This window comes from Pinus tabuliformis, chromosome 2_1 (genome assembly GCF_031772625.1).
Source record: "Pinus tabuliformis cultivar Carrire ecotype Pingquan chromosome 2_1, CPIR1, whole genome shotgun sequence".
Classification (NCBI taxonomy): Eukaryota; Viridiplantae; Streptophyta; class Pinopsida; order Pinales; family Pinaceae; genus Pinus; species Pinus tabuliformis.
In genome coordinates, this window is record NC_142299.1 from 532,876,741 (window position 1) to 532,948,829 (window position 72,089).

The 72,089-nt window shown below is 38.5% G+C and overlaps 1 protein-coding gene and 1 pseudogene across 1 annotated transcript; both read right to left on the reverse strand.

The window, feature by feature from the left end:
• Positions 1–21,174: 21,174 nt before the first annotated feature.
• LOC149201357 (putative serine/threonine-protein kinase WNK11 pseudogene) lies at positions 21,175–22,047 on the reverse strand (annotated as a pseudogene).
• Positions 22,048–22,171: 124 nt separating this feature from the next.
• Positions 22,172–32,412, reverse strand: LOC149201358 (uncharacterized). Its single transcript, XM_089401256.1, has 4 exons — positions 31,861–32,412; positions 31,473–31,774; positions 22,542–22,573; positions 22,172–22,264 (listed from the first exon to the last, which is right to left on the reverse strand). Exons 1-4 carry the CDS (start codon positions 32,289–32,291, stop codon positions 22,172–22,174), a joined length of 858 nt encoding a protein of 285 aa, XP_089257382.1. The 5' UTR covers positions 32,292–32,412.
• Between the last annotated feature and the right edge of the window lie 39,677 nt (positions 32,413–72,089).

Here is a 72,089-nt window from a genome sequence, read left to right on the forward strand (position 1 = left end):
CACTTGGCATCAATGCAATCTACAGGAAATGAATACCAGACATAACATAAATGACTGATAACTCATATGAGACTTAACAAGAAGAATCACCACCCTATTCCTTTTTTTTTTTTACATCAATTAGGTATTACATCCATTAACTTTTCATTTACAAGTAAATACATGAAATAACTATGACAATAACCAGTCATATAACCAACATTAAACCATGTAAATAACAATGAGATAAAAACTATTAAGGCCACATAATAACAAGTACAAAAGGGTGAGGAACAGAAAGAAAATTGAGCTAGAAACGATGAGGCATCCGCAATGAAGGTGACCTAATTTGTGTTCGCACTCTTCGCGGCCTCCCCTGGTGTGGCTGGTCAAGGTCACGTTGTCCCCTAGCCGCCATGGTGGAACTGCTTCAGAACCTTGGCACCCATTCCTTCAAGGACATGGTCACTGGTAGGCCTCCAAAACAGGGCTCGTTTTCACAAATTTTACCTCCAGCTCGGCCTTCTACTCGACAAGAGGAAACTCGGATAATGAAGGAACAATATGCTCTCATCAAAATGAACAGCCTCAGAGGAATAAAGGAATAGAGAAAGAGAAAAGAAAATATATTCGAACAAGAAACGGAAAGGCCTCTGAGATGTGTTCCCTAATAGACAAAAATCCAAAAAAATCTCAGGAACAGATGCAAGAACAGAGGGAAAAAAAAGAACAACTGCAACCCCATAGCAAAGAAAATACGGAACTAGAAATCCAGGACTCAGGAGTAGCAATATACAGAGAATACATGCAAGAACATGCAGTAATATGCAAGTTTATGGGCATCTCGCCAACTAAAAGAGCCTTGAATTGGTGGATTCAAAGCAAATGGGCACCCAAGGGAGAAATAAGACTTCAGTTGGGATCCAAAGTATTCTTCACAATCATCTTTGACCTCCTACAAGAGTTTTAGTCTAGGTTCACCTTTACTCCTTACCAACTGATTACTGGGATCCTTCGGTCTTACAAACTATAGGATACAAGCTGGACGAGTATATAAAATTGTCTGAAGGTACTAGAACATGACACTATGTTTCCTATGCCCATATCTACGTATACATTAATGTCTCTAGAGCCCTTCCAGAAGAAATTAAATTAATATTCAGGGATGAATTCTGGCTTCAAAGTATAGTCTATGAACACATCCCCTTCAGATGCAGTAAGTGCCACGAGCATGTGTATCTCTTCCAAGACTATCCTCTTAACAAAACCCCTCAATCTCTAGAGCAGACAAGAAAAAAAGACAATGAAGGCTTCACTAAAGTCATCTTCGGGAATAAGAATAACAGGAAAAAGGTGATCCCCAAGAAGAATCAATATGAGTCAAGTCAAAACTGGTTCGAGGCACTAAACATCCTTCAAGAACAAAAGGATCCCAGCTACCGAATAGTATATTAATTAGGAGAAGAGGGACTAAACCAATCCGACAGAGAATACGAAGATAGGGACACAGTCTATACGAATAATGGAGAGGTGCATGCACAAAATGATACAGAAATAGAGCAAATGGAAACAAAAGTAACACCAGAGGAAAGTGCCATAGAAGAAGCTATGGAAGGGGTAGATTTAGCAACAATTATAGAGGCATGGAAATTAAATGGAATTAAAGCCATACCAGAACACTAGCTACAAAAAATTAAAGGTTCTTATCTCCTCCAAGAGGATTTAAAACTCAGAGCACTCCACCCCATTTAAGAAAGTACAACATCAAAAGGAATCTTAGCAAATATTCCAGTAGGAGGACTCAACCTCAAAGGACCAAGCTCGAAAAGAGGCAGAAGACCACCAGTCAGCTCCTCCAAGAACTGGGAGACAAGCTAATCAATGAAGGAAAGGTAAAAGCTATGGCCCTTAATCCCTCTCCATGTCAATGAATTGCATTTCTTGGAATATTAGAGGACTGAATCGTCTTGGGAAAAACGAATCTTGAAAAACATAATTATGTCTGATAATCCGGATATCCTTCTAATTCAAGAAACCAAACTCGAGTCGGTATACCCCCTATCCTTCTAAACTCTCGTTTCAAGCCTTACAACATATTATCCAACTCGAAAACAGGTTCGTCGAGAGGAATAATGACCCTATGGAAAGACTCCAAGTCTGAACTCATATCCTCCTTGGCCACTCATCATTCCATAATTGTGGTCTTGAGTATCATAGGCACCAATGAGAGTATCAGCATAACAAATGTCTATGCCCCGCACAAGGTTATATATCGAAATAAAATGCTCCAATGCATCTCCATCCTCTTTGATCCTATAAACTTTCCTTTCAAAATCATAGCACGTGACTTTAATATGATAACTAATCTAGCTAAGAAGAGAGATGGTATCCGAAAGCTCAATAAGGACTCTGAGGATTTCTTTACTACCATAGAAAACCTCAATCTTGTAGACATACCTACCAAAAATGGCATTTTTACCTGGAATAACAGAAGAGGAGGAGACCATCAAATAGCCTCACGGTTAGACCACTTCCTTTTATCAGAGGCAACTTATCTCACCTCTTGGGAAACAGAGGCAAGAATTCTCCCACAAGCAGGCTCAGATCATTGGACTATCTCTCTCAAGAATCAAATTTCCAATGGCCAAAAAAATAAACCTTTCAGATTCGAAGCCTTCTGGTTGGATCACCCAGACTTCATGGAAAAAATGAAACAATGGTGGTCAAATCCTCCCACCAGATTAGGCAACAAAATGTACAAATTCCAACAAAACCTAAAATATATCAAAGAGGAAATTAAAAAATGGAATAGAGAATCATTCGGCAACATCATCACGAATATATATATATATATATATATATATATATATATATATATATATATATAGATATATATTAAAAAAAATGGAGCACAAATTGGAACTTCTCCAACAAAATATAATTGAAGAAGGGCTCACGGAGAGCAAAAAGAAAGAGGAACAAAGATTACAACAAAGCTGGGAGGAAAGAGCCATCCAGGAAGAGAAGTTGTGGCAACAAAAATTTAGAATCAATTAGCTGAAATGTGGGGAAAGAATATTGTTTTTTTTTTTCATAAATCAATGATACAGCACAGGAGGAACAACATAATTTTGGCTCTGAAGAACCGAGAGGGTCATCTCATTCACTCCCATGTGGAGTTGGAAGTTGAACTCACTCATTACTTTGGCTCTATTCTCAAAGAGCCAAGGAATGACCAAGTTAAGAAAATTAAAAAGATCACCAACCATATCCCCAAAATCCTCACTGAAGAGCATAATAGAATGCTCCTAAGAAAAGTGTCCCTCCTGGAAGTTGAATATGTGATAATGGGAATGCCTAATGGTAAAGCCCATGGTCCGGACGGTTTCACCATTGACTTCTACAAATCTTGTTGGCCCATACTTAAACTAGAAGTCCATGCCCTTGTGGAAGAGTCTCGGATTCAGAAGTATGTCCTAAAAGCCGTGAACTCCACTTTCCTTACCTTGATTCCCAAAGGCAAAACCGTTGACTCCCGGAACAAATTCAGGCCTATAGCCTTTTGCAATGTCATTTACAAAATCATCTCCAAAGTCCTCATCAATTGGATAAAATCCATCTTGCCTCTCCTACCTCCCTCCATCACCAATCCGGTTGTGTGGAAGATAGGCAAATCCTGGATAGTATCATCTTTTCTCATGAGTTCATCCACTCTCTCAAAACTCAAAAAAACCTAGTATGATGATTCAATTGGACATGTCCAAATCCTTCGAAAAAATCAACTAGGAGTATATGAGACAAGTTCTGGAAACATTTGGGTTCCACAAAGATAGCATCAAGTGGATCATGGCAATGGTGTCGAGAGCATTTGTCTCCATCCTCGTGAATGGTTCCCCTTCGTAACCCATCAATCCTACCAGGGGCATCAGACAAGGAGATCCTATCTCTCCCTTCCTCTTTGTCATCATGGTGGAAGGTCTTACCCATTCTATTTCTACTGCTTTGCACTCTAACAAGCTCTCAGGGCTCCAGCCTTATGCCTATGCTCCCCCTCCATGCACCAACAATTCGTGGATGACACCCTTCTTATGGGACTCTCTATAATCAGAGAAGCATCCTCCTTAAGTCCATTTGTTCTGACTTCTTTGCGGCCTCCGGTACCACTATCAACCCTGAAATCCAAGTTGCTCTTCTTTAACACCTTGCTGCCGATTTGTAGAAACATCACCAGACTTCTGGACTTCCCCATCAGCACCCTCCCCTCCAACTACCTAGGGGTTCCCCTGACAGACATGCCACTCTCCAAGGCTATTTGGGAAGACCTGATCAATAAGTTGGAGAAACGAATCGCCAATTGGACCTTCAAATCCCTCAATCTGGCAAATCATCTTGTCCTTGTTAAATATGTTCTTCAGGCCATCCCGCTCTACTTGTATTCATCTTTGGCTGCCCCCAAAGTGATTTCAAACAAAATCAGAAACATGTAGAGGAATTGTTATGGAGAGGAAGAGAGGTTAAGTAGAAATGGGATCTGGTTGCATGGTAAAATATTTGCAAGCCTAAAAATTATGGAGGCCTTGGTTTAAGAGACACAGACCTTTTGGGGAAGCCCTGGGTGCCAAAACCTTATGGAGATGGATTAGATTCAAACTCCCCTTTGGGAATCCTATGTAAAGATAAGTACACCCATTCCCTTTCGCAAGAGAAAATCATCAAGCTAAATGGAAATATCAAAGGATCAATTATTTGGAATCAAGCCTGGGAGAACAAGGATAACATTCAAAAACATAGTTTCTGGGAGATTTGCAATGGAAACAAGGCTCTCTTCTAGGAAGACGCTTGGAAACGAAAGTCATAACTGGATCAAGATCAATACCATCAATTCAAGACCGACATGCAAAATATAAGGAAGACTAAAGTAAGCCACTATTGGAATCCGAGTAAGAAAGAGGACAAATGGAGAATCTGGTTGGATCAAAAGAATTTGGCTCCCCATAATAATCCTCAATCCTGTCTGATATTTCTTCAGAACTTCAAAAATGACAAATCCTCCTTGACTCCGCTGAGGACAAAATTAGGTGGGGAAAAAATTCAGCAGGTGTTTTCAATTTAAAAGAAGCTTATAGATACATTGCCAAGATGGATCAACTGCAACTAGACTCGAAATGGAATTCTATCTAGGACAGGAAGAATTAGCTTAAAATATCTATCTTTTGAAAGTACTTGAACAAGCCCTTAACTAGACCCCTCCTAGCTATGAAAGGCATTTTGTCAAACATATCACAAATATGTAATATATAGGTGTTATAAATTGATTTAAGCATAGGGGTCTCATACTTATCTAAGAATCGCTATGAAGCATTTTCTCCTTATGTCATTTGTTGCATTATCATCTATTAGGTCATAGATACATTTTTCATTCATTTACAAGTAAAAACATGATGAAATCCATACATAGCTATTGTCATAAAACATATGCATAAGCAGCATAATAGCAACAGAAATACCAAGGAAAACACAACCATATGATCCACATATAAACTAGTATAATGCTCATAGAAATACAAGGAGAAATAACCTTATAATGATGATAAAAAATCCAAACCCGAGATGGGACTACCATGGTCCACCTGACTATGGAATGGTTGAGCCAAATCTCTCTTTAGCAATTCACCTTCATGCCATATTCCAAGCATGAATGTAGGACTCAAACCAAAAAAACCAACTAGGTCATTCTAAGGCTAAACCACCTCACCCTCATCAATAGAAGCTAGGCTTTACCGTAATCCATCCCGGATCACTAGGTCAACATAATAAACATGAAATAATAAGCTTTACAGTCATCTCCACCTGATCACTAGGTCAAACAAGCATGGATGCCACCGAATCTCTCTACCTACATCATGAGGAATTTTCTTGCCTCCTATTCTCTCAGGCTTTACCGCAATCCACACTAGATTACTAGGCCCTAAACTGAGACCTACTCTCCAAGCTTTACCGCAAATCCAAAACCCAGGATTACTAATCCCAACGAAGAGAAATCCACCTTTTGGATTTATCGTATATCCTACCATTCACTGGAAAGGATTCTTAGGCCCACCGAGGCAACACAATCCTGTATTTACAGCAACCCATAGTCAGGCTCAGGGGTTACTAGGCCAGTGGATTTACCGTGATCCATAATCTGGTTTAGGGACTACTAGGCCATGTGTTCTATCATTCGAAGATCCACCTCACTCAGTGCCGAATCCATATGGAAATCCATCTCAACCAAATCATGATAACCCCATAACACCATGGCTATCTGAAAATGGCAAGGCTAAGCTGAAAACATTGTCACACCTAGAAAAAACCCATTCCATAACAGCAAAAAAACCACATGCAATACCATGCACGCCAAATCTAGCAAGGAAAATACACATGCAAATTGATACCTATAAAGAATAATGTTGTAGTTGCTTGATCTCTACTTCCTCTTTCCTTTTGACTATCTTGATCCAATGCCAATGTACTCCAAGAAAACTCTAACTGTCCAAGAGTGAGAGAGAGAGAGAATAATGAGAGAGCTCCAAAACTGAACTGACAAAAGGTTACAAACTGATCTTCATAAGCCTTTTTATCAATTAGGCCTCTATTTTCTTCATTTTCCATTATTTTCATTCAATTTACTCCTCACATGCAACCTATGACCTTTCACCTTTCTTTTCTCCTAATTTCCATTATTTTCAAAAATAAATGTGCTAAAAATGCCATTTTTCCTTTCTAAAGCCTTATCCATTGTCTTTTTCAATTTCCTTAAAAATAATAAACTAATGAACACCCACACTAGGATGTTTTGCCCAACATTTAGCTTGGAATAAGTGTCCCATCAACCATGGTTATTATTTTTGCCTTTATTAACTTTTATTACATGGAATTTTCACCAAGGTTGCTACAACTACGTCTTTGGGCCCTGGGTAAATAGTGGGAAGGTCGCTTCATTAGTCTCAACAAGATCATGAGTACATGGAAGATCTTCCTCAACACAAGGATAGATCCCTCATATTGAGTGGTAATGTATCTCCTACAAAGAGACATTCTCCTACAAAGAACTCTCACTCACAGAGTCTTCTCCTTTAATAAGACAAAGAAACGACTTCTCACAAAAGTCACATAAATGGACACTCACATAATTGGCAACAGGTCATCTTGAATCCACTAGTCAGATTCAAGTCACACTTATCATCATCAAAATCGTCTTGCAATTCTGAGACCAATGGCTATAAACATGACTATTTTCTGATAAAGCGTCAACATGACCCTCTTTCAACACTGCGCCACCTCAATTTTCATGTGAAGGCTAAAGCGATGAATTTCTTGCAAAGATTTAGATCTCGCTGCCCTGTTGCAACATACAATAATCACCAGAACTTGTAAATCTACAAACATTCTTTTTTCTGAAAGAAAAACAAGTAAATGGTCACAATGCATCTTTATGCCTCCCAATCTAATGATGGCCTTGAAATCAACTACTCAAATGCCAAAATGGATTGCGCCATCATGATCCTTGTGACAAATCAGTTCAGATGAGTATAAAATTGACCCCATTCTGACACTTGGAAATATGGGCCTCTCGGAAATTTGACAGATTCCTCAAAGATTTCTTTTCTCGGGTTTTGCCCTGGAACTGGGCACGTCATGGTTCCACCATCTCTGAGCTCCAATATTCACAGTTCCACTACTACCTATTATGCTCTATGCTCTGGTTTTGCTCGCAACTTCCTCTTATGGCGTCAAATTGAGGTGTCATCTTTGCCATTCGAATTAGGATGACAAGATTTTCAATCTAGTCCTAGTTTCGATGATATCCAAAGACTTCAATCTTTGAGGTTCTCCAGAGCCACCTGGATCATTCCTCCCACTGAGGATATTTTGGTCCTCCAAACGCATAAACATGACTGTAATCTGATCTGCATAACAAATGTCTCTGAAAGGCCACACTTTCTTCTCCTTCACCTTTGTACTTTAGAGCTCGAAGTGTTGAAACCAACACTTGTATCCATATGCAAACTTGTAGCTACTAATACATATTCAATTACAAGACCAAAGCAAGACCCAAACAAAACCCCATACTTGCCAAGGGTTTATAACACACTCATGGTCAAGTTTACATTGATTTACAACAGAAACCTTATCCCATGCTAGCTGAGTAAAAGGCCAAAGTATCACTATGTTGCATATACAAGTGATGTTATGCATTCATCACTTTTACAAACAAATTTTCAACATGTGATTTACAATGGTGGCCAGGACAAGCTACTTAAAAAGGCTTCCAATTCTGGATGTAGCTTCTTGGGACACAACTCTGGATGGAGCTCCCAACATGTAGCTATATGATGTCCATGCTTGTTACAATGGTTGCAATGGATCTTCTTCCTCCATAATTTGCTGACCTTATTTTTCTCTTGATGTGGAGAAGGGTCTTCATGTCTTGGCTCCTTCCTGGTTTCCATTCTTTTCCAACACTTGGAAGCAATATGATTATTCAAACCACAAAATGTGTATGGTTTTCTATGCCATAAATTTTTCCTAACATTTCTAGTTTGTTCATAATTGAAAGGAACTCTACAATACATATGTGGATCATACCATTTAGGAATTTCCTTGCTGTGGTTCCAAGAAGAAGGTTTATACCTTGTCCTTTTCTTAGATCTCTTGTTGGAGGTACCATTCTCGAAAAGTAATGTGCCGCCCCTTCTCTAAGATGGTATTGACAATGGATTGGATTCTTTGTTTGAGGAATCTCTTGCTTCTTCTACCTCTAAACACTCTCCTTCAATAGACCTCAATCTTGCAAATTGAGGCCTTCTTACAACCTTCAATGCTTGTGTAATTCCTTGGCCATTAATAACGTCTTCCTCCTTTATACCCCGTCTTGGTGAGAAGTTTCACGTTGATCCCTGAAATAGGTATCTCAATGCTTCGAATAGAAATAAAATCCTGATAAGGAGTTTCTTTTACCTTTGATCCTGTCAATGATGCTTGGTCATCTTCTTTTTAAGGCTTTCCTTTTGTAGTGGAACATTCTCCCAATTGTTCCTCCACAGTTTGCTCGAACATGAGCCTCAATTTCCAGTTTTCTTCCTCTGTATCTTGTAGAATACTGCTAAGCTTTGCATTTTTTGCATGAATGCAATGGTTAATCTATTCCAACTCTTGAAGTACTTCTCACTCCAACCCTTTGCCCATGATGACATTCCCAATCCCTGGAAAAATGGTAAGACCATTGTGATACCACTTGATCCAAAAAAAATGTGAATACTTCATTGTGGGACATTTTACAAACACTTATATTTGCATGTGAAACATGAACAACAATACTTCACCAATCCATCAAAATAAATAGGAATCAAATAACCAAGATGAAATCATAATACAAGACGTGATAACAAAGTTCGTCCAGTGTGGAATACGTCTTCAGGCCCTAGTTAAATCGTGGGGAGGCCACTTCATTAGTCTCAACAAGATAATGAGTACATGGAAGATCTTCCTCGACACAAGGATAAATCCCTCATCTACAGTGGTGATGTCTCTCTTACAAAGAGACGCTCTCCTATAAAGAACTCTCACTCACAAAGTTTTCTCCTTTAACAAGACAAAGAAATGACTTCTCACAAAAGTGGCATAAATGGATATTCTCACATAAGTGGCAACATATCCTCTTATTCATCATCAAATCATACTCATCATACTCGTCATCATCAAAATCGTCTCGCAATTCTGAGACCAATGGCATTAAACATGACTATTTTATGATAAAGTGTCAACCCTCTTTCAGCACTCCACCACCTTGGTTTTCATGCAAATGCTAAATCGATGAATTTCCTATAAAAATTGAGATCTAGTTGCCATGCTACAACATATAACAATCACCAGAACCTACAAATATACATCCATTCTTTTTCTAAAAGAAAAACAAGTAAATGGCAATAATGCATCTTTATAACTCCCAATCTGAAATCGGCTACTCAAATTCCAAAACGGGCTGCACCACCCAATTCTTTCAAAAAATCAATTCAGATGAGTATAATCTTGATCCCATTATAACACTTATAAATATGGGCCTCCAAGGAATATAAAAGATTCGTCTACTCAGGGTTCTGCTCTGGAACTCGGTGCATCATGTTTTCGTCGTCTCTGACTTCTACCTATATGTGGTTCCATTGCTTGTTGTTTCACACTATCCTTTGTTTCCACTCGTGGCCTCCTCTTTTGGCTCTAGGCAAGTAAACAAGTTTAAATCTTGAGGGGTGGGTGAACTTACCAAATTCCTGCCCACGGTCCAATGGTAAGCGCCCTAGCTATCTCACGGCCCAATTGGGGTCGAGTCCTGTTGTTTGTTGTTTTATAACCATTTTTTAAGTAAAACCCTATTAGGCTTAATATAAAAATTGTCTACTAGCAATATGTTGATTGATTTTCAACGTTTGGAACCATGTTGATTGTTTGTCTGTCGTTTGGAGTGAATCGTCAAAATGGATACACATAATTTTGTCATTGGTTTGTATTTATTTGCGGCCACCAACTGGAACGGGTTCAACTCCCACTCGTCCCTTGTCAAGTATGACCATTGGGTATTGGGCATCATTAATTGTTGGTGGTGTATTTTGGGGCTATCATTGGTGGGTCGGCCAGCCGACTGACGCAAGTTCAATCCCCACCGGCCCCCTATTTTGAAATCTAGCAAGGTCAGTGTTGGTAGGTCTATTGAATTTTTCATGTAGTTTGTTGTTGCCAAATTTAGTGGAATCTCATCAAATTTAGTTGGACTACCAAAGTTAGCTATGCTCCAAATTTAGTTGGCACTCTACTAAACCCTGTCATTAGGTCTAGTTTGACCAGATATTTGACTGGCCATAACTTGCACATATGAAGTCGGATTGAGGCGTCATCTCCACCATTGGAATCAGGACAATGACCTTTTCGATTTGGTTTGTTTTTTATGAGATCAAAAGACTTCAATTTTTGAGATTCTCTAGAACCACCTATATCAGTTTTAATGGAGGATGAAGCAACATCATCTCATGGAAATTACACAAGAGCAAAAGATGAGACAACATCAAAAGTGGAGAATTACTTCATGAAGACATGCTCGAGGATATTTCAATACTAATTGAAAATCTCATGTCAATGGAAGAACACATAGATGAAGACGAGGCAAAAATTTTGGAGGAGTGGCTGGCAAAAATCCAAGTGATAGATATTGCATGGAGGACATAGGTACAATTCAAAGTGATTTTTTTGAATTGTATGAGTAGTTGAATTTCCTAGAGGGGAGGATAAAAAGCCAAAGACTGCATATTCAACTTGTATCAACAAGGTTAGAGGTAATAGCATTAAAAAAAATGAGGAGAGGGCTACAAAATGTGATGAGTGGATTGACAAGAATTGTATAACCTCTTATGATAGAGGAGGATGTGCAACATCTTGAAGACAATGAAAATAGTGAATTTCATCCAAAGACAAAGTTTGATAAAGTGATTGATGAATTGTGGATGTTGTTGAGGAAGACATCCACGAGAGGACACTGTAGACAGAGGAAGACAGACAACAAGAAATGCAATTTATTGAAGAACTTTGCATCAACAAAGCAATGGGGAAGCAACATAAAGTGTGGAAGGCTATAGAACTAAAGACAACATACCATCAAAAAAGCAACAGAGTAGTTAAGCATCTACAAGCTAAAGTTTGGAACCTAGGATGACTTCATCAGCATATGAAAGCACATGGTCAGGAGACCACGAAATTTTTTTCACCTTAGGAGTAATGATGCATGAGCATCTCACCTCCAAGTCAAAAAGAATTTTGATTAGACTTAAGGATATGCCATTTAACAAGGGAGTTGGTTCCCTTATTGAATTCATTGTTTAATTATTTTTATCTTTTATGTCTTAAGGAAATCTAAAGAAATTGTGAATATTGTAATCAGATCTACTTTTACGAAGAGATCTCTAGAATGTTGAGTGAGTTAGAGATACTTTTGACTTAGCTAGATCTCTTTGAGTACTGGTGGATATAGAGGATCCTAGAATAGAGGTGTGTTGAGCATTTTGTGGCTCTGAACTAATTGTAGTTCAGAATCCTCTTTCTTATAATTATGTAAAATGAGAAGAAAGGGATGATGTAGAAGAAGTGAGTGAGAGAGGATTGTCGAGAGAGCCAGTAAAGTAATGCCAAATATGACCATAAGGCCAAGAGGGCCAATTATATTGTAAATCAAGCCAACGAGAGGTCTCAATAGAAAAAACCATTATGTTTGAGTGTTTTGAATTGAATGTGTTGAAAGCTTTTGTTCATTGTGTATAAAAGAGCCTTATAGTTTATCCTTGAGTGTATATGTGTCACAGGTGTTACACTTGAGCTTGGGATGGATTGCACTTAGAGTGTGTGCACAATAGTACGCAGAGGTTGCAGAGCCATTATTTAAAGCTCGGGAGGGAGAGAAACCAAGAACACAATTTAAATACAGTACATAGGGGTGAAAATCCTTTGGATCATAACCAACAAATCAATTTAATCAGAGTGACATTGTTTAGGAAATTAGAATGCACTGTAGAATTGTGGCAATCATGTTGGACTGTAGCAGAATCTAAGTTGGTCCATTATGCTTAAGATCATGTAAGCAGAAGGGTTTAAAGAAGAACATAAGCAAGACTTAGTTTTAATTAATGCCTACGAGAGTTTGTTACATAATGGAGATCATAGTAGCAAGAAGGGAGTCTGACAGTTGACGGGAATTATCATTATCTCAATTACGTCATATGACGTAGATTTAGGCTCACGTGGGAAGGCATAAAGAGAATGGCCAATGAAAATACACAGAGAGTGGGCCATATACATATGACGTAATTCTTGAACCTTCTCGAAAGGTTTGAATGTGTGCTCGTAAAGAAAAGTGCCAAGGTCTGAGTTTCAGGTTATATGCCATGGTCATAAGGTGGCTATTGAAAGTTGCTACGAGAAAGGTTGTTAGGGTCCCACCCTAACCCCCTTATTTATGTCTTGGGGATCACGTCATAGTCAAGAGTCAATAATGCCCATATTAATATTTGTAAGTGGTTAACCTACAATTAATGACGGGACCACAGTTAGTTGCAAATGGGCCATAGTATTAGATAGATGGTATTAATAAAACCCACGGTATTGGCCCGTGGTATTGCATGTATGAGTCATATATAAAGGATAGAGACTCCCTGCGAGGAGCATCATGTCTTATTTTGTAATGGAGATCTGCTCTATTGGAGGTTGCCCCCTCGAAGAGGCATGTGAACATTGCTCTTTGAATAATAAAATCATTGCTATTCTGTGTTCTGGATATCTTTTCTTCGCATATTCTGCGTTCTGGGTATCTTTCTTTGCATATTCTGTATCTGGGTATTATTTTGCAGGTTAAGAGCATAACAAGTGATATCAGAGCACTTTCCAGGGCTCGGTGGGATCTCCAATTTTTAGCAAAAAAAATTTGGCTAGAGATGTGTTCCGGCGTCTTTAAACCACGGGATTTGTCGTTGAGCGCATAAACCTGCGGATTTGGGGAGGCATGCACACAGGAAATACAAGAGGTGGTCATGTTTGTTGGACTCCCTTGTAACCCCTGTGGGTACCCCTTCGAGTAGTAGCGCATTAGACAGAACCGCGCACGGACTGTCTTCCACGTACCCTCTGGGTATATAGGAAGCCCCCTAGGCTCCCTTGAAACCTCGCCATAGATAAACCTTCGGCCGTCTTGTGGCTACAGTACACCGAGAACAGCACTCAGAGAGATTACTTGCCAGTACGATAGGGTAGTCGGGTTGTACGGCTAAGGGTACGGTCGATCCTCCTTAGTTAGAGCCCTGAAACATTGGGCCGAGTACTACTGTCAGACCCTTATGTATATTGCGATCTGTAGCACCTGACACTCCTCTAGACCATAGTTCCTTTTTCTATCGGGGATCACACATCAGATCCGCATGTGCAAAGACGTGCTGCAACAGCAGACATCAGTCCCGCAGCTCCATCAGATCCGCAGCAGCAGTTGTTCCACCATTCAGATCTCTCAGATCCACCAGATCAGAGTTGTTGTGAAGGGTTCCTGTACTGGGGTATACTTTTCACAGGACGTTTGGCAGCATTGACATTTTGAGGATTTGGTGACTGCAGTATTGATCAAGAAGGAGTAACGGAGTTTTCCAAAAAAAAAAATCTAAGATCTTCCGAGGCGTTTATTGGTGATCTAGCCCATCAGCATCAGGACGACGTGCTGAGAAAGGTGGTACCATTCAATTTATTAGAAAAAAAAATGGCGGTCCCAATTGTTCATCAAGTTGGTGTATGGTAGAAACTAGAGCTCAAGCGATGGCCAATGAAAGGCTAGACAAAATTGAAGAAGATCTGAACAACCTCAACCGTCTGATTGGCGGACTAAGTATCTAGGTACAGAAAGTACTCGAGAAGGGCAAGGATCCAGCCCAAGTGGAGGAGTCTAATGGCCATGAATACCATGATGGTGAGTCTAGCCATTCTCCTCATGTCTGGCACACCCATCCACCACCCAGTCAGCGACCTCCCAAGTTGGATATGCATAAAATTGACGGTTCTCACATGTCCACATGGCTAGCACAAATGGAGCAGTATTTCAAATTGAATCGTATCCTAGATGAGGGGACTAAGCTTATGGTGGGAACCATGTATTTGGACAATGAACGATGGCAATGGGGGAATGGCATCAACGTTGCAATGGACCTTTTCAGAATTGGGCCCAATTACCAAAGCTCTTCGAGATCACTTTGAACAAGAAGACTCTTTTTTGGGGCGTCTCACTAAGCTCCAACAGACGGGTACAGTGGATGAATATATTATCGCTTTTGAAGCCTTAGCCTTCCGCATTAAGGGTCTCACAGATGAGTTCTACACGGAATGTTTTATCAGCGGTCTTAAAGAAGCCATCAAAGCTCAAGTTCTACTCCACCACCCTCCCACGTGGACGGAGGCTTGCCAAGTAGCTCGTAAGGTGGAACGTGCAATAGCAGCCCAATACAGCCGCCCCAATTTCCCCGCTAAAGGTCGTTCCCCACAAGCTCACAACACGACTCAGACACTTAAGATCCAAAAGGTGTCACCTGCGGAAATGGCTGAAAGAAGGAAGCAAGGACTATGTTACTACTGTGATGAAAAATATTCCCCGGGTCATAAATGCAAGGAGCCCAAGTTTTTTCAAATAGATGCCACTGACTACAGCTCTACCGAGGAAGATCCACCACTTGAGGAACCGAGGCGATCGAAGAAGACAACCAAAAGGAGATTGTATCTGACGAACCAGTTATTTCGCTAAATGCGTTGGCAGGAATTTCTTCCCCTCAAACTCTCAAAATCAGGGGTTTTCTTAAACATCGCCCAGTAGTAGTCTTGATTGATAGTGGAAGTACCCATAATTTCATCCATCAAAAAATCGCCGAAGCAGCGCATTGTTTTGTACGGACAGTTTCTAACTTCCAAGTCCAAATTGCAGATGGGGGCACAATGAAATGTGAAGGCCGCTGTGAAAATGTCAAACTTCAAATGGAGGATTATCAGTTGAAAACCCACATGTTTGCCATACACATGGGGGTTGCATTGTCCTAGGCACTGAATGGCTCCGCACTCTTGGGCCAATCACAATGGATTTCCAGGAGTTATATATGAGTTTTAAGCAAAAAACTCCACACATACCCTCCGTGGACTCCAGGCGGGAGCCCCCTCTATCATCAGCTCGCATAGGATGGAAAAATTGTTAAAAAAGGGCCATCATGGAGTGGTAGCTCAATTTAATGCCATCCAGGTAGTCGAAACCATGTCTCTGCCAATTCATCCTGAGATGCAGCAGATTTTAAATAACCATCGGACGGTCTTTGACAAGCCTCATGAGCTTCCACCCTCGCGAGGGGAACATGATCATAGCATCACCTTGGTTCCAGGGGCCCAACCCCCAAATGTGCGGCCATACAGATATCCATTCACCCAAAAGAATGAAATAGAAAAAATCATCAAGGAATTGTTGGAAGCAGGTGTCATTCGTCCCAACATTAGTCCTTATTCATCCCCAGTGGTCATGGTCCTCAAGAAAGATGGGGAGTGGCAGATGTGTCCCGACTTCAGGGCCCTCAACAAGTTGACAGTCAAAGATAAATTTCCCATCCCGGTGGTTGACGATTTGCTGGACGAACTCAATGGGGCTCAATTCTTCACTAAGTTGGATCTTCGCTCCGGCTACCACCAAATTCGCATGAAGGAAGTCGACATTCCCAAGATGGCTTTCAGAACTCATGAAGGCCATTATGAGTTCCTGGTCATGCCATTTGGTCTCTGTAATGCCCCTTCTACTTTTCAGAGTCTTATGAATCACATCCTCAAACCATATCTCAGAAAATTTGTCCTTGTCTTCTTCGATGACATTCTCATCTATAGTGGCACTTGGGCGGCACACATCTTCAGCATGTAGATCTACTCTTGCAACTGCTCTGCAAACATAAATTATTTGTCAAGATGTCTAAGTGTTCATTTGGCATGGAAGAAGTTGAGTATTTGGGCCACATTGTGGGGCGTGAAGGTGTCAAGGTGGACCCCAAAAGGATCCAAGCAATGCAAGAATGGCCTCAACCTAAGACCTTGAAGAGCTTGAGAGGATTTTTGGGTCTCACAGGCTATTATCGTAAATTTGTCTGCAACTATGGCCGCATAGCGAATCCCCTCACTCAACTCCTAAAGAAAAATTCCTTCTTCTGGAACGAGGAAGCACAACAGGCATTTACTGCTCTCAAAAACGCCATGCGTTCCACTCCAGTCTTAGCACTACCTGACTTCACCAAATCCTTTTTCATTGAATGTGATGCTTCGGGTACAGGTATTGGGGCGGTCTTAATGCAAGAAGGGCGACCATTGGCCTTCACAAGCCAACAACTCAGTGGGAGGAATCTGGGCCAATCTACCTATGAGAAAGAAATGATGGCCATCTTACATGCAGTCGAGACCTGGCGACCTTACTTATAGGGCGACGTTTCCAAATCCGCACAGATCATCACAGTCTTAAATATTTTTTGGAGCAACGCCTATCCTCCCCACAACAAAATAAATGGTTAGCCAGAATGCTGGGATATGATTATGAGATCATTTACAAGAAAGGGAAAGACAACAGTGTAGAAGATGCATTATCGCGCCAATTTGAGGAGGAAAGTACTTTTCTCACAATTTCCCTTCCTATTCCAGACTGGATTGAAGAGGCTCGCAGGGAATGGTTTTCACACCCAGGGCTCTCCCAACTCATTTCTCAATTGCAGGTAGATCCTAATTCCAGCAAGGGCTACTCGTGGCAGAATGATATTCTTCGCTACAAGGACAGAATCGTAATATCACCAACATCCACCCTCAAAAGTCGCATTTTGGCAGAATTGCGCTCATCTCCCATTGCAGGACATTCGGGCTTTCAGAAGACGTATGCTCGCACCAGAAGATCATTCTTTTGGACAGGCATGAAAAAGGACATCCTTACTTTCGTAGCAGAATGTGATGTCTGTCAACGCCACAAAGGGGAAACTGTCAACACACCAGGCACATTACAACCATTGCCCATTCCGACATCAATTTGGACGGAGGTTTCTATGGATTTCATAACAAGTCTTCCAAAGTCAAGGAACAAGTCAGTCATCATGGTGGTTGTGGACCGACTGTCGAAGTATGCTCATTTCTGTGCCCTACCCCACCCGTTTACACCAACTTTGGTTGCTCAATCTTTCATGGATCAGATCTTCAAATTACATGGCATGCCCACTTCTATAATGTCTGACCGCGACCCGATCTTCACCAGCAATTTTTGGCAGGAACTCTTCAGAATACAAGGCACTCAACTCAAACTCAGTACTTCATATCATCCGCAAACAGATGGTCAAACCGAAGCCGTCAACAAATGTCTAGAAACTTACCTTAGGTGTTTCACTTCAGAAAAGCAACACCTTTGGGCACAGTGGTTACCTCTGGCTGAATGGTGATATAACACCAACTATCATGCCACCACCAAAATGACTCCCTATGAAGTAGTCTATGGTCAACTTCCGCCTTCCCCTACTTCTTATCTCAAGGGTGCTCCAAAGTACAAGCCGTGGATCAACTCCTACAACACCGCGCAACCATGCTCGCCCATCTTCGCGAGAATCTTCATCAAGCTCAGAACTGCATGAAGCAACAGGCCGACCAACATCGCTCAGAGCGCCAATTTCAAGAAGGGGATCAGGTCTTTTTGAGGCTGCAACCATATAAGCAAACCTCACTCAAAGACAAGGGTTGTCAAAAGCTCTCTCCAAAATTCTACGGACCATACCAAGTACTTCAGCGCATTGGAGAAGTGGCTTACAAGTTGGCTTTGCCACCTACGGCAAAAATCCATCCAGTTTTCCATGTATCATGCCTCAAGAAAGTGATTGGGAACAATTGCCGAGTTCAAACCAGTCTACCTAAATTGGATGAAGAAGGGTCAATCTGGCTTCAACCCGAACAGGTTCTAGACACACGAGACAAGCACCCGCGTGGCCGCATGATTAAGGAAGTCCTCGTCAAATGGAAAGACACCTCTTCGGAAGATGCAACTTGGGAACCAGCCACTATTCTTCAGCAGTTTCCGCAGCTTCAGCCTTGAGGACAAGGCTAGTCTTAAGGGGAAGGGCATGTTAGGGTCCCACCCTAACCCCCTTATTTATGTCTTGGGGATCACGTCATAGTCAAGAGTCAATAAAGCCCATATTAATATTTGTAAGTGGTTAACCCCTAATGACAGGACCACAGTTAGTTGCAAATGGGCCATAGTATTAGATAGATGGTATTAATAAAACCCACGGTATTGGCCGTGGTATTGCATGTATGAGTCATATATAAAGGATAGAGACTCCGTGCGAGGAGCATCGTGTCTTATTTTTTGTAATCGAGCTCTGCTCTATTGGAGGTTTCCCCCTCGAAGAGGCATGTGAACATTGCTCTTTGAATAATAAAATCATTGTTATTCTGTGTTCTGGGTATCTTTTCTTCGCATATTCTGCGTTCTGGGTATCTTTCTTCGCATATTTTGTATCTGGGTATTATTTTGTAGGTTAAGAGCATAACAAAGGTAAAGGGGTTTTAATTGAATTTCTCTCGCGTGCTTGGTATGAAGAAGAGTTCTTCCACAGTGGTTCTTTTTGTGTTTGGGCCACGTGAATGTAGAGGTACCATTCAAGGACTTTAAGGAAATTATAAACTAAATTTTGTTTGAAGATTAGGTTATGAGACTAATTTGAAGTTTTAACAATGTATCTAGAGAAAAAATTTAACATTATTAATCTAATTGGAAATCATCTAAAAATTTCAATGAACAAATATTAGGTACAAAAGCACATGTCATGTTTTTTAACCAATGTATACAATTTAAAATATCCATCCACATCATACCTAAAGCTCCAAATAGGTTGCATAATAGAAATTTGAGCCCATTTCACTAAAAAAAATGCAAAAGATGTTATTCGATATGAGTAACTTATGATGTAAAAGTTATCAATTTGAAAATTAAACGTGTTCCTATACGTTGAAATTGGTTATGCATATGCTTGTGATATAAGGGGGGCTATTACAACTAATAGAGCTTTCAGTTGAATTCAAATCATTGCATAGAAACAAAAGGATAAATATTAGCATTATTAGCAACTTATAATTTTGTAAATTTACCATATAATAAAGTACAAAAGCATTTGGAATCAAGTGACTGAATTCTAATCATTTTGGAAGACAAAATCAGCACATTGCAAAAGATGCATTTTGAATATGGGAATTTTATAATATGAATTTGAGAAAACTAAACCATGTTTCCATTCTTTAAAAGTGAGGCTACATATATGGTTCTAATATGTACAAGGGCATATGACACTTAATTAAGGGAACGACAATTGATTTAAAAGTGTATATAAGCATATGATTGTGATTTGTATTGTGACATATGACAATTAATTAAGGGAAAGATGATTTAAAAGTGGGGTTAGGTATGATGATTTAAAAGTGAGGTTAGGTATATGTTTGTGATATGTACAGGGCATATAGCAATTAATCAAATAAGGGAAATGGATTGTAAAATATTTATTTATAAATATACTTGGAAAGCAAGTACCATTTTCTTATGTTATTATGAAAAGGGAAAGATTATATCAACATAAACTTGTAATAAAAAATAGAATCAAATATCAATAACTAAAAATAACTTACAGTTTAAATTCAATTGAAATTCTAATAATTGTGGAGATAGAATGGGCACATAGTAATTCTAACCATGTCCCAAAAATATTTCTTTAAATACGATACTTAGTTCAAGTGTGCAATTGGAACCATTGAGATGTTTTTCACTTCTCAAATTTTGTTTTGCATGCTAACTCATTCTAATACTTTACACCACCATAAATCTCTAAGAGGCTTTTGCTACCTACAAAGACATAGCCATAGTTTAGAGTTTCTACTAAATGTTTCATATTAAGTAGTTGAAAAAGGTTAGCCTCTCTTACATGTTTGATTTTAAGTTTGGATTATTCCTTGATTCAAAACAACAGATTCATTTTTCAAATGCATAATTATAATATTGAATTAAATTGCATTATATAAGAATCTGACCTTATAATCTATAAGATTTTCAATCATTTTCTAAAATTTATAAAATATCTATATTTTAAAAAATTATTATTCTAAACACAACATACAATATTTTAATTGACAAATTTATAATAAATTAAATTATCAACCAATAAAAATTAAAATAATTAAATGTCAATAAATTTAATACTTAAACACGGTAGATATAATACTTTTCCATATAACAAAAAATAAAAAATATTCCAAGTAATTTTATCTTAAAGATAGAAAAAAAATCTGGCCAAATAACCTAAAATCATTTATCTATCTTTCCAAATTGCTAAATCTAAGAGATATCAAAAAATAATGTAGAGACAATATCATTTATCTTCTAGATTGTTTTACAGTTATCTGTAACAACTTTTCTTCGCATTAACTCTTGAAAAAATGGGCAGATCTCAAAAGTAAATTGGCAAAATAAATAGGCAGAAATCCATGTATCCTGTTCAGTAAAACAACTTGGCACCTATTACATGTATCCTGTACAGTAAAACAACTTGGCACCTAATAGGTGCATGCATGTACTCCTTTAAAAAATGGGTCCATCAGAAGTTCTGCAGCAGAAGGCCTTACCGGTGCTGCCGCCAGGCATTTTTCAATAAACTGTCTCATTTCTTGATTGGTAACCTTTTCCAATGCTGCAGGCCTTATATCAGAACTCACCTTCTTATAAATTTGAGCAACGCTACGGCATTCACTATAAGGAATTTCTAAAGTAACCATCTCCAGCAAACACATGCCGAAAGAATAAATATCTACAAGCTCATTATAATCCTCCTCATATAATTCTGGGGCCATGAATTCCGGGGTACCGAGGACAGTGTGTGCACAACGATCATTTCCCAGTGTAGTGGCAAGACCCAGATCCCCAATCTTCAGAACGCCACTATTGCCGTTCACAAAAATATTGCTGCAATTTAAATCTCTGTGAATTACACAAGGCTCATGATAATGAAGATAATGCAATCCTCCCAGTATCTGAAGTGCCCAATTCTTCAAAGCCTTCATGGAGACATGACGGTGCTTCTGGCGGTACTCTCTCAGAGTGCCTGAGGTACAGACCTCGGTAATGAAATTCACATGACTTGTCTTTCTATCCAGCCATGCATTGTAGAGCATAATTATGTTCTTGTTGCTCAGAGATTTCAACAGACGGACTTCTGCATAAATCCTCTGTATGGAAGCATCATCTAGGTTTTGCAGAGGCACCTTGTTCCAAGCAACCTCAATACCTTCTTTCTGATCAAAAGCTCGGTATACCTTCTTCATGGCACCACGGCCCAGCAAATCTTCATAGCGACCATACCTACCAGTGGGATCCAGTTCCACAAAAGGTTCCCTGTCCTTATCACAGGTGTCATATTCTACACTAGGCATTTCTCTACCTCCGGTAAAGAAAACCCTAGCCCCAGAACTCCAAATTCGGTTCCTCTTCTAATTTGAATTTAATAAACAGAAACCCTTGCAGGGCTATAGGAAGACACAGAAATGGAGATTTTCCCTAAATTCGGAAGACGAACAGACAGCAAAGACAGAAGACTTTGCTTCCTGTGGGATTACTGACGACACTGACAGCATTTTCGCTCCAGAGATACTGAAAAAACAGAGCCGCCAGATTCAGAAAGCTACCCAATAAATTTAAGTGTAAAAATCAAAATTTCCAGGCAATCTTAAATCAAATCAGGAAATCCAAAACCCTAGTTCTACACAGAAACAAATTCTGTTGGTAGAAAAGAAATCTCGTACAACTATTTTGATAAACAGAATCCTCGAAAAATAAGACTCTGAGCAGAACCATTGCAGTGCAGAGTTCCAAACACAGAGATCAAGAAAAGCAACCTTATAAAAACAAATAGATGGAGAAAACATACCTGTCTATCTGTAACCACAGAAATCGCTGAGTCTGTTCTCGTTAACCGAAAAAATATTTAGGTCGAGAACAGGCAGAGCACCCTGAGGATGTGAATAACAGACGTGTATATATATACTTGAGGTTGCGTTTGACCCAGAAATACCAGCTACGCATAAATATCTGTCTGGATAATTATGGGGACTGAATATTCCATAACTGAAAGAGCATTGACACGTTCAGAGTAACTCGTTGGTTATGAGCTTTTCCCAACTTCCTGGATTGCTTTGTTTTTTATGTGGTTTATTGCTAGGTTGGTGATAGATCTTGATTTCATTGAATTATTTTCTTTGATAAAACAAATAGATGAAATAGATGACATTTAGTTTAACTCAGAGATGGAATAGATTGCTCTAGATTGCTCTCATAAAATAAATAAAATTTATTTTAATAGAGAGATGGTGTTTTTTTAAGAATATCTGGATATAGATGAAATAGATTGTTCTCTTAAAATAAATAAATAAAATTTAGTTGAATTGAGAGATAGTGTTTTTCTAGAGTATACATATATATAATATATACTTTTTTAGAATATATAGATATAGATGGAATAGATTGCTCTTCTAAAATAAATAAATAAAAATTAGTTTAATCGAGAGATAGTGTTTTTTTTAGTGTGTATATATATATATATATATATATATATATGTAATTTTAATTAAAATTTGGAAGAAATTTTTATAAAATTTGTTTAAGTTGTTTAATTTATAGAAATGGAGTGTTTCTAGAGATTTTTATGGTGCTGAATTTATTTATGGATTAAAAAACGTATTTTAAATAATAAATAAGTCAATCTGAAAAAAACAATTTCATCTACTAGCTACATTGGGCCTTTATTTAGAGAAAAATGTGTAATTATTTTAAATTATTTAAATTTTTACAAAATTGAAAATATTTATTTACACTTTTATAGATTTTAGTAGACTTGAAATTGTTGTGTGAAGGCACCTCCCTTGTCTCACAATGAAAAGAGTTTCATACATCTATTTGATTTTAAAAAATAAATTATTATTGTTATCATTATTATTATAAGTTAATAGAATTTTCTAGATGTTATATGAATACAATGTAATCCAATTTATCATAACCTTAAAGTGGAAAAAAACAAGAAGAGATCATTAATGTTGATGTGATACAACTCTCTTTGTTCTTTAAAAGTTGAACAAAATGTTAGTTGTCATATTTTTTTATGGTTAATTTTAGTTAATTTGTATCGTACATTGCCTAGGTGTACATTTAAACATATAATGTTTGTTAAGATAAGGTATGGTATAACTTCTATGTATTGATGGATATGGATAAGTCGTTTAATCTTGTAACAAACTTTTTTTAATTATTGAAATATAATGATATAGAAAGTGAGAGTTCACATTAGTTTAGGTCTATGATAATAAAAAATAAATAAATAAACAAAATAAAAATAAAAAAATCATGATCTAGGTCGATTTGGAATTGGATGAAATCCCTAAGGATATTTTTCCACCTTTCAAGAATCTTAGATCATGATAAAATTGTACTCATGCATAATATTTGTTCTGAAATTCTCATATGATTGTAGTTAAAAAGAAGGCTTGACTACAGCAATATTACTTTACAATAGCATGGATGCCAGGATCTTGGATGGAGTGGATGTATTATCTTGTCCATATCTAAATCTGGGCTCTTAATAAAATCAAATGCAAACACATAACCAACTTTGCATCTAATCAAATATGTGATGTAGCTTAACATTATGAGATTGTTGAAGCATGCAGGGGGATAATGAGTGTAGAGGGATCATTCAAGGACCTCAAGGAAATTAGAAAATAAAATTCACTTGGGGATTAGGCCATATATCTAATAATGAGGTCGAAGCCCTAGCAATGTATCTAGGAATCATTTTCTTAAAGAATATATGGTAGTGTGATGTGGTGATTGTTGGAGACTCTCATTATTATAAGACCATTGAGCCAAAGAAGAGCTCCCTTCATCCCCACCTTCGCTTGCACATTTCAAAGATAATCTTACTCTTCCAAGCCTTTGATCAAGCTCATTGCTTTTAGATTAAGTAGAAATAAAACTCTCACATTGATCAAATAGCCTACATACACTATATTTTTTAATCTCATTGACACAAATTCTCTTCTTTGCATTTTTTTATTTAATACCCAAGGATTTTCATCTCATTGGAGCATTCATAGCCTAAGTACATCATTTTTCAGACTAGAAATTCATTCCTTAACATCATAATCACTCAACACAACAATAGTTTCCTCATACATTGAAAGGTGAGTTTCCTCATACATTGCACCTTTCATCCCATTTGCCTAACACCATTTCAAAATGAAGAGAAAGTGAGGATGATTTCCACTTAAACTAAGAGGAATTATGAGGAAGAAAGACATCCCCACCAACATAGTGCCCAAAGAGGGATTAGTCAACATATCCAACCCAAGAAGTTATTCAACCATCCAATAAGCCTAGATACTAAGGGGGCATGGTTCAATTCAAGATGAAGCTAACTAACCAAATCAACTAGACAACACAATGTTTAAGGGGTGCTACCCTCTTAAGGGCCCAACCTTCAACCAATCAACCCAACTAGGCAATCCAATGCTTGAGATGTGCCACCCCCTTGGGGTCCCATCCTTCTAGGGGCACCTACATTATTCTATCATTTAATCGTGTGAGTTACATATAAAGGCATCTCTTTCTATCCTGGAGTTTGTGCATATCCATTTTATATTATTTTGTAACTTTTAGTGAAATACATACCTAGATTAGGGTTTTTGAATTGGAGAATTTGTAAGTCTATAAGGCCTCTTGGATTCATTAATAAACTGAGGAAGTTTTTTTTTTATCTTCTCCATTGCTTATCTACTTTTTTGGATCAACTTCAACTTCATCTTATGATTTCTTTATCTCTTCGATCAAATATAGTCCTGTCTTGTGGACTATTTATCTAGCTCTTGTTTGCAACTATCTATTTCTAATCAAGTGAAGCCATTGATTATGGCCCATATGGAAGTTTCTTCCATTTTAATGGGTTAGAGACATTAATTTATCCATTCTTTTATATTTTTCACATTTTCTCTTTAAGAAATTCACATAAAGTATTGAAGGTTACTTAGTGGTCCTTAGGGAAATGCAATTCAAACCTACCATGGAAACTTAGTAGACAAAGGAACAAAGGGAGCAAGCTAACTCTAAACTTGATGGCGTTGTCAGGAAAAAAGAACAACTTTACTTGAACATTGTTAAACATACTTTGGCTCCCAAAAGATTAGGAGCCATACATAGTTTTAAAAATTTATAATAATAAAAAAATAAAGAATAATAATAATTAGAAATTATGAATACTGAATTTTTAAATCTTATTTACATGCATAAATTAAAATATATAATAAACATTAAATTTAATAATAATTGTATTATGAAATAGAAAATCATATATATATTATTAAATAAACCCAAAAAATATATAGTAAATAAATAATATATATCCACTTCTAATCTAACCTAAAAAATATATTGGAAACAAATTTAGTATTTTAATAAATTATATATTTAAATCTATATCATAAAAGTATTGGAAAAGATGCATATTCATAAAATATTTGTTTGGATAATTACCGGGCTTGGAATCACACATTCAAAGTGATTCTTTCGTTATGAGCTTTTCCAACGATTCTTTCGTTATGAGCTTTTCCAACGTATTGTATTGTTTTGGTTTGATAATGGTTAACAATGCGTTGAAAGGTATATTTTTATAAAATTATTTAAATGATTAAAATTGAAAATATTTATTTATATTTTTGTAATTTTATAATTTATAAATTTTTAGTAATAAAGTAGTATATGTAAGTGGTTTTTTGTTTTTTAAATAAGTGTGTTTAATTTTATTGGGATATTATTATCATTATAAGTTTCTAGAGGTTTTATGAATACAATTGGTTGGAAAAGCATAATTTTAAATCAGAAAAATTAAGGAATAGTGAAAGAAAAGATTATTAATGTTGATGTGAAACAATTCTAATTATTTTTTATAAATTGAACAAGATATTATTTTTTATAGATTGAACAAAAATGCTAGTTATCAAATTAGTTACCATTTTTTTGTGTAGTTAATTTGTATTTTACGATAATGTAGGTGTACATTCATATATTGTTTGTTAAGATATGTATGGTATAACTTGGATGTATTGATGAATATGGATAAGTCATTTAATCTTGTAACATTTTTTTTTATTGAAATACAATTATATTAATTTTTACATGATCTAGGTCAATTTGGAATTGGGTGAAACCCCTAAGGACATTTTCCCATTGTTCATGAGTCTTAGCTCATGATATAACTTATGCATGATTTTTTTGTTCATTACTTACTTTATTGTAATTGTAAAGAAATTTTGTCTACAACAATATTAGCTTATTGTATCATGTATGTCATGATCTTGGATGGGGTGGATGTAAAGGTCATCAATTTGAAAAACTAAACATGTTCCTATTCTTTGCAATTGGTTATGCATATGCTTGTGAGATAAGAGGAACTATTACAACTAACTCAGGGAAAAGCAATTGATTGTAAGGTATTTATTTTATTAATATTCTTGAAAATTAAATATGGATAGTGTCCTATGTTGTTAAAGAAAAAGATTATATTTACATACATTTAGAATAGAAATAAAGGATAAATATTAGAGTTGCTAGCAATTTATAGTTTTTTAAATTTACCATGTATCAAAGAACAAAGGTAATGGTTGAATTCTAATAATTACATAGAAACAAAAAGACAAATATTAACATTATTAGCAACTTAATATGGAAATTTAGAAGACATCTAGAATCTAGTGATTCAATTCTAATCATTGTAGAAGACAAAATTAGTACATTGCAAAAGATGCATTTTGAATATGGAAATTTTATAATATGAATTTGAGAAAACTAAATTATGTTTTCATCCTTTAAAAATGGGGAAACATATATGATTTTGATATGTACAGGGCATATGACAATTAATAAGGGAAAGACAGTTGATTTAAAGGTGTATATAGGTATATGGTTGTGATATTTATAGGGGCATATGCATATTAATTAAGGGAAAGACAATTTAAAAGTGGGGTAGTCATATGGTTGTGATATGTAAGGGAGTATATAGCTATTAATCAAAGAAAAACAATTGATTGTAAAATATTTATTATATAAATATGCTTAAAAACAAGTGTCATTGTCTTATGTTATTATGAAAAGGGAAATATTACATCAACATAAACTTATAATAAAATAGAATCAATCATCAATAACTTATAATTGTGTATATTTATTACATAACTAGAATCTAATTAAAAATAACTTATAATAAAAATAGAATCAATTATCAATAACTTATAATTTTGTATATGTATTACACAACTAAAATCTAATTAAAAATAACTTATAATTTTGTAAATGTATTACACAACAAGAATCTCATTAAAAAGAGCATTTGGAAATTCAACTTAAATTCTAATAATTGTGGAGGCAAAATGGGTACATAGTAAGTCTAACCATGTCAAAAAAATATTACTTTAAATCATAAAGACTGTTTTAATATAAATTGGTGGTTTTATGTGAAAGTAAAAAATGCGTGTAACATGTGTTGCGCCGCAATACTCAGTTCAAGTAGGTAGTTGGAACCATTGAGTTCTTTTTAACTTCTCAAAATTTGTTTTGCATGTTAACTCTTGCTTTAAGATGTCATTCTAATACTTCACACCACCAGAAATGTCTAAATTCCTTATGCTACCTATGAACGACATAGCCATATTTAAGAGTTTTTACTAAATGTTTCATATTAGGTGGTTGAAGTAGCTTAGCCTCTCCTACATGCCTTATTTTAATTTTGGATTATGTCTTGATTCTAAACAATGGATTCAATTTCCAAATGCATAATTATAATGTTGAATTAGATTACATTATATAAAAATCTCACCTTATAATCTACAAGATTTTCAATAATTTTCTAAAATTTATACAATATCAATATTTTAAATTTTTATATTCTAAACAAAATATATAATATTTAATTGACTAATTTTCCAATTTATAAAAAATAAATTACCAACAAATCAAATATAAAATAATTGAATGCCAATAAATTTAATACCCATAATGTTGTATATAAAATAATTTGCAATATTGTCAAAACAAAGAAACATCCAAATAATTTTATCTCAAAGATTTTTTCATATTACAAAAAATTCCATAATACAAAAACTAAAAAATAACCAAATAATTTTATTTTTCACCCACTATTCAAACATCCACTAAACATGATACATATCCATAGCTTTCCAAATTGCAAAATCTAAAAGATATCAAAATAATTTGGCCAAATAGCCCACTATAAGTATGTACAAGTGTAATATCATTTATCTACCTTTTCAAATTGCAAGATCTAAGAGATCAAAATAACATGGCCAAATAGCTCCTTATAAAGCTATACACATCTAATATCATTTATCTTCTAGATTGCGTTATAGTTATTTATAACAAAAATTTCTTCACATTAACTATTAAAATAAGTGTAATATAAAGTTGCTTAATACTGACTCTCATGCAAAAAGTAATTGATAATTTTAAATAATAATAATAATTTTAAATTTATATATATTAAACATGCATCGAAATTAAACATACTTTAATATAATTTTAAATTAATATAATATTAAAAGCTATATAAAAAAATTAAGTCAAAATTCTATTCGTTCATTAAAAAAGAGGTACATCGATTTCAAAATGTAGGTAGTCTCACCCCGACCAGGTTTGTTGACAACTGCGATCAGCATATGACAAAGAAAGAAAAGAACAGCTAGAGATCAAAATCACCAAAAAACATATAAAACAAGAAAAACTCCTATAACCATGCTCAATCATATGAAGTAATAGAAGCAAGATTGTTCAGAGCAATCGCTGGAGGAGGAGGAGGGTGGAAGGGGCACTATACATGCTCTTCGAAGTGAACCATCCATGACTCCAACTTCTCCACTTTCTCTGTTAGGAAATTCTTACTGCACCATACCACCACGACTCGTTCCTGAACATGACATTGGAAGTAATGCATCTTGTTCAATGTAACAGTGAGTGCTACACATTCTTCATGATCCACCCTCTCAAAGGTTTCCAGCGGGTCCAGTATAGACCGGATCAAATCTCGACAGTTATCCAAACAAAAATGACATTTCGTCGTTACTCCACACTTGGGTCGTCTCACTTTCCCTTTGTTGCATGCGCCCCTTTTCCGTGTTCCCCCACCCCTCATCGAAATCCGTGAGATGTCCCCCAACGACCAACCAATGAACCACCATGACCACCACAAGCCCCGAAAGTCGCCCGACCTCCTTTGAAACAATGTGACCAACCCCCCCAGAGCATGGAGATACCTCTTATCCATTTCCACTTACAAGTGAGATCCTCGACCACCCAGACTGGCAGAAATTCGCTTAATCGGGGGGAGGGAACGAGCATTGCCCAACTATGAATGCATCGTAGCAAGGCCAATGGCACCAGGAACAGGCAAAATGAGAAAGAAAATACTAACCCACACCTGAATTATGACTAACAATGTAAACTTTGAAACGGGAACTGATACTGTTACCCGTTTTGTAGAGGTGGCAAAAAAATGACCCGATTTTCAAAAGTGTTGATGCAGAATACACATGTTTTTTAAGAACATGCTTTTTGGAACTTTAATTTTTTTCATGTGCATTAAGTGGGTGAGGCTCGGTGAATGGTAGTGATTTTCATCCTGATTTTAAAAAGTGTGTATTCTGCATCACACCCTTTTTTTAAAAGACCTATTTTTTGACTTTAAATTTTCTAGTGTGTGAAATGTAAAAAATTATTTTCTAAATTTGATAGTTTTTGAAGTCGTCATTGTATTCATATTTTCTTGTTCTCTATCTTAATTTTTTTTTTTTTTTAGTGGGCTTGTTATTGTTTTGCGTTTTTAAATTATAAAGTCGATAGTTTGAATTTTAGATAATCTACATATTTAGACATCTTTTCAACCCCCTTAATTAATTTTTCAATCGACATGAAATAATTGTTTCTAAAAAACAACATTTTTTAACAATGGACATAAAAAATAACCATTTTTAACATAAATATAACAAAAAAACTAAACGTTTTGATAATTTTTTGCTAGAATTAACATGTCAAAATCACAAATTTTATACAAAATATTAACTAAAAATGGTCAAATAATAGTTTTTTTATGAATTTCATGTCAAAAGGATAATAATAACTACTTTTTTTTCAAAAAAAAATGATTAACTTAAAAATCAATGCAAAAATCACATATTACCAATATTGAACGTATAACAACCCTAATTGAGTGTTTATTCTTCTCATAAAATGTCAAAGTCAAAACATTGCAAAGCTTGAGTTACAAGCATAACTTAAATTTAATCAAGAATGTCATGTAATCCAAACTCTTCGTCCTCTAGAGTTTCATCATTGTCCTCTTCCACAATATTTTCTGTTTCATTTTGCTCATTTTGCTCATTTTCCTCTTCTAATGGGTCTTTCATGTCTGCAAATCCCCCAATATGTGTCTTTCCATACATTCCATGTAATGGTGGTTGGGGTTCCTTTGCCTTTTTTGCCACACGTGATTCACTAAAGTCCCCTTTCTTCAACCCAATTTCTTGCATTGCATCTGGAAGAAATTGGAGAGCATTAATTCTTTGCTGAATGAAATTGCATTGTAATGGATCTTTCTCAATTGCAATGCAATTTCTTCCTTTTTGAAGGCAGCATGCTAGTGTTGTACCTAATTATCAAGCACAAAAAAATAATGAAGTAAATTAGTACAATGACATATTAATTAAAAAAAAGAACATATTGAAATTCAATTCCATGTGGCAAAACGTACCTGAGCCAGAAAATAAATCCAGAACCCAATCTCCTTCATTTGAACATATGTCTATAAGATAGTTAATCAATAATTGTGGTTTCTGATAAATGTTAACTATCTCTCCTTTCATTTCTTTGTCTTCATATGTTAGTTTTCTCACAACAGCATCATAAGACAGTATTTGGCTATGACTCTTTTTGTCCACCCGATTAAAAATCATAGACATATGGCTATCATCTTTTGCCCAACTATCAATATGAATGAACTCACAGTCATTTATAAATTGTTGATCTTCATTGTCAAGAAGATTTGACTTTTGCCTGTAACATAAAATAGTAAAATTTCAATTAACTTGTACATAAATTAATTTTTCAACATTAATCAAATATACCTTTAAACATCTTACCATGTAAGCTGCATCCTTGAATTTGTTTTCCCCTTGAAGCTTGACAATAACATTGCCAACTGTGTGTCTGAATGAAATGTCACAAATCTCCATAATGGTGATGACGTCACTTCCTTAAATCCCGCCACCACTTTATTAAAAGCTTGATAAGTATAAGGGTCATTATCATAGCAAATGTTTGGAATATTGAAACCATGGGGAATATCTGCAATAATGAGGGCATAATCCCTTTTTGGTATGAGTTTCGCAATGTCTTCACAGTCGCCTTGTATTACTTGATATTGAATAGTGTCTAGCCCATTCCAAATGAAATGATTAAGAGTTGGATCAAGTTCAACATTCTTAATACGTTGCTTTCTCAGTCTTTCAATCTTTATTTTTTCAATAAAAGTCTTGAAACTGTCTGGTGCTCCATTATCTTCTTTCTTCATCTTTTACCAAACAAACAAATGTATGTGTAAGTTTTAATTTAAATTAAAAATAGTACACAGATGATTAAAACTGAATGTATAAATCAAGTTACCTTTTTAAATGCAAGATAAAAAGCTTTCAATGTTGATGTAGAACTTGAATCTGGATAGTTGCGTACAACATCATCCCAACTATCTTCATTCAACAATTTAACCATTTGTTCCTGAATTTTCATGTAAACTTTGTGACTGCATAGATAAAGTAAGAAAAAGTTAATATACTGATATGTATAACAAATACTACCAATAACAACATGTTTTAGTTAAAAGATAACTATAATCCTGGAAATAAGTAAAAATAATTCAGCAAACTTACTTTTGAAATTCTTCAGACATTTCTTCCAATGATAATTCCCCCGACTTCACACGAGATAATATTGTTTTGACAATTTTTTCATCTTTCACTCCTTGCATCGCCCTCCAAGGCGTGATGGTCATATCGTCTGGAAGTTGCTTCAGTTCAGGCGCTGATTTATTGTTGCTACATATCAATGGCTTAGACTTTCTGACCTTCTGGTTTTTAATGCCAATGTCTTCCCACATGCTAAAAATGTCATCAATCAAATTCCAAATATCTCCAGTTCTAAATGCCAATTGGAAAATGTTATCAACACCTCTGAATAAATCGCTAGATCTGTTGTCTTTTCCATTTTTTGAATTGCCTTTATCTTCAATTTGATAGCCTATTTCCATACAACATTCCTTTCGGAAATCTGTAGTAATATTGATCTTATCCCCACCACATTTTTCTAGGAATTCACTATGAATAAATCTAACCTTTTGGACCAAAGTCATAGACATCCTATATTCATTATCTGAATTATGATCCCATGCCACTAGCTTTGCTTCTGTTTCATTTAAACCAGCATAAATGATACATTTCATCGTTTCAAAACGTGGGTTATTAGGATATTCCTCCATCAATTGTCTTTGAGCTTCAACAGAGGGTTCCCCCCAAGCACATAATAATTGTATTCAAAACATTTTGACTTATCAAATGCTTCTTTGTTGGGAACTTGAAGTGGATCAACAAGAAGCACATAACTAACCACATGAGCATATGGATTGTACCTCATCAATGTCTTCAAGTTGTGAACATGCAGATGGTGCGGCTTTCTGACTTGATATTGGCATTGTCCTTCACTTGCCTTATAGGTTTGTGTCACATTTAACTGAAATGTACGACCACCATCAACTAGGTTTCTCTTTGTCAAATTCTGTCGAATGGCATTTTGTTTTGTTTTGATAATGCCATCACCTAAATCAGCTCCTCGTGTAATGATTTCTCTGCTTTCTTTTGAAGTTTCACTAGGTTCTTGACTGCTGGTAATGACTACTTCAAGATCTTCAACTCTACTTTTTTTCGTCTTAACATTCTGAAGAGATCTATTCTTGGCCATTGTTACTTTTGGTCTTTTACGACCTTCCACAATTTCAATGTCATCTTCAGTAATGGCAACATATGCTTCATTGTCAACTTCATCGTCTTCAAAAGTAACTTGTTTACCCTTGCTAGATTTATCCACCAGAGGCCTTTTTTTCTGATTCTTTGGATGTAGTTTTGTAGCATCATCAATTACTACATTTTCCATGTTTTGCATATCTTCCTCTGACACTGAGTAAAAATGGCTGACAACGTTCATGATATCATTCTCTATGTAATGAATGCCTCCCACCATAATTGAACAGCTTTCAACAAAATTCTGCCAAACAAAATATCATATGTTAATATAATCAAAGTTAAAAAATATAGCGAGACATTTTCAAAACGCAAAATAAAAATACAAATAACAATACTTACCGTGTTTTGTGTCATATCATTTACGATTTGTTTACACAACTTTGTAGATACCTCTCTCCTATCATATAATGAATATGATAGTCGGTATTTAATCCTTTCATGTGACTTGGCAGTTTTTGTAAGTACGTAAACAACTTCAGTGTTTGGTACCGAACACATATCTATGACTTTTCCCATCACCTCCAAATTTTCAGTATTATTGCGTGTATCAATGTATAGATATATATTCACAGTTGTGCTCTCTCTTTCTTTCACATACCAGGCTCTTGATGGAAATTTCACCTCTTTTGAACTTTTCCAATCTGAGATTAGCTTCTTATCACTTAAAACAGTTGACATATTTGTAGGTATGAGCTCAGGTGGAGTTCGTTCACCAACGTTTTTTGTAGGTATGAGCTCAGGTGGAGTTCGTTCACCAACGCTTTTTGAAGATACACCTTTAAGACTCCTTGCTCCAGAAAGATTCACAGAAATTTTTCTTGATGCCATTTTCCTAAAAAAAAAACACATAAATTAGTAAAACAAAAAATTGCTAGGCGGGCTGGGCGGGTGGGCCGGGTGGCGGGGCGGGGTGGGCGGGCGGGCCGGTGGGCTGGGCGGGGCGGACCGGGCGGGCGAGGTGGTTGGGCGGGTTGGCTGGGCGGGGTGGGCCGGGTGGGGCGGGCGAGCTGGGTGGGCGGGGCGGGGCGGGGCGGGTGGGCTGGGCGAGGCGGGCGGGCGGGGTGGGCCGGGTGGGCTGGGCGGGCGGGCCGGGTGGGCTGGGCGGGGCGGGTGGGCGGGCCGGGTGGGGCGGGCGGGGGCGGGCGGGCGGGCCGGGTGGGGCGGGTGGGATGGGCGGGCGGGGCGGGCGGGCGGGCTGGGCTGGGCGGGGAGGGTGGGCGGGCCGGGCGGGGCGGGCGGGCCGGGTGGGGCGGGCCGGGTGGGCGGGCCGGGTGGGGCGGGCGGGGTGGGCGGGCCGGGTGGGGCGGGCGGGTGGGCGGGCCGGGTGGGGCGGGCGGGGCGGGCAGGGCGGGCGGGCCGGGTGGGGCGGCCGGGTGGGGCGGCGGGCGGGCGGGGTGGGCGGGCGGGTGGGATGGGCGGGGTGGGCGGGCCGGGTGGCGGGGCGGGCGGGGGGGATGGGCGGGGTGGGCGGGCGGGGGGGATGCGCGGGGTGGGCGGGCCGGGTGGGCGGGGCGGGCGGGTGGGATGGGCGGGGTGGGCGGGCGGGGCGGGCGGGGTGGGGCGGGCCGGTGGGGCGGGCGGGCCGGGTGGGGCGGCCGGGTGGGGCGGGCGGGCGGGCGGGTGGGCGGGCGGGTGGGATGGGCGAGGTGGGCGGGCCGGGTGGGCGGGGCGGGCGGGGGGATGGGCGGGGTGGGCGGGCGGGGGGAGTATATCAAAATGTCTGAAGGTACTAGAATAGGACACTATGTTTCCTATTCCCTTATCTGCGTATACATTGATGTCTCTAGAGCCCTTCCAGAAGAAATCAAATTAATATTCAGGGATGAATTCTGGCTTCAAAGTATAGACTACGAACATATCCCTTTAGATGCAAGAAGTTCCACTAGCATGGGTATATCTTCCGAGATTTTCCTCTTAACAAAACCCCTCAATCTCCAGAGCAGACAAGAAAAAAAAGACAGTCAAGGCTTCACTAATTTCATCTTCGAGAATAAGAATAACAGGAAAAATGTGATCTGCAAGAAGAATCAATACAAAGATGCAAGTCAAAACTGGTTCGACGCACTCAACATCACTCAGGAGAAAAAGGATCCCAACTACCTAACAGGAGATGAAGCAGGAGAAGAGGGATTGAACCAATCTGACAGAGAATACAAAGATAGGGACACAATCTATATGAATAATAGGGAGGAGCACGCACAAGATGATATGGAAATGGAGCAAATAGTGACAAAAGAAACACCAAAGGAAAGTTCCGTAGAAGAAGCTATGGAAGGGTTAGATTTAGCAACAATTACGGAGGCATGGAAATTAAATGGAATTAAAGCCATACCAGAACACCAGCTACAAGAAAAAAGTTCTTGTCTCCTCCAAGAAGATTTAAAACTCAGAGCACTCCACCCCATTCAAGAAAGTACAACATCAAATGGAATCTTAGCAAATATTCTAGTAGGAGGACTCAACCTCAAAGGTCCAAGCCGGAAAAGAGGAAGAAATACCACCATTCAACCCCTCCAAGTACTGGGAGACAAGCTAATCAATGAAGGAAAGGTAAAAGCTTTGGCCCTTAATCCTCTCCATGTCAATGAATTTCATTTCTTGGAATATTAGAGGACTGAACAATCTTGGGAAAAAACGAATCTTGAAAAACATAATTCTGTCTGATAATCTAGATATCCTTCTAATTCAAGAAACCAAACTCGAGTCGATATACCCCCTATCCTTCTCAACTCTCATTTCAAACCTTACAACATATTAGCCAACTTGACAACAGGTTCGTCGGGAGGAATAATGACCCTATGGAAAGACTCCAAGTTCGACCTCATATCCTCCTTGGCCACTCATCATTCCATAACTGTGGTCTTGAGTATCATTGGCACCAATGAGAGTATCATCATAACAAATATCTACACCCCACACAAGGTTATAGACCAAAATAAAATGCTCCAATGTATCTCCATCCTCTTTGATCCTATAAACTTTCCTTTCAAAATCATAGCAGGTGACTTTAATATGATAACTAATCTACCTAAGAAGAGAGATGGTATCTAAAAGCTCAATAAGGACTCTGGGGATTTCCTAACTACCACAGAAAACCTCAACCTCGTGGACATACCTACTAGCAATGGCATTTTTACCTAGAATAACAGAAGAGGAGGAGACTGTCAAATAGCCTCACGGTTAGAACACTTCCTTTTATCAGAGGCAACTTATCTCACCTCTTGGGAAATAGAGGCAAAAACTCTCCCACAAGCAGGCTCAGATCATTGGAATATCTCTCTCAAGAATCAAATTTCCAATGGCCAAAAAAATAAACCTTTCAGATTCAAAGCCTTCTAGTTGGATCACCCAGACTTCATGGAAAAATTGAAACAATGGTTGTCAAATCCTCCCACCAAATTAGGCAACAAAATGTATAAAGTCCAACAAAACCTAAAATATATCAAAGAGGAAATCAAAAAATGGAATAGAGAATCATTTAGAAACATCATCACGTATATATATATATATATATATCTATATATATATATATATATATATATATATATATATATATATATATAATGGATTACAAATTGAAACTTCTCCAACAAAATATAAGTGAAGAAGGACTGACGGAGAGCAGAAATAAAGAGGAACAAAGATTACAACAAAGCTGGGAGAAAATAGTCATCCAGAAAGAGAAGTTGTGGCAACAAAAATTTAGAATCAATTGGCTGAAATGTGGGAAAAAAAATATTGTTTTTTTCCATAAATTAATGATAAAGCACAAGAGGAACAATAGAATTTGGGCTCTAAAGAACTGAGAGGGTCATCTCATTCACTCTCATGAGGAGTTGGAAGTTGAACTCACTCATTACTTTGGCTCTATTCTCAAAGAGACAAGGAATGACCAAGTTAAGGAAATTAAAAATATCACCAACCATATCGCCAAAATCCTCACTGAAGAGCATAATAGAATGCTCTTAAGAAAAGTGTCCCTCCTGGAAGTTGAAGATGTGATAATGGGAATGCCTAATGGTAAAGACCCTGGCCCAGACGGTTTCACCATTGACTTCTACAAATCTTGTTGGCCCATACTCAAACTAGAAGTCCATGCCCTTGTGGAAGAGTCTCGGATTCAGAAGTATGTCCTAAAAGCCCTAAACTCCACTTTCCTTGCCTTGATTCCCAAAGGCAAAACCGTTGACTCCCATGACAAATTCAGGCCTATAGCCCTCTGCAATGTCATTTACAAAATCATCTCCAAAGTCCTCACCAATTGGATAAAATCCATCTTGCCTCTCCTTACCTCCCATCACCAATCCAGTTGTGTGGAAGGTAGGAAAATCCTGGATAGTATCATCTTTTCTCATGAGCTCATCCACTCTCTCAAAATTCAAAAAAACCTTGTATGATGATTCAATTGGACATGTCTAAAGCCTTTGACAAAATCAACTGGGAGTATATGAGACAAGTTCTGGAAGCATTTGGGTTCCACAAAGACAACATCAAATGGATCATGGCAATGGTGTCGGGAGCATTTTTCTCCATCCTCGTGAATGGTTCCCCTTCACAACCCATCAATCCTACTAGGGGCATCAGACAAGGAGATCCTATCTCTCCCTTCCTCTTTTTCATCATGGTCAAAGGTCTTAGCCACTATATTTCTGCTGCTTTTCACTCTAACAAGCTCTCAGGCCTCCAGCCTTATGCCTATGCTCCCCCTCCATGCACCAACAATTCGTGGATGACACCCTTCTTATGGGACTCCCGATAATCATAGAAGCATCCTCCTTTAAGTCCATTTGTTATGACTTCTTTGTGGCCTCTGGTACCACTATCAACCCTGAAAAATCCAAGTTGTTCTTCTTTAACACCCTGTTGTCGATCTGCAGAAACATCGCTAGACTTATGGACTTCCCCATCAGCACCCTCCCCTCCAACTACCTAGGGGTTCCCTTGATAGACAGGCCACTCTTTAGGGCTACTTGGGAAGACCTGATCAATAAGTTGGAGAAAATAATTGCCAATTGGACCTTCAGATCCCTCAATCTGGCAGGTCGTCTTGTCCTTGTTAAATATGTTCTTCAGGCCATCCCACTCTACTTGTATTCGGCTTTGGCTGCCCCCAAAGTGATTTCAAACAAAATCAAAAACATGTAGAGGAATTTCTTATGGAGAGATGTAGAGGTTAAGTAGAAATGGGCTCTGGTTGCATGGTAAAATTTTTGCAAGCCTAAAAATTATGGAGGCCTTGGTTTAAGAGACACAGACCTTTTGGGGAAGCCTTGGGTGCCAAAACCTTATGGAGATGGATTGGAAATTCCAACTCCCCTTGGGAAATCCTATGTAAAGATAAGGAAAACCCTTCACTTTCGCAAGAGAAAATCATCAGGCTAAATGGAAATATCAAAGGATTAATTATTTGGAATCAAGCCTGGGAGAACAAGGATAGCATTCAAAAACATAGTTTCTAGAAGATTTGCAATGGAAGCAAGGCTCTCTTCTAGGAAGATGCTTGGAAATAAAGGTCATAACTGGATCAAGATCAATACCATCAAATCAAGACCGACATGCAAAATATATGGAAGACTAAAGTAAGCCGGTATTAGAATCCGAGTGAGAAAGAGGACAGATGGAGAATCTGGTTGGATCAAAAGAACTGGGCTTCCCATAATAATCCTCAATCTTGGTCTGATCTTTCTTCAAAACTTCAAAAACGATAAATCCTCCTTGACTTCGCTAAGGAAAAAATCAGGTGCAACAAAAATTTAGCAGGTCTTTTCAATTTAAAAGAAGCCTATAGATACATTGCCAATATGGATCAACTGCAACCAAACTCGAAATGGGATTCCATCTGGGACAGGAAGAATTAGCCTAAAATATCTATTTTTTGGTAGCTAGTGATGCACAGGAAGATATTAACATGGGACAACTTAAGGAGAAAAGGCTTCACTGTCCCTGCATATTCTATCTCTGTCAGCAAGAAGAGGAATCCCCCAATCACCTTCTGAATGAATGCCCATACACATCCAAATTTTGGGAATGGATATTTGTGGTATTCAACAGCTCAGATCAAGATCCCCCCTCCATACAGAACACCATCACGAACTGGAGATCATCCTTCTCCTCACATCCACTGGTTAACCACACATGGAATTTAATTCCTCGTCTAGTCTGCTAGCCACTTTGGAAGGAGCACAATGCAATAATTTTCTGGGGAATCTCCACACAGGAGGAAGTTATAATATCCAAGACCAAAAGAGAAATATGGGAAACTATGACTTCTTTACCCACTCAGACTTCCAAAGCCCCTCCCACCAACTCCGAAGTGAGAATTCTCTCAATGTTGGTACTTGTTTAGATCAAGGTAAAGGAAGTAACCTCCTTCTCTAGGCATGACAATCAAAAATACATCTGGAGGCTTCTAGAGTTGGGCACCTTAAAGCTCAACTACGATGGTGCAGCAAAAGGTAATCCAAGCCAAGCAAGTTTTGGAGGGGTCTTCAGGAACTCAAAAGGTGAAATAATTTGGATATATGAGGGAAACATAGGTTCAGCCACAAACAATGTTGTTGAACTTCACGCTCTGGAAAATGGTATCACCATCGCGCACAACTTAAAACACAATCCTCTGATCGTGGAAGGAGATTCCCCGCTGGCCACCCAGATAGGCAAAAAGTTACAACAGGGCATCGACATGGAAAAAGTCTCTGACAACTGGCATCTAAACAAAATTATACAACAGGTCAAACACAAAATAGATAGAATTGCAGACCTCCACTTTCAGGCCATCAGAAGGAGTGGTAATAAGCTAATGGATAGACTTGCAAATGAGGGTACAACAAGGCCCCTTCAGCTGAACTCTAGAGCATGGAAGGATCTAGAGTACGGTGACCTCCGTCATCACTGTGCATCCATTAATGACAAAGATATCCTATCTACCAAAAAATAATTGTTCGCGTACCCTTCATCATTTCAAGGTCGATTTCATGTATAGGAGGAAGGACATCACAGTGGCGCACGTGCCCAGACCCATAATTTGCTCACCGGATGTCATGGCCCTTACTTCCACCTCCCTTCTCCCTTGTGTGGGCACTACCTCCCCTTCACACCCCTTCTGCTTGTATCTTCCTCCACCACCTAGCATCTGTTCTTCATATGCTTCCCCCTTCTGCCCCTCTTCCCCGCGCCTTGCCTCTCTTCATCCCCTGGCCTCTATATATATCCCCCGCCCCTTTCACCCCCTCATCTTCTCCTCTGCTCTCCTTCTTCCTTACTCATCATTCACTCTCTAGTTCCTCTCGATCCCCATCCCCTCTATTTTTCTCATGGCTCAAAAGAATAGCTCCATCCCTCACTCCAGTCGAGGAGGAGGGTGCATCCGCGCAGCTTCCCGATGGCATTCTCTGGGTTTTCCCCCTACTATCTGTGCTAAGAACTCTGTGAGGTGCACATCTCTATGCTACGTGGTGGTTGTTAATCTAGAAACTCAACAACACATAAACAATTTGGAATCCCAAGAAAATGTTCTTCGGAGAGAGGTCACAACTGAGGAATTTGACACCGACTTTGCCTCAATCCCTAATCTTTCCCTCACCAGAGCACGCGAGAACCTTTATTCACAAACCATAGAAACATGGTGGCAGATGAAAACCATCATGGGGCTTGCAATGAAGGAGAAGGAGGAGCACACCAAGGTACTCCAAACAAAGATTGACAGCCTTACTGAGAAGTTTTTAATCTACATTGAAGTTGTCCACCACTGTTGGTTCATAACTCTCACTGCAATACATGGTCATCAGGAGGAAGTCAATGAAAAAGGTCCGTTCTGCAGTTGAAGGCACCCCAAGCATCAAGAAGGAGCCCATAGGAGCCTCCACCAATCGCCTGAACTCTATCACGCAGCAAGAGGGGAGCACCCAGGAGACCCCCATCAGCCTAGACGATGATCTGATGACCACCAACCAAGAATGGCTTCAGTCATCTCTCTTTTGTCTCTTTTCCTTTGTGAAGGTCTGACTACTGTGGACTTCTTAGTCTCAGAAATATTAGACCCAGGCCTAGTCTGCTCCGCTTCAGTTATAAGTAATACTCTCCTTTTTTAGGATGTTGTAAAAAGGGTTCTCCTATGTTTCCATCAAAGAACTCAGAACCCATTTTTTCCATGGCTGCTATGTAAAAAAGATAATGCTAAGGCCACATCAGGCTTTTCTGTTGGCCCTTGTGTCGGGCTCTTTCCCCTGCACAACCCAATCAATGTAATTTTCAGTTTTTCTCAGGAATATATAATATCTTATTTACAAAAGAAAACAAGTACAAAAGAAAGAGAACTTAGGTTTTATTAAACATAGGAAAGAGCTGACTAGGTTCAGGACTTCCATGTACTACCTGACTGTAGACATTATTGAACCAAATCTTTCTTTCATCCAGTCACCCTCATTACATATTTCAAGCATGAATGTGGGATCTCATGGATAAACAAATGCAAAAATAATCAATGGAATCTAGAGGTTAAACCACCTCCACCCTCACCAAACCGTGATCTCACCAAAACTGACACCGGTATCACAAAACCAAACCGAGCTAGGAATGCCTCCAAACTCCATCATTATTCTTGAAGAATTTTTTGTCTCCTTGTCTCTTAGGCTTTACCACAATCAACACCAAATCACTAGGCCTTGAACCGAGACACCAGTCTCACAGGCTTTACAAGAATCCACACCAAATCACTAGGACCTAAACTGAGACTCCACCCTCATGCTTTGTCATGTATACTACCAAAACTGGTCAAGGGATTCCTAGGCCTTTGGGGATTTTCCTGAGACCACCTCTGCCCCGGATTCTAAAACCATCCAACAATTCCAAAGCTCAAAACTAAGAAAATAATCCCATTACACTATGGCTATCCGAAAAAAGGTAAGGCAAGGTTGAAAACCACTGTCATAACCTGGTAAAACCATGCCACCGACATCAAGAGAACTGTATACCAACATGAAAATCCATGCATGTCAAAACCATCTAGGAAATCACACATGCAATATGTTACATGCAAGTATTCTTGTTGATGTTGTTTGATCCTACTACTCCTTGCTTGATCTTTTCTTTCCTTTCCTTTCCTTGTCCTTCCTTTGCTTGTTTTTCCTTTCCTTACTCCAATGTTAGATATATCCAAGAAACTCTAAGTGTCTAAGAGTGAGAGAGAGAGAATAATGAGAGAGCTCCAAAACTGAACTAACCAAAAGGTTACAAAGTCATCCTCAAACGCCTTTTTATCAATGAGACCTCAATTTTCTTAATTTTCCATTATTTTCCTTCAATTTCCTCCTCGCATGCAACATGTGACCTTTCACCTTCCTTTTCTCATATTTTCCTTTATTTTCATAAATAAATGTGTTGAAAATACCTTTTTTCCTTTTTTAACGCCTTAGCCATTACCTTTTCCAATTTCCCTTAGACATAAACACATCTAGTGATGCCCACTAGGATATCTTTGCCCAACATTCAACTTGGAATATGTGTCCCTTAATTTTGATCTTATTTTTCCTTCATTAACTTTTATTACTTTAAATTTGAACAAAGGGTTCTTACAGTAATGAAGATCATTATATAAAAGAATGCCCACTTCAAGCAGAGGTTAGTAAATTTATAACAGGTTCTCCTACACTGAATGTTTTGAAAGATCATTTTCCTTCTCAAGGAAGTGAAATGGTTTCACATAATCCATCCTCTTCATCCACATCAGCAGATATTATGATGATGTCTTCGCAAGTTATGATAGAAACAAGATCTAAAGATTATGGATCTAAGGGTCCTATAGCAAATGAAAATGATGATATTCCATATAGTCAACCTTATGCTTTGATTCCTTCTCCTTCTGACCCTTTATAGATTGAGAAACCAAACTCTGACATCGTGATTCGTCCGCCTCCCAAAGGTGTTGTTCGAAAGTCAACTTTTAGCCCACATGCTAGAGTTTCTCAAAACTACAACATTGTTGAAGACCTAACTATGTCCCCTTCATCAATGTCAGCTCTTGAAGTGCTGCAAACATGTCCAGCACAAAGAAAGTTACTATTGTCAACTATTGGAGCAATTCATCCTTAGGACTTTAATCTTATAATCTTCAATCTTGAAAGTCATATACCTAGACTTCCACATCAACTGACATTACAAATACTAGTTTTTGTTAAAACCAAATGAGTTTTTCGTACAGTAATTGATAAAGGAGCCTCTACGTGTGTTATGTCTATTGCTTGTTGGAAAGCTTTAGGTTCTCCAACTATCAATCGATCTCCTACCACTCTAAAATCATTTTATGGAAGTGGTTTTCACCCTTACGGGATTTTGAACAATCTACCAATAGAGTTAGAAGGTAAGACAGTTGCAATCAAGGTAAATTCGTTGATTCCCAACTCGATTACAATTTTTTACTAGGTCAAAGTTGGACCAATGTTATGTCTGCAATGGTCTCATCACTCTTCCACATGATATTATTTCCTCATCAAGGAAGGATAGTGAAAGTAGACCAGTGATCTTATTATAATTATGACCCTAACTCTATAGGTAGTGTACCTTTTGTGGGGAAAAAATTAGTCCCTATGAAGATATTGGTGTTGGTTTTATTGAGGATTCATCATTTATGGGAACTTTTGCACTTCCCCCACCAAAATTTTCTTCTAATGTTTCCCAAGTCAATATGATCTCATCAAGCATGGTAGAATCTTGTGATCCTTGGATTGTTCCTTTAGACTCTGAATTGACCATGTATGGAAACAAGATGCCTTAAAACCCATCTCAATTAGCTTATCAAGAAGTTCAAACGTTTTCTGAGCCACTACCCTTTGAAAATGATCGAGTGAATGTGATCGTTGATAATTATTGTCAATTATCTTGGCTAGAACCAATATCATTTCCTGATCCTTTCTATAATATGTTTCCAACAGATGAAAGCATCATGGAAATTATGAATTTGGATGAAATTCCATGGGATGATTATCATCATTGTTCCTCTTTTCTTCCCAATCTTGAGAAAATCGAGAATGAGTTTTCTACCATACTTTCATCTGAGATCGTAGATAATCATGAATTCCCTTTATCAATTCTTCAATCTAAATCTGAAAGGAATTTAGGAAATATATCTACAACAACCCCAATTAATATCTCGTAAAATCCATAATTATCAATAGAATTCACATAGGTGCTTCATGTTCACTTGAATAAATTCAAACGTACAAAGCCCTATCCCGAGAATTTCGCGACATTTTTGCCCGGTCTTATGAAGAAATGCCAAGAATTGACTCAAGTATCATTGTTCACGCAATTAAGACTTACCTGGAGGCTAAACCTATTAGACAAATATTACATCTGGTGCATCCTTGAAAGGTTGTTGTGATCAAAGTTGAGGTTGAAAAAATTCTCAAAGCAGGTTTTATGTATCTTATTCTCTTGACTGATTAGGTTTCCAATATTGTTCCTGTTAACAAAAAATAAGGGACCATTAGAGTATGCATCGATTATAGGGACATTAATAGTGCTTGTCCCAAAGATAAATATCCTACCTCCTATTTCAATCAAATAATTGACTATTTTGTCGGTAATGACATCTTCTCTTTCATGGATGGATTTTCTGGATATAAACGAATCAATATACTCCCTGTCGATCAACATAGAACCAAGTTCATTTTTCCATGGGGAACTTGATCCAAACTTAAATAGGAATGCAAAAAATTACATATATAACCATAAAAACACAAATGCAGTAGAAATAACACTTCATTTCATTAATATCATAATACTGAAATATGCTTACTAGCTTGGAAATAAACTAGCTTGGGTGATGTTAGATTATCTTTGATAAGAGATGTGGCTGCTACATGCCTCTGAACTATGTTACAATGAGACTCAAGGGCCTATTTATTATTTAACAACAAGAGAAAACCCTAAACAACCAAAACCCTAACCCAAAGAGACGTAATGCCAAGAGTTTGTGGGCCCCGTTGGGGTTAGTTGGGTAGCCAACTTCCCAAGGTCGTAACTTGGTCATATTATCTTTGTTTGGCATGTATAATACCTTGTTTGAAAGGTCTCCCCAAGTACTATATGATTTACGGCAACAAACTTGTAGTGAACCTCAAAAAATATCGTTTACGGGGGTCAAAACTGCTCCGAAAACTCAGGACCTGAAAAAATTTTAAAAATATTAAATGTTGAAATAAACAAGGAAAAAATGAAACTGAATAGAGGTCTAGGTGGAATAGGTGGTTGGCCACCAATATCTACCTGGATCAGTCCTTCTCCATTGCATGCAGAGCCTTCATGAACCTATTCCCTGGTGAAGGAGTTGGCCTAATTTGACGACTCAATGTAGTTGCATCCTTTGTTGACAAGTGTTCTTGATCTACGTGTCCATGGGCTGATCAGTTGTGGCCTATTCCATGTAGTTTGGGTTGAGATTTGTTGGTGTGAGTTGTTCTGGAATGTCGGATGTGTCCAACAATGGTGGAAAATATGGCCGAAGGGAGTCTACATTGAACAATGGGTGCAAACCAAGGAACATTGGGATGATGAGCTCAAAGGCATTGTCACTGAAAACCTTGATGATGGTGTATGGTGCATATCAGAGTGGGTGAAGCTTGCGGTGGGGTCTAGTAAGGTGCTCCTTCTACAAATGTAACCAAACTTTGTCACCTACCTAAAACTTGTGCGACACTCGATGTTGATCATGACTATGCTTGTTCTTGGCATTGGCTCTGTCCAATATATCATGGACCTTCTGGAAGATGTGTTGAATGCGCTTAATGAAGTTTTTAGCCTTTTCGACTTTGGACTGGACATGAGCCGAATCTTCCTGAGTGGATGCAAATGGTATGGCCACATTAATGGGACATAATGGTTGAAATCCCAGCACTACCTAAAAGGGGTTGTGGCCCATTTAGATGTGGAGATCTTTGTTGTAGTTGTGTTGGAAATAGGGGATAATTTCATCCCATGTGCATGGATGCTTTGAGTTGTACTTGTGCAGAATGTGTATAATCATTCTATTGATAAAATCTGTTTGGCCATCATTTTGGGGATGTAAGTTCGTGGACTTAGTAAGTTTTGTATCCAGCATCAACCAGAGACTTTACCAAAATGCACTTAGGAATTTATTGTCCCGATCTGAGAAAATGGACTATGGGATCCAAAAGTGTACCACACTCTCTCAAAGAAGATCTTAGTAGTGGCCTTTGTTGTGATACTCTTTTTGTAGGCTGCCATGATGGCCATGTTAGAGAATCTATCGATGACCATGAAAATACAGTCGTTTCTGTGCTTAGTATAAGTGAGGCTTGACCTGTAATCCATGGAGACAAATTCCCAAGGTCGACTAGAAGTATAGTAGTATATAGGCCTGACTTCTTGATGTTTGGTTTGGAAATGGCACAGGCAGTGCAAGAACTAATGTACTTCCCAACATCATGATGAAGTTTCAGCCAATAAAAAAATTCTACAATTCTGCCATAGTTTTCTCTACTCTGAAATGTCCAATGACCCAACTTTAGTGTGCCTCCCAAATAATATTGGCATTCTCGCTTGAAGGAACACATATGTGTCCCAGGTGGCATAACAGTGCATCCTGAAGGTAAAAATTTGAAACTTTCTTCCCTTCCAGGAGTGTTTGGTATGTGTTGTTGAATTCTTAATCTATTTGGTAAATATGCATCCACCTCGAAGTCTTGTTACCATAGGAATTGTTTAGTCAATTTAATGTCTTAAATTGCTCTACATAAATTATCAATCCGGGTATCGTAAACTGATGAAGTGTGGTGCACTATATGTGCTTAGTTAACCTCTTTCTTACTTCGTTGTTTTATAGTTTATGTTCAACTCTTCCTAATTCTCTGCTTTCAACATATAGTACTATGTTAAGCATGATTAAGAAGTAGTCAGAAATAAGTCCAAAAAGTAATCAAGCTCTAAGGTGACAAGTAAGAAAAACCACTTTAAAGACCAGTTATAATGTTCAACTCTTCCTAACTCCCTGCTTCAACATATAGTACTATGTTAAACACAATTAAGAAGTAGTTAGAAATAAGTCTAGAAAGTAATCAAACTTTAAACTTGCAAAGAAAGAGCTTGAAAGAAATAACTTGAAATGAAACTGACAGCAAAGAACTTGAAATGACTTGAAAGTAAATGACCACATTCTAATGGCATTAGTCTCTATTCATATTGCTGCAAATAAAAGAAAATAAGAAAATCACTTTTAAAACCAAAGATAAAGATTATCTCTCTCTAACTCACTGCTTCAAACACATGTACTGTGTAAAGCACGGAAAGAAAGTAGCTTAAGTTGAATTAGAAAAGTGATTAAAAATGAGAAAATCTACTTTAAAGACTAGTGATAACGTTTTGCTCTTTCTAACTCTCTACTTCAGCCATATGTACTATGCAAAGTATGATTAGAAAGTAGTGAAAGAATAGTCTAAAAAGCACTCAAAGCCAGCTGCAAGTTAGTGGTATTCTGATCTTTAAAAGATAACAATTTATGATAAAAGATCATTCATGTGTTAGCAGAACTTTGAGAAATAAGACTAAAAATCAGCTATAAAAACAAAGTAAAAAGGGCAGCACTATGAATAAGACAACTGCAACTACCATTAGATATTAAAGCAAATACAACACACACAATCCCGGGAGAAAATAAAATGCAATAATTCAAACTGTACAAGGCAGGGGCCCCCTTCTACCTATGAAATCAAAGCATACTTAAAATTGCATGAATGAAAATCTAATCTACCTTACATTCTACAAAGCAATATTTACAAAATGAAATCTAATCTACTTACATCCTAATATGCTCCATGACATCTACTTCACATCTCCTTCCATGTTGGGAACATCAAAGCTTTATTCAATTTCTTCAAAAGTGCAAAGTACAACAAAGCTCTCCAAAGCTTTCAAAAGCCATGGGACTAACAAACTAAAAGGACTAAGAAAAGACTAAAGGAAAGACTAAAGAGAGACTAAAAAGAGACTAACTAATGAAGGAGAGAGATCTCCTATTTATACAAAAAGATGAGAGCCATCTCATTAATGATAATCCATGAATCTCTCCCTCTACCTCTAGAGTCCTAATCAAAATAGGAACTGATAAGACACATGTCTTTTAGAGTTACAATACAATTAGGAGATGTGACACATATCCTCATGATCCCATAATTCTTTCCAACCAAATTCGAATTTGGCCTTAGAGTGCCACATAAGGGTCTTCTAGAAGTCTCCTTTCAACCTACACATGTCAACAAACTCAACCCATTGGTTAGGTATAAGCATATGCACATTATTTTCTAATGTTTAACCACAAATTCACTTAAAAGGCTTAGAAATAATAAATATTGGAAAAACATAAAGGTAGCCCAATGATAATGAAAGTGGGATGAATGTGGTGACATAGTAGTGAAATAGAGGTGATATAATGGACATAATAGTGAAAGTGTAATGCAAATGAATGACATTTTCAAGACTCAACAGGAATCGAGCATAGTGATCAACACCATGACCGGTGGTCGGTTGAGGCGGTCTGCAACATTATTAGTTCTTCCCTTCTTGTACATAATTTTCAAATGGAACTGCAGGTCGGTGGACCATTTCTGAAGGTGATCGTTCTGCAACTTCCCTTGTGTTTGTATGAACTACAAGGGTTGGTGGTCTGTTTGGATGATCATTTCCTTAACCATAATGTAATGCTTCCATTGACAATAGGCATGCACAATGGAATACATTGTTTGTCATAAGTGGGATACTTTCAGACTATGTCTGAAATTGCCTCATTGTGGTAAGCCATTGGATGCCCCTCTTGAGTAAGAACTGCACCAATAGCATAGTCGTAGGCGTCTATCTCAATCTCAAATGGTAGTTGTAGGTCTGGTAATGTGAGCAATGTTGTAGACTATAGGCAATGCTTCAACTTGGAAAATTCCTTACGTTGGGTATCGAACAAAAAAAAATATTTCACTCCACCCTTGGTGACTTGTCTTAAAGGCCAAGTGATATGAGAGAACCCCAACATGAAGCTCTAGTAGAAATTGGAAAGACCCAGAAAGTTGCAGAGCTCTGTTAGAGTGGTTGGGGTTTTCCAATCCCGAATGACTTGTATCTTGGCTGGGTCCACATGCACACCCTTCTCATCAATGATGTACCCCAGATATTGAACCTAGGTCATGCCAAAAGTGAATTTATCCAAATTGGCACACAACTTGTGTTGTCGCAGGGTTTGAAGGCTTGTCGAATATGTTGGAGGTGCTCTTCCCAACTCTGGTTGAAGATCAAGATCGTTGGGTCGTGTTATATTCTTTCCACAACTAGCCCACATAGTTAATCGAGGGGTTAGAAGGGGGGCTCTGCCCCCCCTTCATTGTGCCAATTGCATAGTGGGGGGAGTCACAGCAGTTTAACGGGTGCAATTAACCCCAATCTATGGGGTCCGACGCACCGCCCCAGAAAATTTTGTTTTTGGACCCTATATTAGGTTGGGTGGACCTACCTATGGCTTTGTGCATGATCTTTCACACATGGTTTTGCATGCGATGGTTTTCAGTCCATGGTTTTGGACGCAATGGTTTTCGGTCCATGGTATTAGATCATTCAGCATGTATAAATATGTATTGTAACATTGAAAGGAACATAATGAAAAATCAAGCTGGTAGTTCTGGTTTTGGGATCTAGGGTAAAATCTCTGTGTATATGTGTTTTATGCGTTATGCTCTCACATTGTTTATTTTCTGTGTTTTAGAATTCGTATGCAGGTAATTTCTGTACGGGGTTAAAACATACATTTGGTATCAGAGCAGTTTTGGCTTCAAGGGGACGCCTTTGTTGCTAAGGGGTTTTGCTCGGGTCTGTGGTAGACCCTGTTCAGTGGGAGATCTATGAGATCGATTCTGGAGGTGAAAGAAGATGGCGAGCAGTGGAAAGATAGAGATCGAAAAATTTAATGGTCAGAGTTTTGAGTTGTGGAAACTCAAGATGGAGGATTTGTTGGTGGATAAAGATCGGTGGATCACGGTAGATCCGGGTACTAAACCAATGGGAGTGTCCGATGAAGAATGGAAGAAGTTAGATCAGAAGGCAAAAAGCAAAATATGATTGTGTGTCTCAGATTCAGTATTGTTGAATGTATTAGGGGAAGCTACGGCTAAGGCTTTGTGGGACAAGTTAGGGACTTTGTACCAATCTAAGTCTCTGGATGAAAGATGGAGACTCGGTGACAGAGCATCTGAATGGATTTAATACTATGGTAAGTCAGTTATTATCTCTTGATATTAAAATTTCATATGAAGATCAGTGCATCGGTTTGTTGTGTTCTCTACTAGATTCGTGGGATAGTTTGGTTATTGCAATAGCTAGCAATACAACTGCCTTGCAGTTTGATGAAGATGTATCATCCTTGTTGATGGAGGAGATGAGATGGAAAAATATGGATAGTCATAATGGTGATGTCTTGTCTATACAAGGACAGTCCCAGAACAGAAACAAAAATAAGTCATCGAGTGGGAGATCTAAATCTAGAGGGAGATCTAAATCTCCAAGAAAACCTATAAAGGTGGTGTGCTGGAAATGTGGAAAGGAAGGGCACTACAAAAGGGACTGTAAATCTAAACCTCCTGATAAAGGAAATGGATCTGATGATGCTCCTTCTGTAGAGGTGAAAACAACCTCACATGAAGGTGGGGATGTGTACTTAGCTTCTTCAAGTACACATGTAGATCATGAGGCATGGTTGATTGACTCAGGTGCATCCTTTCACTTCACTCCCCATAGAGAGTGGTTCTGCGAGTATGATAAATATGATGGTTGTGATGTCTTCTTGGGGGATGACAGGACAGCAAGAATTGTTGGTCGTGGAAAAGTAAAGTTGAAGTTGCAAGGTGGAAGGGATGGAACACTTCCGAGTGTTCTGCATATTCTTGCATTAGCCAGAAATCTAATTTATGTAAGCAAGCTAGACGATGCATGTGAAAAAGTAGTGTTCGAGAAAGATACCTGCAAGATGGTTCGGGGGACACTGGTATTGATGCGAGGAGTTCGAATTGGAACTCTGTACAAGCTGCAAGGTAGCACTGTTGTTGATGGGTGCAACAGTTCCATGGTTCCTAAAAGTGGAGCAGAAAATCTAGTGGTCTTTGGAGAGAAGACCATGCTGTGGCATCAAAGGCTTGGACATATTGGAGAGAAGGGCCTTCTAATACTTCATGGTAAAGGTATGGTAGAAGGTATGAGTAATCGCTCTCTAGATTTTGATTTATGTGAAAATTGTGTATATGGGAAGCAGAATCGGGTGAGTTTCCCCTCTGGTGGTAAGAGGGCGAAACAGATATTAGAGCTTGTGCACAGTGATGTGTTTGGACCTATGAAGGTTCCATCACTAGGTAAGTTTGTGTACTATGTATCATTTATAGATGACTTCTCAAGGAATACATGGATATATTTCCTTAAGAAGAAATTTGAAGTGTTTGATAGGTTTAAAGAATTTAAGGCTCTAGTGTAAAACCAGACAGAGAAGAAGATAAAGGTGCTTAGAACAGATAACGGTGGAGATTTTTGCAATAAGGAATTTGAATAATTCTATAAGAAGTGTGGTATAGCACAACAGAAGACTACTCAGCAAAATGGAGTTGCAGAAAGAATGAATAAGATGTTGATAGAAAGGGAAAGAAGCATGCTCAGTGGTGTCTGGTTAGGATAGGAATTCTGGGCAGAGGCGGTGGAGACAGCATGCTACCTGGTCAACAGATCACCTTCATCGTGTTGGATGATAAGACTCCACAAGAGGTATGGACTGGTAAGAAACCCTCTCTTTCACATCTGAGGGTATTTGGATGTGATACATATGTACATGTTCCAAAGGAGAAATGAGCCAAGTTGGATAGTAAATCTGAAAAGTGCATCTTTATTGGGTAAAAGGATGGTTTATAGGGTTATAAGCTTTGGAACCCAGTAACAAGGAAGGTTGTGTACAACCGAGATGTGGTGTTTAGAGAGATGAAATATGTTATTAAACATGAAGTCCAACCAAAGGAACCTCATAAGATAGAGTTTGAGCTACAGGAGGAAGAATCAGACTCTACAGTAGAGGAGGAATCAGAAGATGAAGAGCCACAAACTTTGGGTGTGAGAAGATTAGTTCAAGAAAGAAGGTCGCCAGAAAGTTATAGTCCATCTACTTTATGTTCAAATTTGTCTTTATCTATTACCAATGGTGATCCTAGAACTATGAAGGAAGTAGTAGATTCAAAGGATGGAAAACTCTGGAAAGAGGCCATGGTTGATGAAATGGCATCTTTGCACAAAAATGAGGCTTTTGATCTAGTGGAGTTGCCAGCTAGAAGGAAACCCATTGGCAGAAAATGGGTGTTCAAGAAGAAGACAAATGCAGAAGGAAAGGTGGAGAAATACAAAGCTTGGTCCGTAGGAAAAGGTTATTCCCAAGTGTCAGGAATTGATTTTGGTGATATTTTTTCTCCTGATGCCAAGGTAACTTCTATTAGATTAATTTTATTTGTTGTTGTTTCTTTTTATTTTGAGGTAGAACAGATGGATGTGAAGACAACATTTCTTCAAGGGGATCTGGAAGAGGAGATATACATGAAGCAACCTAAAGGCTTTGCGGTGAAGGGTAAGAAAGAATTGGTATGCAAGTTAAAGAAGTCTCTGTATGGGTTAAAACAATCACCAAGGATGTGGTCTCATAAATTTGATACATTTATATGGGGACTTGGCTTCACCAGAAGCAAAGCAGATCATTGTGTGTATTTTAAATTAATTGGTGACCGTGTTATTTATCTGGTATTATATGTGGATGATATGTTATTGGTTGGAAATGACAAAGAAATTATCCAAGATTTGAAGACCCATTTGCCCTCCAAATTCGACATGAAAGATCTTGGTGCTACAAACTATATTTTGGGCATGGAAATTAAAAGAGATCAGACAAAGAGGAAGCTTTGGTTAAACCAGAGGAAGTATGTCCAGACAATATTGCAGAGGTTTAATATGCAGGATAGTAAACCGATGAAGGTTCCTATTCCTATAGGTGTAAAGTTATCTGCTGAACAATGTCCCAAGACACAAGAAGAGGAAGAGGACATGTTTCATGTTCCATATGCAAGTGCAGTTGGTAGCTTGATGTATGCGATGGTTTTTACTACACTAGACATTGCACATGCAGTGGGAGTATTGAGCAGGTTTATGTCAAAACCAGGGAAGGAGCATTGGACAACAGTGTAGCGGGTTTTCAGGTATTTGCGTGGCACTAGTGATTATGGTTTGTGCTACCAAGGAAGACCAGGATTGGACAGAGTGTTGGATATTCGTGGCTTTGTTGTTGCAGACTGGGTTGGAGATCTAGATCAGAGAAGATCTCCAAGTGGGTATGTGTTTAACCTATTTTGAGGTGCAGTCAGTTGGATGAGTAAGAAACAATCTGTAGTGACACTATCAACTACAAAGGCAGAATACATGGCAGCCACTCATGCAAGCAAGGAATCAGTTTGGTTGTAGATATTTTGTTCAAGTATGGGTTACTATAGGGATCTATAAGGATAGACTGTGACAGCCAGAGTGCAATTTTCTTGGCAAAGAACCCTACATATCATTCAAAGACAAAGCACATTGATTTTCAGTATCACTTTGTGAGGGATATGATAGAAGACAAAAAGGTGTTGCTGGTAAAGGTGGACACTTTGAATAATACTGCAAATGCATTGACAAAATCTGTGAGCTCTGAGAAGTTCTCTTGTTGTAGAGAAACAATGGGCGTTGCATGGTAGGATAAATGACTAAGCTCTCTTATGGTCCCCTGTGGAAAGAAAACAAGTGGGAGAATGTTGGGTTGTGTTATATTCTTTCCACGACTAGCCCACGTAGTTAACTGGGGGACTAGAAGGGGGCAAAGCCCCCCCTTTGTTGCTCCGATTGCGTAGCAGGGGGATTCATAGGGGGTTTGAGGAGTGCATGTAACCCCACTCTATGGGATCTAGGGTAGCGCCCTGGAAAATTTTGTTTTTGGACCCTATATTAGGTTGGGCAGACCTACCTATGGTTTTGTGCATGATTTTTCACACATGGCTTTGGACGTAATGGTTTTTGGTCCATGGTATTGGATGCTTCGGCATGTATAAATATGCATTGTAACATTGTAAGGAACATAATGAAAAATCAAGCTGGTAGTCTTGGTTTTGGAATCCAAGGGGAAATCTTTGTGTATATGTTTTTTATGTGTTATGCTCTCGCATTGTTTATTTTCTGTGTCTTAAAATTCGTATGCAAGTAATTTTTGTACAGGGTTAAAACCTAAAAATATGTCATCTAAATACACCACCATGAATGCATTGGTGAAGGGTTGCAAGATGTCATCCATCAATCTCATGAAGGCGACGGGGGAATTCGTCAACCCAAAAGGAATTACCAACCATTCAAAAGTGCCCTCCTTGGATTTGAAGTAAGTCTTCCACACATCGGAGGGTTCGATAGGTACCTGGTGATAGTGGGAATTCAAGTAAATCTTGATGAAACATTTGCCCCCCTTGAGCTGGTCCAGAAGGTCATCAATCTATGGGATTGGGTACCTATTCTAGACAGTGATCTTGTTTAGCACCCGATAGTCAATACATAGTCTCCAGGTCTTGTCCTTGTTCTGCACCAATACAATCGGCCTCCCACAGGGTGATGAGCTTGGCCTGATGTGCCCTTTTTTCAAACACTCATGAATCTACCTCTTGATCTCATCGTTCTCCAAAACATAGTGTCTGTAGATCACTCCCTTGCGTAGCAGCACGCCCAAGGTCAAATCGATGGAGTGCTTGACCTAACAGTGCAGAGGTACCCATGTAGGTGAGGTGAAAATGTCGTTGTACTCCTCCACAACCTTTTCCATCTACTACTGTTGTGCAGTGGAGCCGTGTTTGGAAGTCATGGCTACAACCTTCTTCTTTCTCTGAGGGCATATCACAAGGAAAAAAAACTTCTTGGTCTGGGAAATAATCTTACTGCGTTTTTTCAGTGATCAAAGAGATGCCAGTAGACGGGGCTACCTCTGGTATCCTGTACAACTTATTTCCCAAAGTAATAATCATAGATAAAGGTCTAGACTCATATACAACATGTCGCTTCCACAAGTATGGTTATCCTCATAATACATCACAAACTTCAAGAGGAGAAACATCACACAGTACGTCATCTGTGAAGGGCTTGATGTTGTAGAAAAGGTGGAACTATTCCCTCATGTAGAGATATGATCCTTAGTGAAGCCACCTGATGGTGTACGGTTGTGGATGTGTTGTTGTCAGTAGGCCCAACTACTTCATGAACTCTATTGAAAAAAGGTTTTTTTGGCTCTTGTTGTCGATAATAAACTATAACAGAAAACCCTTCACCCACATATATGAGTGGAAGATGTGTTCCCCCTCCACTGGATCTTCAGGCTCATTCTTCTGGATCTTGATGGAGACCATGGTGGCACTAGGCTCCACGTCAATGATTTTCTTCCCTTTGTCATTCCCCTTGTTGGGTTCTAACTCAAAGTTGGAACCTGCGTTTGATTCAGAATCCTTTAGCTCCACCACTAGTGACTACTTAGCCCAACACTCACTTGTGTTATGAGTAGATCTCTTATGGAACTCACACCATTTTCCCGTGTCCTTCTTTGGGTTCATGGTTTTTTTATTTTCTTGAAACTTTGGCTGGTTGTCTTGGGTTGTCCCGACTTGGCTTTGGCCTTTGCTGTGTGGCTTGGGGGTGCCTCTTCCTTACTTCGGATTTGCGGATCCAAAGTCTCGCTTCTTCTGTTTAAACTTCTTCTTGATCTTTAAAACGTATCAGTATGTCGTGCCGAGTGAGGAGATGTCAAGGAACTCCATCTCATCCTGGATGCACTTGTGTAAACAACTACGGTACTTGAGTACCAAATGTCGCTCTAAATCCTTGATACCCCACTTTGTGCGAAGGGTATGGAAAACATTTGTAAACTCTAAGACATATTGGTCCCTTCCCTGCCATAGCTTGGTCGACTTTATGTATTTATCTTCATAGCTCCCGACAAGGTAATATTATTCCTTGATGGCATCTTGGAAAGAATCCCAAGTGGGTGTGGCTGAAAATAGTGAGGATTCACTCTCATCCTTTTGTTCACAATAGATTTCCCACCAGTCCTTGAAGTGTGGGGCGGCTTTGAGAAGTGAAAAAGTAATATTTTCTCGATTGGAAAATTCATGAATTGGAAAATATCCTTCCAACATATTCAATTGTTTATCTACGGCGTCTGCATCTATATGGACCTCAAATATGGGAATATCAAAGTTATCTTGTACCTTAAAAGGAGTGGCACCTCTAAAGTGGCTGCTGGATGAAGATGTGCCGCCTATGGGTAGTCGTCAAAGGATCTGGGAAAAGTTATCCATCATCATGTTCCTTTGTCATTCAAGGGCTTCCTCAAGCAATATTTTGAGAGGATCTCCTTCCCCTCATCTTTCTTTTCTTCCACCATGGGAGTTCATCAGGGTTTGCAAGGCTGGTCTTGCAAAGGTTCAACGAGATCGAGCCCTAATTCCTTATACCTTCACCTCGTTGGGGACATGCAAAGAAAAGCAAAAAACGCACAGACCGCTCTGATACCACTTATCCAAACTTAAACATGAATGCAAAAAATTATAGATATAACCTTAAGTATAGAGATGCAACAAAAAAAACACTTCATTTCATTAATAACATAATACTAAAATATGCTTACAAATAGAATGGAAATCAACTAGCTTGGGAGATGGTAGCTTATCTCTTAGAAGTGATGTGGTTGCTACATGCCTCTGAAATGTTTTATAATGAGGCTCAAGGGCCTATTTATTATTAAACAAGGGAAAACCTTAAACAACCAAAACCATAACACCAGGAGATGTAACACCAAGATTTTGTGGGCACCGTTGGGGTTATTTGGGTAGCCAACTTCCTGAGGTCATAGCTTGGTCATATTATCTTTGTTTAGTGTGTATGATACCTTGTTGGAAAGGTCTCCCCGAGTACTACAGGATTTGCAACAAGCCTAATTTGGCCCAAATCAGACCTCAAGAAAACGTTGTTTAGGGGGTCAAAACTGTTACGGAAGTTCATGACCTGAAAAACTACTAAAAATAACGAATGTTGAAATAAATAAGGAAAAATATGAAACCAATTGGAAGTTGTTGTGGTCACCAACAACCCCCCTCTTCATTTGATATTAGTAATAACATCAAGAAAAGGGGGACCCTTAGCCAAAAAATTCCAAAAAAATATTTTTGTTTGAAAATTCTTTTGTATCAGCTCCCTAAAAGCTATATCACGTCGCAACGGAAAAAGGAGCGCTTGCCCAAAGCGCATAAATACACTAAAAAGGAGCGACGCGAGAACCCATCGCATCGCGCGCATTAAGAGCGTTTGAAAAAGGAGAACCTAAAGAAACGTCAACAGCCGATATGCGACGTCGCACGTCGCAATGCCACACGAGCAGCACAAAATGACAAAGTGAAAACCTTGCGATGTTGCGATCTGCGATCTGCGACCATGCAAAGCTGTGATCTGCGATATTAGCGATATGCGATCTGCGATATCAGCGATCTGCGATATCTGCGATCTACGATAACACTTAATAATGTCGCAGCCATCGATACTGTGATACCAATCGCAGAAAAAACTCATTGCAGGAATTCTCCGACATACACGGTAGATCCAAAAATGAAAGCGCGCCTTAAGTGAAATTAATGACCGCATGCTCGAATATCCAGAACTAATTTCATCGCATTTATTGAAGAGTCAAGTTATGATGAATGTCATTAATTTCGCATTCATTAGAATTTAATGCTTTCATGTCAATCTTTTCATCATTTCCCTTCTTCTTTGCGTAAACTGCAAGACATGCAACTTATATAAATCTATATGCAGGAAACATCTAAGGAGAAGGGAAGAGCGCCAATAAGACAACAGAGAGAAGATGCCTCCGCAATTGGATGCCGCATGCAGCAGAACCGCGGATTCCAGAGTATCGCCCAACAGGCACTGATGAAAATAGATTGTCCAAGACTCAGAGTCAAAGGCACACAAAAGCAGCGTGTTTACAAAAGATCCTAAAGCTCAGACTTGGTAAAGCAGAGAAAGAAGCGCAAGAGAAGAAAGACGCTCCAGAAAAGCCTGGAACAAAGAATGGAAACAGTTCTCGAAATAGGGGATTGTCCATACAGCGCAGCTTCTAACTCATTGAGTCATTCGCACGACCGGAAACCGAAATAGCAACAGCAAAATCAGTTCAAAAAGAAACTGGATTGTACTAAGTGTGCACATAGCGAATACACCCAGCTAGAGAAAGGTTTTCGAAAATATCTTCTAATCTAACAGAAAGAGGTGCCAGCGCTTGTTGTTTCTAATTTTCAAGCTCGAACAAAAGGAAAGGACAACCAGCCGACTCTTTCAGGGCGAACAGCGCATTGCTTACAGCACTAAGGAACAGATACAGAAACGGTTAGAAATTAGATTCAGTTTTTAGAAATAAATTTGTTTTTAGTAAAAGGGCGGTCATTTGAAGCCGTTCCCTGAATTTGTGTAAAGTAAAATTAGTCGGTTACTAGTATTTAACCCTTCTCGTTGCATTGGAGAAGGGTCCGAAATTTTGTCAAAAAACTTGTCCTCAGAACATGCACTTTTGCACCCTCGGAGGGGGTTTTTGACGAATGGACGGATCAAGATTTATTTATGTTTTCATTTTAATACCTGCTACTGATGTTGCACTTCTGTACTCTTAGTAGGCATTAGAAGCAAGTAGAAATAGATCATTATTGCTTAAGGTCTATAAGTTTAAAATCAGTCATAAATGGTACTTTTATCTCTTGACTAGTTTCTGCTTGCATTCTTAGAGTAATATACAGCTAATGTTATTTATATGTTAACGTATGAATGAGTGGACTACCATTTGGCACTTTTGTACGGTGGAGTCATTGATTTGTGCTTAATACATGAATAGCTGATTATGCAATATGCTGTTCACAACCGTTTTGCTTAACTTCTTACGCAAGATGGTTCATCTCAATTGATTTATATTCTCATAATAGTTGAATAATCTTCATTACCAGTTATTCTGTGAAATATTTCTAGATTGCATAATGGAAAAATTATGTCCCGGGTTAGTGTAGATTAGATGTATTGTTTTTTGTTAGATTAAAGTAGTATAAAGTCATTTCAGAATTTAGAATTAGATTAGTTAAGGAATAATTACAGATTTTCTACTATCATTTTCCACACACACACATCACCATTTTCTACACACACACACACCCCTTATAACGGGAAGCTGGTCCCGTCATCCCCAGTCAGACCCGCTACACCAAACGGGCACGGAGCCGCCAACCAGGTTCCCGACCAGGTGGGTATCCCCCTTGTTGTTGACCCGATTTCGGGGCCCTCAATATATTTGGCGCTAGAAGGAGGGCACGAACTATGAATGGCACCTAAAGCAATATCCAAATACCATTCTAAGAGTAATACACCCTCATCAACTCCCTCGACTTCTCCAACACGGTTAAACCCAGAATTTGAAGTCGCTCGAGTATCCACCACTGCTACATATTCGAATATATCAGACCAATCTATTATTGAACCCCCTGAAATTCAAACTTTGATTCGTAAACTTCAGGGATTCTCCATTTTTAACCAGAAGTCTGATAAATCTAAAAGCAGTGTGACTTCGCAGTACAACCCTGCTCATCCCCTTACCAGATTAAAGAGTGAAAAATTTGGCATACAACCAAGTGAACTCCCTCTTCCTACCAGAAAAAGAGCAAGGAAAACACCTCAAGAGTCTGACAGAGAGACTCTCTCATCCACTTCGTCCATATCAACTCCCTCACCGCGAAGTCAACCACCCACTTTTCCATTCCAACTCACTCACCCGTCTTCCACAAACCTTCCTCTTCGAACATCAAAGATCCTGATTTCTTCACCTTCTCTGCATCAGGGGTCAGTTTCTGCACTTCCATTAGCTAGTAGCTCCACGATGGCCCAATCTCCATGGAACAATCCTGGGGCGGTTTTAATGCCTCCACCCCTGAGCCCTATATTGGCCCATCCAGAGAAGTGGATACCTAAATTCAACCCAGAAGCAGGTATGCTAGCCGAAGAACATATCAATAATTTCATGCTTTCTGTTAATCTCAACGGAGTTACTAACGAAGACGTTGTTGTCCGGCTCTTCCCTTATACAATGCAAGGAACGGCCGGGTCATGGTACTTTTCGTTACCTTCCGGATCCATCACAAGCTGGGACATTTTTCAAAGTCAGTTCCTCACTAAGTTTGGTGATGACCGATCTACGACGACATTGATTAATGACCTATCTAATCTTAAGGCTGAGGCTAGAGAACCCATTAAAGACTTTAACTTACGGTTCAATAAGATCCTCAACAAAATCCCCGCTGCTTCACAACCCAGCGAGGAAGTAAGATGTGAATGGTACATCACGGCTTTACCTCCAAACTTGGCTATCTTCGTAGATAGGGCAAACAAGACCACATTAGTTGACAACTTGACAGAATCATTAGCAGTGGAAAGACGCGTGGTAGCCCTAGAAAAGAGATCTGCTATAGAAGAACACAAATCAAAGAAGATCTCTTTCAAAGAAGACACCAAGAAGAAGCAAATGAAAGATCCTTTCGATTTGGAAGGGTTACAAAAAGTGTTGAAAGCCATGTCCAATGAGATGGTCGATATCAAGAAACAAGTAGCAGAGACTTCTTCGAAAAAGCCCTTTAGGACTTTTAAAAGAAATCCTCCCATGGACATAAAACCACCCAGTGTTGTCTCAAACATTGAGTCTGAAGAAGACAAAGAATAAGAGAATACCAGTGAAGGGCAGACCGACGAGGAAGAAGTTGTAGAACTTCAAGGAATGTGGGATTTCATCCTCCCACAGAAAGAGGATCAAGAAGCATTTCCTGTTAGCACGAGAAGCAAAAATCAGCTTGATCCTCCCCAAACTACCCCAAAACAAAAGGGCGCAAGCCCTGCAACAAAAGAAAGGGTCGTAACCAAAAAGACAACTGCTAAAGCGACCCAGTTTAGCCCAATCCAATCTGAACAAGCACCTCCATCAACAACACTAATAGTGTCGGATGAAATGGATTATAACATCATTGACGACATGAAGAAGACTAGGGCTAATATCACTCTGTATGAATTGAGTAAACTGAAACACCAGCAGAAAATCATGATGAAAGAATTACATGTTGTGCCTACTACATCTTTACCTACAGCTATGGCTTCCCACAATCTGGGAAGACCTCCAACCAATACGATAAATAAAATTGATCCAAATGACATCGCCTTGATTGGAGGAAGATCAAGGTCTCATACTCCTCCTTTTCTGCTCACATATGAAATCTTCAACAAAAACGTGCACAATTGCTTGGTCGATTCTGGTGCTTCAACGAATATTTTACCCAGGTCAATATGTGCCAAATTGAATGTGCAACCTCAAAAATCTGCAGTACGTATAGTTCAACTTGATCGATCCCAGGTCGAAGTGATTGGTGAACTTAATCAGGTGACCATAAGATTGTCGACTAACCCAAAAGTGTGTCAGGTTATCGACATCCTGGTAGCCGATATCCCTGAGTTTTATGGCTTGATTCTTAGCAGGGATTGGTCAGAGAAACTCCACGGATATTTCTCAACCGACTGGTCGCACATGTGGTTACCATACAATGGTAAACCAAATCAGATAAAGGTTGAACGAGAGTTGCACCAAAAATACATAGTGACAGAACTAGAAGGAGAAAATGAAGCCATCACATACAATAGCAGCATTGTAGGCAATTACGCAATAGATTCTTTCCTAGGAAATTTCAGTGCTCATATTTCACCATACTTAGAGAATTCAGTTTTATCCCAAGTTGAAAATTTCTCCCAAACTGATGACTCAAAATGTTTTAGTTTTTTAGATAATTCTGTAAATACTTCTTTATTTTGGAAATTATATTTTGACGGATCTAAATCCAACGAAGGGGCAGGAGCAGGATGCGTTCTGATCAACCCAGACGGGAACAAGATTATGCTCACATGCAGACTTGAGTTCGATTGCACGAACAACACAGCGGAGTACGAAGCCTTGGTTCAAGGCCTATACAAAGCAATCGGATTGAATGTTAAGTATCTTCAAGTCTTTGGAGATTCTGAAATCGTCGTAAAACAGGTACGTAACACCATACATTGCCTGTCTAGTCATTTAAAGCATTATCAATCGTTAGTGCAAGATCTCACTTCACATTTCATAGCATTTAACATCTCGTCAATTCCAAGAATTCAAAACGCAAGCGCAGACCTGTTAGCTAACGTAGCCTCTTGACTTATCCCTTCCGAAGATTTTAGTCCTGATAGGTTTTCAATAGAATTAATTTTTAAACCTTCCATTCCTGACAATATCACCAACTGGAGAGTGTTCAACGACGACCCAGACATCGTAAGTTTCCTCACCTCTGAAGGATCTTACACAAACCAGATAATTGACGAAGACTGTCATGATCACCAGATACAACAAAGTAGCACTGATAATGCTATACCCAAATCGGTGGTCAAATTAGAAGACTTATATGACTTGAAAAGTCGGTTCAAAAGGTCGGCTAATGCCAAGCTTTATAGTTCAACTCTGAACTACGAATCAGTCAACCTAGGAACCGACGAAAAGCCGCAAAACGTTAATCTAGGCCAGGGCTTAGCCCCTGAAGAAAAATAAGCATATATCCGCCTCCTGAGACAATACAAAAACGTTTTTGCCTGGAACTACGATGAGCTGAAGACTTACAACACTTCCATCATTCAGCATGTTATCCCTATGATTGACAACGAGAAACCTGTCCAGCAGAAGCTCAGGAAAATACACCCTAACCTAGAAAACCAGATAAAAATTGAGCTTAATAAGTTGTTGAGAGCCAGAATAATCTTCCCCGTTAGGCATTCCAAATGGGTATCCAATATGGTGCCCGTTAGGAAGAAAAACGAAGACATTAGAATCTGTATCGACTTCTGAAATCTCAACAAAGCCTTTCAGAAGGATAACTTTCCCCTCCCACCTATGGAGCAAATTCTACAGGCAGTAGCAGGCTCAGAATTAATGTCATTCCTGGATGGATTTTCAAGATACAATCAAGTATTGGTGCATCTCGATGATCAGTTAAAGACTACGTTCCGAACCAAATGGGGAACTTATGCATATCGGAAGATGCCATTTGGTCTGATCAACACCGGATCTACCTTTCAGAGAGCCATGGACATCGCGTTTAAAGGATTGGTCAATAAATCAGTAGTGATTTATCTGGATGATATAACAGTGTACTCCAGAAAACGAAACAACCATCTCCAAGATTTGAAGCAAATCTTTCAAAGATGCTTGAGGTATGGGATTTCTCTCAATCCAAAGAAATATTTCTTTGCATTAAGCGAAGGGAAATTGCTCGGATTCATAGTATCTAAATCTGGTATTCACATAGAACCCGACAGAATCAAGGAAATTTCCGAAATATCCATACCTCATAACAAGAAAGCCATGCAATCCTTCCTTGGACAGATCAATTTTGTCAAAAGATTTGTCCCGGATTTTTCACGTATTATTTCACCCTTACAAAATATGATAAAAAAGAATTCAAATTTCAAATGGGGTCTAGACGAGCACGAAGCATTCAACTTAATCAAACAAGCCATCATCAACGCTCCATCTTTGGCTACCCCAAATTTTTTAGAACCTTTCATCTTATACACGTTTGCCTCAGAAAGATCTTATGCTGCGATTTTAACTCAAGCAAATCACGAAAAGGTAGAAGCCCCAATCGCATTCTTTAGCTCGAACTTACAAGGTGATGAACTCAATTATTCTGACGTCGAGAAACAGGCATATGTTGTTTTCAAAGCAATCAAATATTTCAGACCTTTCTTGCTAAAAGCCCATACCAAAGTCATAGTACCGTTTCCAGCGGTAAGAAACCTCCTGATACAGAAGGATGTGGGCGAGAAGAGAGCGAATTGGATCACCGCCTTACAAGAATACGACCTTGAGATCAAACCGGCACACATCGTAAGAGGCCAAGGCTTCTGCAAGATGTTAGCTGGAGCATCGCAAATCCCCGAGAACTCGTCTGAAGAGGTACACGCGTATGACGTAAGCCTAAACGACTCAGAATCATTATATGCTGACACCATTTATTTTCTTAAGAACGGGTATGCTCCATCACGTCTGGATCATACCAAGAAAAGAGCTCTGAGATTAAAAGCTAAGCAATACCAGCTCATAAATGATGTCCTGTTTAAAAGGAATTATGATTCTGTACTTCTTAGGTGTCTTGAGAAAACTGAAGCCGAAAAGGTTTTGCAGGAACTCCATGACGGACCAGCAGGTGGACACTATGTCGGAGATGCAACTGCACACAAAATCTTGCGTGCAGGATATTATTGGCCCACGTTGTTCAAAGACTCATACAAACATGTAAGGAAATGCCAAGTCTGCCAGACTGCTGCAGGAAAACAAAGGAAAGTGTCCATGCCACTACAGTCGGTCAACATCGACCAACCATTCAGTCAATGGGGCTTGGACATAATAGGTGAGATCGTTCCTCACTCTTCTAAGCAGCATAAGTATATCCTTACGGCAACTGATTATTTTACCAAATGGGTAGAAGCAGTTCCTCTCAATACAGCTCATTCTGAAAACATTATTGAATTCATAGACCAATTTATCATAACTAGGTTTGGATTGCCAACGGCCTTAATGTTTGATAACGCTTCATATTTTTCTGGAAATGCTATGACTGAGTTTGCGCTCAAAAGAGGGTTCAAACTGAAATATTCTGCCAACTACTATCCGCAAGGTAATGGATTGGCTGAATCAACAAACAAGAACCTAATCAGAATTATCAAAAGAACAGTCGACCAAAACCAAAAGAATTGGCACAAAGCGCTGGTAAATGCTTTATGGGCTGATAGAATCACAAAGAAATCTTCGATCGCCACTTCTCCCTTTAATTTAGTTTACGGGCGGGAAGTGGTTCTTCCGACTCACTTAGTCATTCCCTCTTTGTCTTTAGTACAGTACATCAATGAAGTACCTACTTCCTCATTACAATTAAGACAAATGGAAATAATCAAACTAGAAGAACAAAGAGAACAAGCTAGGAAAACCCATGCACATCACCAAGCGCTAATAAAATCTTCTTTTGACTCAAGCATCATAACCAGAAAAAACTTTCAGATGGGTGATTTAGTTTTGAAATGGGATAAGGCACATGAAGAAAAGGGCAAACATACGAAATTCCAGAAGTTGTGGCTTGGCCCTTTTAAGATTGTAGAAGTCGTAGGCCCGTCCACATTCGTGTTGCAGGATCTGGCAGGTAGGAGAGATTCCTTACCTGTCAATGGATTGATTCTTAAATTATATTTTCCATAGAAGAGAAATTCTTCTAATTTTTGTAGGATAGATTTAGTTTTTATATTTCATTTTGTTTTGTTTTTCTCTTTCTGATGAATAAAACCCATTGTAGATGATCATGTGAAAAGAATTCATGAAAAGAGCACGCCATTTCTCTATCAGATTTTGATTTCGCTTGTACAAATAGCAAAATTTTTGGAAAATCTGAATTTTATTATTAACAAATAGAGTTAAATTCACCTTGATTACGATATTAGTTTCAACCTCAAAGAACTTTGACGAAAGCAACCTTTGGTGAAAAAATTGTTTTGTATCAGCACCATGAAAGGTATCATCAATAATAAAATAAGTACTCTCTGCAAAGCTGTTGTTTTCAAAAAACTCTATTATTGTCGTCCAGAGCTTTCTTAAGGAAAAACAATGACTTCCTCCCTGCTAAAAGGGAATTGCAGCATTCAGAGAAATAATCCAAGAAAAACACTATATCTCAAAGAATAAGAGGTCTCATCACGAGCCGGCTTATCATGATCACAGATATTATAACTTGCTGACTTTGCCAATACTGTCTATCAAAACAGGGCAACGACTTAAGATTGTTGCAATCAAAAGACAAGAGGTCTCATCACGAGCCGGCTTGTTCAGCAAAAGTGTAAATCAAGTGAATGAATGTGTCATAATTTGGCCACCAAACCAAGACATTGTTCTTTAGAGAATTAAAAAAGGAAAAGTGTGTCAAAAAGGATTTTTCTCTGGAATGTTGCGAGTAACCTCAAGCAGGAAAAAGGATCATTGTTGGATAACATGGTAACCCTGTCGAGGCTATGGATGCTTGTGGGTAGCAGAGGCTCTACCTACGACAAATGAGTATACTTTTAAGCCAGTACGCAGAGAAGACCTTATTTTATCTTTAATCAAGACCAAGTCATGTCTGGTGCGAATGCAAGAAAAAGCATGAGGAAGCAAGCAATTGAGATATAAAAAGGTTGAGACAAAGTATCGTTGACAAGGTGAGGGGGTCTACTCTATCTGTTCATAACAAAATTTAGACATATAAGAATTTTGTTGTTTCGGAAGTGAACGGTCAATAGAAATGCAGAGATAACTGGTTCTTCACAGTGAATCGCCATTGTTGTGGTCACCAACAACCCCCCTCTTCGTTTGATATTAGTAATAACATCAAGCAAAGGGGGACCCTTAGCCAAAAAATCCAAAAAAATATTTTTGATTGAAAATTCTTTTGTATCAGCTCCCTAAAAGCTATATCACGTCGCAACGGAAAAAGGAGCGCTTGCCCAAAGCACATAAATACACTAAAAAGGAGAAACGCGACAACCCATCGCATCGCGCGCATTAAGAGCGTTTGAAAAAGGAGAACCTAAAGAAACGCCGATGGCCGATATGCGACGTCGCACGTCGCAATGCCACACGAGCAGCACAAAATGACAAAGTGAAAACCTTGCGATGTTGCGATCTGTGACCATGCAAAGCTGCGATCTGCGATATTAGCGATATGCGATCTGCGATATCAGTGATCTGCGATCTGCGATATCTGCGATCTACGATAACACTTAATAACATCGCAGCCATTGATACTGTGATACCAATCGCAGAAAAAACTCATCGCAAGAATTCTCCGACATACACGGTAGATCCAAAAATGAAAGCGCGCCTTAAGTGAAATTAATGACCGCATGCTCGAATATCTAGAACTGATTGCATCGCATTTATCGAAGAGTCAAGTTATGATGAATGTCATTAATTTCGCATTCATTATAATTTAATGCTTTCATGTCAATCTTTTCGTCATTTCCCTTCTTCTTTGCGTAAACTGCAAGACATGCAACTTATATAAATCTATATGCAGGAAACATCTAAGGAGAAGGGAAGAGCGCCAATAAGACAACAGAGAGAAGATGCCTCCGCAATTGGATGCCGCATGCAGCAGAACCGCAGATTCCAGAGTATCGCCCAACAGGCACTAATGAAAATAGAATGTCCAAGACTCAGAGTCAAAGGCGCACAAAAGCAGCGCGTTTACAAAAGATCCTGAAGCTCAGACTTGGTAAAGCAGAGAAAGAAGCGCAAGAGAAGAAAGACGCTCCAGAAAAGCCTGGAACAAAGAACGGAAACAGCTCTCGAAACAGGGGATTGTCCATACAGCGCAGCTTCTAACTCATTGAGTCATTCGCACGACCGGAAACCGAAATAGCAACAGCAAAATCAGTTCGAAAAGAAACTGGATTGTACTAAGTGTGCACATAGTGAATACACCCAGCTAGAGAAAGGTTTTCGAAAATATCTTCTAATCTAACAGAAAGAGGTGCCAGCGCTTGTTGTTTCTAATTTTCAAGCTCGAACAAAAGGAAAGGACAACCAGCCGACTCTTTCAGGGCGAACAGCGCATTGCTTACAGCACTAAGGAGCAGATACAGAAACGGTTAGAAATTAGATTCAGTTTTTAGAAATAAATTTGTTTTTAGTAAAAGGGCGGTCATTTGAAGCCGTTCCCTGAATTTGTGTAAAGTAAAATTAGTCGATTACTAGTATTTAACCCTTCTTGTTGCATTGGAGAAGGGTCCGAAATTTTGTCAAAAAACTTGTCCTCAGAACATGCACTTTTGCACCCTCGGAGGGGGTTTTTGATGAATGGACGGATCAAGATTTATTTATTTTTGCATTTTAATACCTGCTATTGATGTTGCACTTCTGTACTCTTAGTAGGCATTAGAAGCAAGTAGAAATAGATCATTATTGCTTAAGGTCTGTAAGTTTAAAATCAGTCATAAATGGTAATTTTATCTCTTGACTAGTTTCTGCTTGCATTCTTAGAGTAATATACAGTTGATGTTATTTATATGTTAACGTATGAATGAGTGGACTACCATTTGGCACTTTTGTACGATGGAGTCATTGATTTGTGCTTAATACATGAATAGCTGATTATGCAATATGCTGTTCACAACCATTTTGCTTAACTTCTTACGCAAGATGGTTCATCTCAATTGATTTATATTCTCATAATAGCTGAATAATCTTCATTACCAGTTATTCTGTGAAATCTTTCTAGATTGCATAATGGAAAAATTCTGTCCCGGGTTAGTGTAGATTAGATGTATTGTTTTTTGTTAGATTAAAGTAGTATAAAGTCATTTCAGAATTTAGAATTAGATTAGTTAAGGAATAATTACAGATTTTCTACTATCATTTTCCACACACACACATCACCATTTTCTACACACACACACACACCTTAGAACGGGAAGCTGGTCCTGTCATCCCTAGTCGTACCCGCTACACCAAACGGGCACGAAGCCACCAACCAGGTTCCCAACCGGGTGGGTATCCCCCTTGTTGTTGACCCGATTTCGGGGCCCTCAACAGAAGTTTAGGTGGAATAGGTGATTAGCCACCAATACTACCTAGATCAAAACCTTTATTTATCAAAAACTCCCATTTGGATTAAAGAATGTCAGCGCCACCTTTAAACGGGTTATGTCTTACCATTTTTATGATATCAAGCATTTTGTAAAACCCTATTTGGACAATTTACCAACCCATTCATTGAAAAGGGAAGATCATCCAATGCATTTGAAAGATACATTTATAAGATGTATACATTACAACATACACTTGAATCCTCACAAATGTGTTTTTTGTGTACAATCTGGTCGATTACTGGGGTTCGTCATATAAAAAGAAGGCATTCATGTTGATCCACTTAAGGTAGAGGCTATTATGAATTTGCCTCCTCCTTCCAACTTGCACCAACTCCAAAGTTTGCAAGGGAAAACAATGTTTTTACATCGATTCATCCCGAACTATGTTGAGCTAACTAAAGGTTTTACTTGATTGTTGAAAAAGGGCATCTCATTTACATGGGATGAAGTTGTTCAAAAAAAATTTGATGCACTCAAGCATGCATTGACTCATACACCATTATTGCATCCGCCTGATTATCATCGAGTTTACTTTTTGTATTTAGTTGCATCTGATGTCATCATTAGCATGGTATTATTTCAAAAAGATGAGTTGAACAATGAACATGTGATTTATTATTTAAGTATAAATCTTATGAAAACTGAGATAATATATGCACATGTGGAAAAATTAGCCTTGGCAGCCATTCAAGTTGTCCAAAGATTATGTCACTACATTCTCTTATGTAAAACAACAATGGTTTCAGATTGCAACCCTGTGGTTTACATTCTTATGAGACAATTTATAGGGGGATAATATTCTAAATGGATAGTTATCCAGTAGGAATTTGATGTAGAATTCATAAAATCTAAACCTAAGAAATTATTGGTGTTTACCGAATTATTGTGTAACTTTCCCTATATTGAAACCAAAACTATGGCATAAGATTCTCTTCCAGATGAATCACTCTTTTTTATCAGTACATCAGACCCTTGCTATGGTGATCCAAGTGGATATTGGTGGCCATCAACCTATTCCACCTAGACCTCCAAATCAATTTCATCTATTTCCTTGTTTATTTCAACATTTACTATTTTAGCAGTTTTTTTGAGTCCTAAACTTCTTGAGCACATTTAACCCCCTAAACGACATTTTTTTGAGGTCTGTAGCAAACCCATAGCCATAGGTAGGGGCCTACCACAAATCCTGTAGTACTTTGAGAGACCTTTCCAACAAGGTATCATATGCACAAAACAGAGATAATATGACAACGTTACGACCCTGGGAAGTTTGCTTCCTAACTAACCCCAACGAGGCTCACAAACTCTTGGTGTTCCATCTCCTAGGGTTAGGGTTTTGGTTTTTTATGGTTTTCCCTTGTTGTTAAATAATAAATAGGCCCTGTATTCTCATTATAACATAATTCAGAGGCAAGTAGCCACCACATCTCTTCTCAGAGATAAGCTACCATCGCCCGAGCTAGTTTATTTCCATTTTATTTATAAGCATATTTCAGTATTTTGATATTAATGAAATGAAGTGTTATTTCTGTTGCATCTTTGTATTTATGGTTATATCTGTAATTTTTTGCATTCCTGCTTAAGTTTAGATCATATGGAGATATTATTGTGTATCTTCAAACTCATACTTTTCGACCAGATATATCTCGAACTAATTGTCGTTGTATTCAATACTAGTTTCAACAATACACTATTGTTGGCAATACACTTTATCATCATGGTCTTGTTTCTATATTTAGATGATGTTTTACTCATGAAGAAACCAAAAAATAATTAAATTATTTCTATTCCAGAGCTTGTGGCAGTCATATGCCAGGGTTTGCCACTGCCCAAAAATTCTTGCGCGTTGGGTATTTCTAGCCTTCAATGTTCAAAGATTGTATAATTGCAGTCCAGAAATGCGACAATTTCCAAATATACCATCACAAGATGTGTGAACCTCCTACTCCTCTTCACCCAATCATTGTTTTCATTCCTTTTCAAAATCGGGCATCAATTTCATTACATGTAACCCTCACTCAACCGGGGGGCATGGGTATATTATGCTAGTTGTGGATTATTTTACGAAATGGATCGAGGCGATGCCTACATATAAGGATGATGGTAAAATTGTAGCTATTTTCATATCCAATCATATTATTTCTAGGTTTGGTATTCCAAAATCCATCGCCATAGACTATAGTATCCATTTTCAAAATTTTATGATGACCGAACTTATTGTAAATCTAAGCTTGCATCATGATAGTTCAACTCCATATTACCCACAAGAAAATGGGCAAGTAGAAGCCATGAAAAAGGTTTTGACTACCATGCTTCAACGGATTGTAGGAATTCATAAACGAAATTGGCATTTGATTCTTTTTCCAGCCTTGTGGGCATATCGCACCTTAGCAAAATTTGCAACCAGATTT

Excerpts from the sequence above, each read along its gene's own strand:
- LOC149201358 (XM_089401256.1), bottom strand. The coding sequence starts at position 32,291 with ATGAAGAAAGAAGATAATGGAGCACCAGACAGTTTCAAGACTTTTATT. Across the intron at positions 31,775-31,860 it reads TCAAGGATGCAGCTTACATG|GCAAAAGTCAAATCTTCTTG; the intron begins GTAAGATGTTTA and ends TTTATGTTACAG. Across the intron at positions 22,574-31,472 it reads GGATTTATTTTCTGGCTCAG|ACTCAGCGATTTCTGTGGTT; the intron begins GTACGTTTTGCC and ends TAACGAGAACAG.